This window comes from Tamandua tetradactyla, chromosome 5 (assembly GCF_023851605.1).
Source record: "Tamandua tetradactyla isolate mTamTet1 chromosome 5, mTamTet1.pri, whole genome shotgun sequence".
Classification (NCBI taxonomy): Eukaryota; Metazoa; Chordata; class Mammalia; order Pilosa; family Myrmecophagidae; genus Tamandua; species Tamandua tetradactyla.
Window position 1 is genome coordinate 29856627 of NC_135331.1, and position 72089 is coordinate 29928715.

General features: G+C 38.7%; 1 long non-coding RNA gene and 1 pseudogene across 3 annotated transcripts in view; both read left to right on the forward strand.

Moving 5' to 3' along the window:
- Nucleotides 1-15690: 15690 nt before the first annotated feature.
- Nucleotides 15691-24904, forward strand: LOC143683039 (uncharacterized; annotated as a pseudogene). Its single transcript, XR_013175402.1, has 6 exons — nt 15691-15759; nt 19691-19723; nt 21440-21558; nt 22579-22674; nt 23177-23255; nt 23691-24904. The product of XR_013175402.1 is annotated as an uncharacterized LOC143683039 (transcript).
- Nucleotides 24905-53533: 28629 nt separating this feature from the next.
- LOC143683925 (uncharacterized) overlaps nt 53534-72089 on the forward strand; it is a 23712-nt gene continuing 5156 nt past the window's right edge. The window contains exons 1-4 of one of the 2 annotated variants that reach the window (XR_013175726.1): nt 53534-54405; nt 64243-69248; nt 70147-70217; nt 70586-72089. The exon at nt 70586-72089 is cut by the window's right edge and continues 5156 nt beyond it. This is a non-coding gene — a long non-coding RNA (uncharacterized LOC143683925). Of the gene's footprint in view, nt 54406-64242; nt 70218-70585 lie in introns of both variants that reach the window. The other variant, XR_013175725.1, reaches the window with a different exon arrangement.

A 72089-nucleotide genomic window follows, 5' to 3' on the forward strand; every position in this document is an offset into this window, starting at 1 on the left:
TGTGAGTAAATAGATACTTTTCTGCACCCGAGGCAGAGGAGGGGCTTTTGTTGCCATTCTGCAAGGTGTTTTTTTTCCTAAATGGCGAGCGGAGAGACTTCATTTTCGGCACTGTTCCATGTGGTTCCTTCCCTACTTTTTCAGGGAATATTTTAGCAAGAGCAAGAGGTCTTTTACCAAAATATCCGCTTGTTGAGGGCTTTGCCCGGTTGAAATCTGACATGCTGTGGTATTTGCTTTTTGGGAATTAGGACTCTCGCTGGAAACAATCCTGATAGAGATTCAGAGGGAGGGGAAGGCGTCTCCAATACTGAAATGGATATGCAGGATCTTTCCAGTGCAGTAGATAGGGACAGGCCGGTCCTGGCTGAGTCGTGTCAGAGCCCGGCGTTAAAGGGAAAATGTTGTTCCTAGGTATACGCCTTTATTATTTATTTTATTGGTTAACTTTTCTTGCACTTCTTAACGTAGTTGAAAAGAAATGTTGAAGCATTACAGGTATGGGCAATAGAACTCCCAACATGACTTTTAAATCCTAGCCCAAATTCCAACGTTTATAGTAATTTTACTTTTGTGGCTTTATTAAATGCGAACATTTGAGTAGAGTTTTTGAAATACGCTTTTTAAATTTATCTTCATTTGTAATTAAAAAAAAATCGCAACGTAGTACAATTTCTCATGACCAAGTGAGGATATTTAATTACTTTTAAGTTTGGTTGGCTGAAATGTCTTTTGTTTCAGCGTGATGCTTTTTCAGAGTATGTATGGGTAGATAGAGGTGTGGGAATATCCAAATGCCCCTGAATTGTACACTTTAAATTGATTAAGTTGTTTGATATGTGAATTTTACAAAATTTGCCATCTCCATATTAGGATAAGTTTGCACCAGGTAAAATTCATGCATGAACAGAAATCAGCTTTCGATGTTCAAAGAAGGATTGTGATTTTCAATATCTGATATTGTATATTGTTTAAAACTACCTAAGACGAAATTTGTGCAGGACTTGTCAGTTTATTGAAGAGCTGTATCTGAGGCTGTTTCTTTGTAAAGCAGATATATTCATTCAAAGTAAATTTTCCTGTGGAAAATTCAAACTCTGCACTTGGTTTAATTTTGTATATTTCCATGGAAAGGTGAAATCTGTATTGCACCATCTCATCATTTTGTATATGCCTGTTTCTTGAAATGCTTCAGATGGTGATGAACCATTTTCAATTTCTTTACTTTTGTCTTTCTCTGCTTTCAAATTTGAAAATGCATTCACATGTCTAGTTAAATTTTACACTAATGAAATACACTGATGGGAATAGGCCTAATATACATCCAGTTTTATATATTGTGAGGATTTTCTGTTGAGATTTATTTACTGATTTCTCTTGGTTCAGTATGTCATCTCACGCTAGTATGTTGCATAAATATTTGTCATCTAGTCTCACAAGAAACCATTGATTTTAACAAAGCATACTTCTTCATTTATACATTATATATGTGATATTATATAAGCATGTAAACATTCAACAAATGTTAATTTGTGCATGAAGTGCCCTGATTATATTTGTTCCACCCCCAGCTTGGCACATAAAGATAAATTCTGGTGTTTCATAATCCCCAGCACTTCGCTACCTTGCAAGTCCCTACTGTAAACAAGTCATTAACTCATTCCTCCATAGCCACTGATATCTCCCAAAAGACTCCTAGAGGGTAAAGAGATGTAAAGATGATCTCCTGGTCGATTGTGACTTCCGGGCCAAGATGGCGGCTTAGCAATGTGTGCATTTTAGTTCATCCTCCAAAGCAACTACTAAATAACCTGAAACAGTACAGAACAGCTCCTGGGACCACGTCAGTGACCAGATACACAGTGTACCCCAGTCTGGACCAGCTGGACCAACTGCAGCCCCCCCCCCAGAACCGTGAGTTTCCCAAGTTGTGGTGGCCGGCGCCCTTCCCCCACAGGCTGCTTCCCAGAGGGGAAAGAAAAGAAACTTTACCAGCAGCAGGGGCTGAGCCCAACCAAATGCCAATTGTGGAATGAATTAACAAATTCTAACTACTAAAAATAGGCCCCCAGCTCAGGTGAACCTGGTCAAAGCAGAGGTTGCTCCTTGTTCTGGTTTGCTAGCTGCCAGAATGCAATATACCAGAAACGGAATGGCTTTTAAAAGGGGAAATTTAATGAGTTGCTAGTTTACAGTTCTAAGGCCGAGAAAATGTCCCAATTAAAACAAGTCTAAAGAAATGTCCAATCAAAGGCATCCAGAGAAAGATACCTTGGTTCAAGAAGGCCAATGAAGTTCATGGTTTCTCTCTCAAGTTAAGAAGGCACATGGCAAGCACAGTCAGGGCTTCTCTCTCGGCTAGAAGGGCACATGGCACATACAGCGTCATCTTCTAGCTTTCTCTCCTGGCTTCCGGTTTCATGAAGCTCCCTGGGAGGCGTCTTTCTTCTTCATCTCCAAAGGCCACTGGCTGGTAGACTCTCTGCTTCGTGGTGCTGCAGCATTCTCTGCTCCCTCTGAGTCTCTATTCTCCAAAATATTTCTACTTTTATAAGACTCCAATAAACCAGTCATGAGCGACTCATATGGCTGGAGACATGTCATCCCCTAATCCAGTTTAACAACCATTCTTGACTAAATCACATCAAGCAGGGAGATGATCTCATTACAGTTTCAAATATACAGTATTGAATAGGGATTATTCTACCTGTACAAAATGGGATTTATATTAAAATATGGCTTTTCTTAGGGGGCATACTTCCTTTCAAACCAGCACACTCCTTTTTGTCCCGGCACCAAGGAGGCAGGGCTGACGGAAAAAGAAATAAAAAAGGAAATAGAGGTTTTTGTGGCTGTGTTTCTACAAAGGCTTGACTGCCTTTGTATACAGTGGCAGGGCTCCTCAGGCTGCAGCTGCCCCAGGCATAGGCAGAAACAGGCTTGTTTGAGGGCTTGTTGGGAGCCTGTGCCATCCCCAGGGGAGGGGTGAAGCCCAACTCAGGTGGAATCCCTTCCTCAAGGAATTTAGACACCAGGGCTTGGTAATTTGAAGCCATTAAAGCCAGCCTACAATCTCTCTTCTGTCTTCACCACGCCCCCAGCAGGGAGAGCCTGCCAAAGTTAAAGATACCGCATCATCCTATGCTTGTGGGACCTGCAGGCAGACAAGCACCACATACTGGCCAGGATAAGAAAAACAGAGCCCAGAGACTTCACAGGAAGGTCTTTCAGCCTGCTGGGTCTCACCCTCAGGGAAAACCAATGCAGGTGACTCTTTGCTCCTGATAAGAGGCCAGTTTGGTCTGGGAAAATCTGGCTGGGATCTATAATACCTAAGTAGACCCTCCTAAGGCTTGGTGGCGGGGGGGGGGGGGGGGGGGGGGAGGCACCATACAAGCAGGGCAAGAAACAAGAAAACAAGAACTGAAAAATTTTCTGTTAAACAAAACCTAAGCTAGAGGTCCAGATAAAGCTGAACTGAATGTCAAAGAACAAATAGACAACAAATTCATCCAGCAAAAAAGCCCTAGGTAAAAGAAGTGAAGCAATCTCTAGAATAAACTAATTAAGGTAATTAAATGCCTAGATGCCAGCAAAAATAACAAATCACACTAGGAAAATTGAAGATATGGCCCAGTCAAAGGAACAAACCAACAATTCAAATGAGATACAGGAGCTGAAACAATTAATTCAGAATGTACGAACAGGCATGGAAAACCTCATCAAAAACCAAATCAGTGAAACGAGGGAGGACATAAAGAAGGCTAGAAATGAACAAAAAGAAGAAATCGAAAGTCTGAAAAAAACAAATCACAGAACTTATGGAAATGAAAGTCACGGTAGAAGAGATGAAAAAAGCAATGGAAACCTACAATGGTAGATTTTGAGAGGCAGAACATAGGATTAGTGAACTGGAGGACGGAACATCTGAAATCGACAAGAAAAAGAAAATATAGGGGGAAAAAATGGAAAAATATGAGCAGGGACTCAGGGAATTGAATGACATTATGAAGCGCACGAATATACGTGTTGTGGGTGTCCCAGAAGGAGAAGAGAAGGGAAAAGGAGGAGAGAAACTAATGGAGGAAGTTATCACTGAAAATTTCCCAACTCTTATGAAAGATTTAAAATTGTAGATCCAAGAAGTACAAAGAGAATAGATGCAAATAGACATACTACAACACACTTAGTAATCAGAATGTCAGAGGTCAAAGAGGAAGAGAGAATATTGAAAGCAGCAAGAGAAAAGCAATCCATCACATACAAGGGAAACCCAATAAGACTATGTGTAGATTTCTCTGCAGAAACCATGGAGGCGAGAAGACAATGGGATGATATATTTAAATTATTTAAAGAGAAAAACTGCCAACCAGGAATTCTATATCCAGTAAAATTGTCCTTCAAAAATGAGGGGGAAATTAAAACACTTTCAGACAAAAAGTCACTGAGAGGATTTTTGGCCAAGAGACCAGCTCTGCAGAAACGCTAAAGGGAGCACTAGAGACAGATACAAAAAGACAGAAGAGAGAGGTGTGGAGAAGAGTGTAGAAAGGAAGACTATGAGTAAAGGTAAAAAGAAGGAAAATTAGATATGACCTATAAAATCCAAAAGGCAAAATGATAGAAGAAAGTACTACCCGTGCAGTAATAACACTAAATGCTAATGGATTAAACTCCCCAATCAAAAGACATAGACTGGCAGAATGGATTTAAAAACAGGACCCATCTATATGCTGTCTCTACTCAAAGGACATGAGGGCAAGGACACAAACAGACATTTGCACACCAATGTTTATAGCAGCATTATTTGCAATTACCAAGAGATGGTAACAGCCAAAATGTCCATCAACAGACAGGTGGCTAAACAAACTGTGGCATATACATATGATGGAAAATTATGCAGCTCTAAGACAGAATAAAGTTATGAAGTATGTACCAACATGGATGGACCTTAAGGACATTATGCTGAGTGAGATTGGCCAAAAACAAAACGACAAATACTGTATGGTCTCATTGATAGGAACTGACATTAGTGAATAGACTTGGAATATTTCCTTGGTAACAGAGACCATCAGGAGATAGAAATAGAGTAAGATATTGGGTAATTGGAGCTGACGGGATACAGATTGTACAACAGGACTGATATAAAAACTCAGAAATGGACAGCACAATACTACCTAACTGTAATGCAATTATGTTAAAACCCAGAATGAAGCTGAATGTAAGAATGATGGAGGAGGGCTGGGGGCATAAATGAAATCAGAAAGAAAGACGATAAAGATTGAGATGGTATAATCTAGGAATGCCTAGAGTGTACAATGATAGTGACTAAATGTACAAATTTCAAAAATGTTTTTGCATGAGGAATAACAAAGGAATGTCATTACTGCAGGGTGCTGAAAATAGATGGTAATTAATATTTTAAAATTTCAACTTATGTGTGAGACTAAAACAAAAAATGTTTATTTGGTACAAAATTTATGTTTTGACTAGTGCATCTCCTGATATAACTTATGTAGATAGTTGGTTGAACAACATAAGTACATAGAACCTTGGGTAGAACATGAGATCTTGTTGGTTTGTCCAGAGTGATGCCCCAATGAATCCCAGAGTGATTTGATCAGTGAGTGGAAAAGTATTTGCAAAGTCCCCTTCAGGGAATGGTGAGAACGGGGGAAAGTTCAACTTCCCCAAGTTGAATTCTTGATATTCTCACAAGCAGTGTGGACAATCAAAGGTATAGGCTGAGCCCCCAGTCTTGGGGTTTGTTCATATGAAACTTAACCCCACAAAGGATAGGTCAAGCCTACTTAAAATTAGGCCTAAGAGTCATCTCCAAGTGAACCTCTTTTGTTGCTCAGATGTAGCCTCTCTCTCCAGCCAACACAACAAACAAACTCACCACCTTCCCCCTGTCTACATGGGACATGACTCCCAGGAGTGTGGACCTTCCTGGCAACATGGGACAGAAATCCTAGAATGAGCTGAGACCCAGCATCAACAGATTGAGAAAACCTTCTTGACCAAAAGGGAGAAGAGTGAAATGAGACAAAGTGTCAATGGGTGAGAGATTCCAAACAGAGTCAAGAGGTTATCCTGGAGGTTATTCTTACGCATTAAATAGATTTCACCTTGTTATCCAAGATGTAATGGAGAGGCTAGAGCGAACTGCCTGAAAATGTAGAGCTGTGTTCTAGTAGCCATGTTTCTTGATAATGATTGTATAATGATATAGCTTTCACAATGTGACTGTGTAATGGTGAAAACCTTGTGTCTGATGCTCCTTTTATCTACCTTGTCAACAGAGAAGTAGAACATATGGAATAAAAATAAACAATAGGGGGGAAAAAAAGATGATCCCCTGAAACACATATGCACAGACAAAAAGAAAGCCAATTACAGAAAATTTGAACAAAGATCTGAGCCACCCCTTGAAGCCATAGCACAAGAAATTCTGGAGTAGCATGCCTCTGTCTGGGAGAAGGGAGTTATGTAATAATGTGTCCTTCTCCATTACTTTCACCAGGATGAAGGGCATTCAGTCTCCAAAACCTGCAGCAGAGGAAAGAGTTTCTATGAAAAACTGGAATACAAACACCTTGCTGTTTCCACAAAAGTCAATTGCTTTCAAAATTTTTGTTAAATTGCGTTTAGGTAGATTGGCCTCTGAGTACCGACATGATCTTTTTGTTTTTTTAACATTTGTTCCCCCTATTATTTATTTGTTTTAATCCATATGTTTTACTCATCTGTCAATAAGGTAGAAAAAAGCATCAGACACAAGGTTTTTCACAATCACCCAGTCACATTGTGAAAGCTCTATCGTTATACAATCATCTTCAAGAAACATGGTTATGGGAACACAACTCTACGTTTTCAGACACTTCACTCCAGCCTCTCCATTATACCTTAACTAAAGAGGTGATACCTGTATAATGCATAAGAATAACCTCCAGGAAAACCTCTCGACTCTGTTTGAATCTCTCAGCCATTGACACTTTATTTTGTCCCATTTTGCTCTTCCCCCTTTTGGTCGAGAAGGTTTTCTCAATCCCTTGATGCTGAGCCCCAGCTCGTTCTAGGATTTCTGTACCACATTGCCAGGAAGGTTTACACCCCTGGGAGTCATGTCCCACGTAGAGACGGGGAGGGCAGTGAGTTCGCTTGTTGTGTTGGCTGAGAGAGAGAGGCCACATCTTAGCAACAGAAGAGGTTCTCTTGGGGGTGACTCTTAGGCCTAATTTTAAGTAGCCTTAGCCTGTCCTTTGCAGGGTTAAGTTTCATATGAACAAATCCCAAGACTGGGGGCTCAGCCTGTTGCTTTATTTGTCCTGACTACTTGTGAGAACATCAAGAATTCTCCACTTGGGGAAGTTGAATTTTCCCCCTTTTTCACCATTCCCCCATGGGGACTTTGCAAATACTTTTTAATTCACTGTTCAAATCACTCTGGGATTTATTGGGACATCACTCTGGACAAACCTACAAAATCTCTTGCCCTACTCAAGTTTCCATGTACTATGGGGTTCAATTAAGCTGATTACATAAATTATATTAGGAAATGAACTAGTCGAAATACAAATTTTGTACAACATGATCATTTTTAATAGTAATTTATTTTGAAATATTATCAAATATAAAAAATTGCAAGAATAGATGTAAGAGCTCCTAAATCCTTTAGTAAGATTTTCCTATGGTTATAATTTTACCACATTTGGCCACTAAGAAACATTTAATAAAAATACTCCTGTTTATTTATCAACAAAACAAGAATTTTCAACTTTTACTCACTGTTCTACCCTTCTCAAACTGTCTCAAAATATCTGTTTTTCCAGTCACCTTCAATATGGAAGTCCTGAGAAATTCTTCCATTTTCACATCTTTGATAATTTTAAGGAACACAGATGACCCCAACCTTGGTCTGCCTAGTGTTTCGTTTTGAGATTTAGGCTGTACATTCTCAGTAGGAACCCAGCTTGAAGTTATGCTTCCTTGGTGCAGCCCGTCAGGAGGAATAGAAGACCCACTTGCCTCACCCACTGGTGATGTGAACTTGATAACCTAGTGAAATTTTGTCGGTTTCCTTCACATACAAAACATGCCTTCACTTTGTAATGAGTGACATTTTATGAGGACATATTCTGTGATTATATCAATTTCATGTTCGCAATCCATCCTCCACCTACCGTCCTCTCCACCCAATCAACTAGTACTCTAATAGTTGGCAGTGGTCAGTTTTCCCGTTTCCCACAGTGGTTCTAAATATTTTTTGGCTTTTTGTTTACAATGGGATTGTTTGCTCTCTGTTTATTTGTTATAAGCACTTAAGAGTCATATGTATATATTTTTTCTGCACTTCAGATCTTCAAGGGACTCTACAAATGCTTTTTAATTATCAGCCCACCATAGTCTGAGATGTATCCTGGTATTATGTTAAGCTAAGGGGAATTACAAGACCTTGTTTCCATTCTGGAATCCAGGAGTTTGGATTGTTTAAATGAGCTCTCCAGAGAGGTCGATTTAGATTATGTGTTGCAGAAAATTTCAGTTCTAGACATAATAATCTCTCTGCCTTTGATCTCATGCAGTAACCGAAGGTTAGAGTAGTTACGCTATCAACTTTTACCCTGCATTCTAATTTATCTTAGACCCAGCCATATTGACTTTGTTTTAGACTGTAATTGAGGCCCGATCTCTCTTTTAGTTACTTTAACTGTTATTATATATAACTGTTCTAACTTTCAGGTCTGCAGCACTCCATTTCTGGGACCTAGGTATCTCAGAACTATTCAGAATTCCAGGGAAATACCAGCTGATTAATACATATGACTCAGTGTCTCAGAATCCAGAAGTACATTTCCAACTTCAGACCAAATGTGGCTGCTGTTAGCGCCCACAACCTAGTCTTCCAATTTCTTATATTTTCTGAGAGAGACCTTAGCATAGTTCTTCTTTTGTTTCTGACTAATCTTACACAACATATTGTCTTGTCCCCAAGGTTTATTCAGTCCATTGTGTGCCCCTGCAGTCTCTCCTTTTTATAGCTACACCAAATTCCATCATATAGCTGTATCACAATTTGCCATTGTGTTTCTCAGTCATTGTATCCTTCAGCTCCCTCCATCTATTGGGCATCATGGGATAATGTCTAAATAAACAAATCATGTCTTACAGTATCTTTGGTTGTACAACCAGTAGCTCTCTCAATTTAAACAATTTTCATTGGTCCATAATGACAAAGGACTGGCAAACACAATTTCACTAATTATTGAATGAAAATTACCCCTTATCACTTGTCCCTCCCTCCCCAGTTAATTGCCTCTGGTAATGCTGTGGTACTGTTCATGTCTTCCTGTTAACTATTGAACACAGCATGCATTTTCACTTTCCTCCTTACATCCCTCTACTATCTTTGTGCACTATCAAACATTGAAATAGTTCATGCAAGAACATATTTGTAGTTGTAAATGTAATCAATGGGATACATGGCACTATACATCCCCTTTCAATCATATTCACCTTCAACATGTCAATTTTACTTATAAACCCACTAATTAGTTACCATCACTTCTGTCTATTCCTTAGTATTTAGATTTAATGACTTTACATAGCCTTTCTTCTGTCTCTAGCTTTTGTGTACCTCTAGGTCTGCAATGTTCTACAGTGTAACTTCTGATTATCCTTACAATAGTTAGTGGTGAAATCATACAGTATCCGTCGTTTTGCAGCTGACCTATTTCACTCAGCACTGTGTCCTCAAGGTTCATCCACATTGTCATGTTTCAATTTGTCTTACTGCTGCATAACATTCCATCAGATGCACATTTTTTATATCTCCTGGCCTGTTGATGGGCATTTGATTTTTTTCCATCTTTTGGCAACTGTGAATAGTGCCACTATAAACATCGGTATACAAATGTCTGATCCCATGTTACTGCCCTCAGCTCTTTTCAGTATATACCAAGTATTGGTATTGCTGAGTCATAGGGCAATTCAATATTTAGTTTTCTAAGGAATTACCAAACTGTCTTCCACAGTGGATGCACCATTATGCATTCCCACTAACAGTGAATATATGTCCCAGTTTCTCCATAACTTCTCCAAAAGTTATAGTTGTCTGTTTAATAGAAGCCATTTTTGTAATTGTGAGGTGGTATCTCATCGTCTTAATTTGCATCTCCCTTACACCTAATGAAGATGACCATCTCTTCATGCTTTTTAGCTTTCTCTATTTGCTCTTCAGAAAAGTGCCTTCATATCCTCTGCCTATTTTTTTAATTGGGTTGTTTGCTCTTTGGTTGTTGAGCTTTATAATTTCTTTATGTACACAGGATATCAAGCCTTTATCTGATTTGAAAAATATTTTCTCCCATTGAGTTGGCTGCCTTTTCACTTTTAACAGTCTTGATGCACAGAAGCTCTTGATCTTAAGGAGTTCCCATTTTTCTCTTTTTCTTTTGCTGCTTGTGCTTTAGGTGTAAAGTTTAAGAAGCTATCTTCTATTACTAGGTCTTGAAGATGTTTCGCTGCATATTCTTTGAGAAGTAATATGGTACTGGCTCTTACATTTAGGTCTTTAATCAATATTGAATTAATTTTTGTATAGGGTTTAACATAAGGGTCTTCTTTCATTCTTTTGGCTTTTGAGATCCAATTCTCCCATATCCATTTATTGAAAATACCATTCTTTCCCAATTCAGTGAATTTGCAGGCCTTATCAGAGATCAGTTGTCCATAAATTTGGTGGTGTGTCTGTGCACTCTCAGTTGTATTCCACTGGTAGATATGTCTATCTTTGGGCCAGTACCATGCTATTTGACCACTCTGGCTTTATAGTAAGCTTTATAGATAGCTTTAAAGTCAGGGAGTTATAGTCTTCCCACTTTACTCTTCTTTTCTAGGCTGTCTTTGGCTATTCAGAGTCTTTTTCCCTTCCAAATAAATTTGATAACCAGCTTTATCAAGTCTTCAAAGTAGGTTGTTGGGATTTTTTATTGGTATTGCATTGAATCTTTAGATCAGTTTTAGTAGAATTGACATCTTCGTGACCTTCAACCTTCCTATCCATGAGCATGGAATGTCCATCTAAAAGAGGGTCATTTTTAATTTTTTAGCAATTTTTGTAATTTTCTGTGCACAAATCTTTGACATCCCTGATTATGCTTATTTCTAGATACCTGATTCTTTTGGTTGACAATTTGAATGAAATTTTTTACTTGTCTCAGATAGGTCATTGCTTGTGTTCAGAAACATTACCGGTTTTCATACATTAATCTTGTATCCTGCCACTTTGCTGAATTTGTTTATTAGGCCAAGTAGCTTTGTCATAGATTTCTCAGGGTTTTCTGAGTATATGATCATGTCATCTGCAAATAATGAAAGTTTTACTTCCTTTCCCTTCATCCAAATATATTTTTAAAAAATTACTTCTTTCTCCTGTCTAAGAACAGGACTTAGCTAGGACTTCTAATACAATGTTAGATAATAGTGGTGTCAGTGGGCATCCTTGTCACATTCCCAATCTTAGGGGGAATGCTTTTAGTCTCTCACCATTAAGTGTGATGCTGGCTATGGGTTTTTCATATATACCCTTTATGATATTGAGAAAGTTTCCTATTTTCATCAGGAAAGGATGCTAGATTTTGTTGAATGCTTTTTCAGCATTAGTCAATATGATCGTGTGATTTTTCTCTTTCAGTTTATTAATACTCTGTATTACGTTGGTCAATTTCCTTGTGTTGAATCACCCTTGTATTACTAGTATAAAACCTACTTGGTCATGTTATACAATTATTTTAATGTGTCATTGAATTCAATTTCCTAGTATTTGTTAATTTTTGAATCTATGATCATTAGGGAGATTGGTCTGTGGTTTTCATTTCTTGTGTCTTTATCTGGTTTTGATATTAGAGTGATGTTAGCTTCATAAAATGAGTTTGGTAGTGTTCCTTTTGCCTCAAGAATTTGAACAAGATTGGTGTTAATTCTTTCGGGAACGTTTGATAAAATTCATCTGTGAAGCTGTCAGGTTCTGTGCTTTTCTTTGTGGAAGATTTTTGATAACTGATTGAATCTCTTGAAATTGGTTCGTTGAGATCTTCTATTTCTTCTTGAGTCAGTATAGGTAATTTGTGTGTTCTAGAAATTTATGCATCTCATCTAAGTTGTCTAGTTTGTTGGCATATAATTCATAAAATCTCTTACAATTTTTTTTTAATTTCTTCATGATCTGTGGTAATGACCTCTCCTTTCTGATTTTGTTTATTTGTATCCTCTCTCTTTCTTTGTTAGTGTAGTTAGGACTCCATCAATTTTACTGATTTTTCTCAAAGAACCAAGTTTTGGATTTGTTGATTCTATTGTTGTATTATTCTCCAGTTTGTGTATTTCTGCTTTAATATTTGTTATCTCTCTTCTTTTATTTGCTTTAAGGTTAGTTTGCTGTTCTTTCTCTAAATTCTCCAGATAAGCAGTTAAAGCCTCAAGTTTTGCTCATTCTTGTTTTTTTTTATATAGACATTTAGTGTAATTTCCCTTAGTACTACCTTTGCTGTGTCCCAGAAGTTTTGATATGTTGTATTCTCATCATTCATCTCCAGATATTTACCAGTTTGTCCAGCAATTTCTTCCTTGACCCACTTATTATTTAGGAGTGTATTGTTTAATCACCTTATATTTGTTAAAGCCCTGGTTTTTGGTGATTATTAATTTCCAGCTTCATTCCATTGTGGTTAGAGAATGTGCTTTGGATAATTTCAATCTTAATAAATTTACAAAGACTCAGTTTGTGTCTCAGAGTATGATCTATCCTAGAGAAAATTCCATGAACACTAGAGAAGGATGTATCTTGGTGTTTTGGAGTATAAGGAGCTATGTATGTCTATTAGGTCTAATTCATTTATTACACCATTTTAAGTTCTCTATTTTCTTGTTGATCCTCTATCTGGTTGTTCTGTCTCCCACTATTGTTGAAATATCTGTTGCTCCCTTCGGTTTTGCCAGTGTTTGCATCATGTACTTTAGAGTTCCTTGATTGGGAATGCTCTACTTTGCTAGCTGCTGGAATGCAATAAACCAGAAACGGAATGGCTTTTAAAAAGGGAAATTTAATAAGTTACAATTTTATCATTCTAAAATCTCCATGAAAATATCCAGATTAAAGCAAATCTATAAAAATGTCCAAACCAAGGCACCATCAAGAGGTTACCGTCACTCAAGAAAGGCTGATAAGTTCAGCACTTCTCTCTCAATTGGGAAGGCACATGGAGAACATGGCGACAGTCTGCTAATTTTCTCTCCTGGCTTCTTGTTTCACGAAGCTCCCTCAGGGGCATTCTCTTTCTTCATCTCCAAAGGATCCTGGCTGGTGGACTCTGTGGTTCTCTCATCCTTCTGTCATGGTTCTGCAGCTCTCTTCTTGTTCTCGAAAGGAACTTTCTCCAAAATGTCTCCTTTTTTATAAGATTCCAGTAAACTAATCAAGACCCACATAGAATGGGTGGAGACACGTCTCTATCTAATCACATTTAATACCCACAATTGATTGAGTCACATCTCCATGGAGATAACCTGATCAAGTTTCCAACCTATAGTACTAAATAGAGATTAGAAGAAACTTTTATTCCCACAAGATTGATTAGGACTAAAACATGGCTTTCTAGGGTACATAAATCCTTTCGAACTGGCACAGGGAGCATAAACATTTATGATTGTTTTTTCTTCCTGGTGAATGTCCCTTTTATTGGTATGTAGTATACTTCTTTGTCTCTCATGATGTCTTTACATTTAAAGTCTATTTTGTCTGTTATTAGTATAGGCACTCCTGCTTTCTTTTTATTACAGCTTGCATAGCAATCTTTTCCATCCTTTCGTTTTCAATTGATTTGTGTCCTTGAATCAAAAATGTGTCTCTTATAAACAGCATATAAATGAATTATATTTTTAATTCATTCTGCCAGTCTGTATCTTTTAATTGGTGAGTTTCGTCTGTTAACATTCAAAGTTATTACTGTAAAAACATCTTGAATCTACCATCTTATCCTTTAGTTTTTATGTTAGATATATAGATATAGATATAGATATAGATTCTTTTCCCTCTCTTTATCTTTTTATCTTTTAAATTACCATCACTGGTATTCTTCAATTCTGTGCCCTCCTCCAGATCTCCCTCTCCTGCCTTTTTTCTCCAGCTGATAGGACTCCCTTTAGTATTCTTGTAGGGCAGGTCTCTTTTTCACCAGTTTTCTCAGTCTTTGTTTGTCTTTGAAGATTTTAATCTCACCCTCAATTTTGAGGGACAATTTGGCTAGACATAGAATTTTTGGCTGGATGTCTTTCTCATTCAGGATCTTAAATATATCATACCACTGCACTCCGTGGTGCCTGTTGAGAAGGCCAAACTCCATCTTATGTGATTTCACTCATGTATAGTAGATTGCTTTTCTTTGCTGCTTTCAGGACTTTCTGCTTCTCTTAACATTTGACAGACTGATTAGTGTGTGTCTTGGAGTAGACCTATTTGGATTTATTCTGCCTGGAATTCATTGGACCTCTTTGATTTGTATATTTAAGTCTTTCATAAAGGTTACGTTTTCTCTGATTATATCTTCAGCTAGCCTCTGTAGCCCTTTACTCTTCTCCTTGTGGGACATCAATGATTCTTATATTTGTGTGCCTCTTGTCCATCATTTCCCTGAGATTCAGTTCCATTTTTTCCATCTTTCTTGCCATTTGTTCTTTTGAGTGCCCTATTCAGTTGTTCTGTCTTCTAGCTCACTTATGCCTTCCACTTCAAATCTGCTCTTATATTGTGCGTCTCTAATGTATTTCTAATTTTGTCTACTGTACCTTTCATCTCTATGAGATCAGTTTTTCTCTTTACTCTTTCATATTCTATTTGTGCTGTTCTGATATCTTCTTGATATCCTTTATTTATTTATAAATATCCTTGAATAGTTTTTCCGTATTTTGCGATCTTTCTTGTGTTTTGATTTGGTCATTTAGCTACTCCATTTCTGTCTGGATCTTCACATGTTTTGTGATTTTCTGTTTTGTTTGGGGCATTTGATTGCTTTAATAAGATTTTTTACAAGTTGTTTTCCTTTACTTGTCTAAAGTTTTGTATTTACTTGGGTTTGCATTGAAGGTCCCTTTTCATTAGGTTTGTTAGTAATTCCCTGCCAAACCAAGGCCTGAATCTCATTTAGGGGGTACAATTCTATTCGAGGGTCTATTAAAATTTTGCTAGACAGGCATGCACAAGTAGTTCAGTAGCATAATGCCTGCCCACCATATGGGAAACTTGGGCTCAACTCCCAGCCCATGTACCCCCACCAGAAAAACACCTCAGCAATAGTAGACCCCAAAGCCAAAAGGAGACACCCAGGATATATGGTGAACTTACGCTGGTACCCATAGAAAAGAGAGAAAAATAAAATAAAAGTAAAACATAAAAATAAATAAAATTCAAAAATGAAAAACTAGTCCAATAGGCAGTTTGCCAAACTGAACTTACCACTTCCTCCTAGTAGATGGCACTCTTGAGCCACCTCCTCCCCTCAGGCCTGCCTCTCCCTGCCCACAGCAGCCAACTGGGCAAGACAGCTTGCACAGCAGGGGACAACTCTTGGCATACATTGGCAGGACTGCCAGTCCCAGAGCAAGGGAAAGGGCAGCTAATAACAATACCCAATGGGGTGGCTATTCGCCATACCCTGTGGAGCAGCAAATCCCGACACCCAGCAGTTGCTGCTTTTCATAGTGAGGGCTTAAGCACACCTCTGGGCTCCCCATGGGTGTGGCCAGCTGTAGGGCTGTTCAGGGAGGTCTCCCCAGCTAGCTGCTGGGGCAGGTTAGATTGGAGGGATGGTCTGCTACTGAGGAACCACAGTTCCCTATGTGCTACCACTCACCTCTGGCAGGGCCGCAGACAGACTCACTTCCCTCTCCCCATCTTGATCTCTCTGCCTCTCTCTACCTGAACCTCCCCATGAAATGCCAAAGACACTTTTCAATCACTCCCTTCCAGGACTGCAGTCCAACTTGTTTTCTCTATCCCCTCTCTTTGTTGCCCCACAGAGCAGGTGTGAAACCAGACCTTCCCTACTCTGCTATCTTCCCAGGAGTTCCCTGATATGTTTTAAACTGTCTTCATGTAAGTTTGCTGCCCTTGACAGTCTAGTTATCTCCACCTCGGTGAATCCACTGAATGCTGCTTCATCCTACCTCTCAACAAATTCCCTAATTTCCATCTTCTATAATCTTTCTCAGTCCTGGTCCCCTAGATCACAATATTCACCCGGATTTCTCTGGCTCCACTTCCTACATATATTTTTTCTTTTTAGCTCTTTCTAAAATCTTAATTATTGGAACTCTGCAGGCTTCAGTCTCACCCTTACTTTCTGTCTTGCTCTCTACCTAGGCAATATCGTCCACGCCTTGGACCCCAGATAATCATGTTTATGCTTATAACACTTAAAATTTCCAGTATGACTCATACCTGATTCCCAGACCTGAACGTTTATTGCTTTGTTTGGGTATTTCAGTTTCCCTTTCAATAATCTAGGTGAACTCATCATATTATGAAAGCTTATTGTGTTTAATAATTCAAACTTTTATTAAACTTGTGTTAATAATTCAATTTCCAACTCTGAAAGGAAAATCATTGCCCTCCCCCCTCTGTAGTACAAGCCATTCAGGGGTAGAAATCTCCCTGACAACATGGGGCATAACTCCTGAGGATGAGTCTGGCCCTGGTGCTGTGGGATCAACAATGCCTTCCTGACAGAATGAAGAAAAGAAGTGTAATAAAATATAGCATCAGTTGCCAAGAAAAATCAAATAGAGTTAAGAGGCTATTCTGGAGGCAGCTCTTAGGCAAGCTTCAGTTAGATAGTGCTAATTGCCGTGGTTTGCTAACGCCCAATCAGCATCACTCCTGTTAACTCTTAAGAATACCCAGTGTTCAAGCTGAGATTCTATAAAGATTTCATGCACTAGGTTTGCCTTCCTGGAGCATATGTCCCATAAGGTTCCTAGGTCAGATAAATCCTGAAACCCAGAGGGACCACCTCTCCAGGTTTATCAGTTAATCATATCCCCCAGTCCTTCAATGTTGACATCCCTTCTCAACATGAAAAAGCCAGAACAGGCATTCCCCCAAAATTCCTACAGAATTGGAGAAAGATTAAAGGAAAAGGGACAACTGCTTACAGAATTGGAGAAAGATTAAAGGAAAAGGGACAAACAACAAGTACAACTGCTGAATCACTATGTAATAGTCCTAGCCTCCAGTACAATGGCACAGCTAGAAGGAAAGTCTGAGATGATGGAATGGTAACTTCACAAACTCTGGTATCTATTTCTGTAACTACTTGTTGAAGTGTGCTTTGAAAGTTACTTTTTTTTCTTTCTTTGCTTTGAATATGTTACAATTTTTAAAAGTTTAAAAGGTGTGCCTTGATTAAATGTGTTTTTATTGTCATCTGAGTTAGTAAGTGAATGTCTTCTGTATTAGAGGACTGATGACACTATTAACGGCATTAAAAGAGTCCTCCATAAAACGGGTACTTTTTCTAAAGTGAGAAAGAATATCTAAGAACTGGAATTTTGTGAAAGCATGGTCAATAAGTCTTGGTTTACTTGCATTTTTTGGTTTGTTTCAACTCTGTTGAATAAGGAAGAGAATTTAAATCACAAAGGGCAGTCCTTACTTGTTTTGTAAATGGTTTGTTAATAGAATGTAATTGTTGGATTTGACTGCAGGCCTTTAGGCCCAGGCTATCTGAGGCCAGGTTCAGTTATAGTGGACATACAGTTTCTCTAGCTTCATTAGTACTTTTCACAGGAAACTTGTCTAAAATAATTCAGGGAATAGTTTTAGGCAATTAGACCATTAGGAGGCACAGGTAAATAAAAAAATAAAGGTATAAGGACCAATTTTATGAGTGAACTGAAGAAAAGGAACTCTGTGTTTAGACCTGGGTCAAAATCTTAGTCATGTTCTGTGGGGAGTCATGGACAAGACAGGACATGACAATGTTGTTCTCAGTAAGTTTATGTTGAAATGAGTAAGAATTGATTATGCTGGCTAGTAAGCATCAGGCGAGTTAGAGGCTGATGTTTTGGTAGTAGATTCAGGTCTGCAGATTCTCATGTGGTAGGAGAGCTTGGGTGTGGATGTTGTTCTGGTTTGCTAGCTGCCCGAATGCAATATACCAGAAACAGAATGGCTTTTAAAAGGGGAACTTCAATAAGTTGCTAGTTTACAGTTCTAAGGCCATGAAAATATCCCAGTTAAAGCAAGTGTATAGAAATGTCCAACCGAAGGCTTCCAAGGAAAGGTACCTTGGTACAAGAAGGCCGATAATGTTCAGGGTTTCTCTCTCAACTGGAAAGGCACATGGCGAACATGGCAGCATCAGCTAGCTTTCTCTCCTGGCTTCTTGTTTCATGAAGCTCTCCTACTGGCATATTCCTTCTTCATCTCCAAAGGTCTCTGATTTCTTGGGTTCTGGCTCTTGTCCTTCTCAGAACTCTGCTCTGCTGCTATCCCAGTGATCAGAAACTTTCTCCAAAATGCTTCCTCTTTTAAAGGATTCCTGTAAACTAATTAAGACCCACCTGGAATGGTGGAGTCACATCTCTCTCTAACCAATTAAGCAGTAAGGTTAATTGGAGGATTAAATAAATGTTAAATTCCAGGCACATTTAATACCACTATTGTTTATCTGAACAAATAGGTAAGTTAATTTGACTTCTTTATCAGACAATATCATTATTTGTCCAAGAAATTATTTTGTAATTATTAACAGTGTTTTAGGAGAATTTAGAATATAGAAGACTTTCATATCTACAAATTATGAAATGAGAGGATTATATAGCTGAAAAGGATTAATGTAGAATGGTTTCAGCTCCCACTTAGCTAAAATATCAGAATGAGAAAATGAATTTTCTCTGAATTGCTTTTTCTACATTATATGAGACTCCTGATCCTCTGGGGATTGTGTGACCTTATGACTCATGTGCTTCTGCTGCTTTTTGATGGAGGGGATTTTCAGGACTGTATTTCCATAATGGCAGCCATCCACTGATCCCTCTAAATGAACCAAGTCCTTGAATTGCTCACCCCTGAACAAAGTACTTTTTTAAGTTTCTTGGTTACTATCCAAGTCCACAGGACAAGATCTAGAACTCATTGTTAAGAGAGTGAGATTATTAAATATTCCACATGGAAGAACCAACATGATTTAGGGCAAGTACACTCAGAAGGGCAGTTGCAAGATAAAGTGGGAAGAATGAGAGTCCCGAGGGCTGGTGTGGATATTTCATAAGCCAGGAATACTTATATCTGAGAAATTGCAGAGTAGTTTCTCTGGACATGAAGACCCACTGTTTTGGAATCAGGGAGGAAATTGAAAATCTCTGAGCAGTATGGGCTAATGAATATATAAAACTCAGTGATTTTATGTTTTTATCTCTACAGTAAACATACACTTCATTGTTCCTGTCGGAGTGCCTTCATATTCCTGTTGATTGCCCTGGATTTACTCCCAGGTGAAAGGCTGGTAGTCATGACAGTTGCACCTGGAAAATCGGGGACAAGACCAAAGTCTCATCGCTCTTTTCTCTACTCGCAACTTTGCACACCGAGTGCTTACCTGGTTGTGAGGGAAAGCCTAGATGATGACAGTTGTCAGCTGAGCTGTTAACAGTGCAGACACTGGTGAGTAAGGAATTCTTCTTTATACTGAAATTATCCATGTGTTGGCAGCAAATGGGCCTGGATATTCCAATCTCATTTAGATTATATTCAAGGATCTGAGCTTGTGTTAATTTTAACCAGGCCACTGGGATAGTTAAACTTTATTTTATTTATTTATTTACTTATTTATTTATTCATCAATAAATAATATCCTTAGAATTCTCACCTGCCATGTGGGAGACCTGGCATATGATTCAAAGACTGGGTTCAATTCCTGTCCCATGCACTAATACCCCCAAAAATAAAGTGATATCTTTTCCAAAACTAATTTGTTCCAGACCCGATTAAGACTGGATTCACTGGAGAGATGAGGAAGGTTTTTCCTCATCCAACCCATGTCCTCATTGGAGAGATAATGCACTCATTATTCCTGTTAATACCTACAAACGGCTTAGGCATGCAGTGAACTTAGGTGATAGAGGGGACTAAGAACAGAAATTTACAGTCAGTAGGGAGACTGATGTTTAGCAGGTAAGTTAGTCAATATAGTATGCTAGGACAGAGGGCTGTGTATTGTTGAGAGGAGCAAAAGTGAGGATTAAGTAGTAGAAGGAAAAGAGGACTCATTTGTTGTCCTAGTTTATTAAAATATTGATACTGTATATGTGTACATTTTAAAAACTGTAGAAAAAGATAACTAAAATTCTCCTTTTCCTTTTGTCCTCATTTTTCCTTTTTCTAAATAATCTTTCTTCAAATTTTATAAATGGAAGAAATGAAAAAGTGTTGTTTATTTAGTATCCATTCAGGAGGAGTTAGTGCTTAGAGTAAAATTTATGACCCTGTGAAAATTTTTGAAGATTGGAGAGACCAGAATGGATTGAGAGGCTTCTTGTACCCCTGAACATAGAGAGGAGGTGAAGATATAAAAGAGGCAGTGAATATGGGTTCTGAAGTTACGAAGGAACGTTGAAGTTGTAAGATCTCATACTCCTAGAAAGGCCAGCTAGGTTCATCCTTCAGTACAGCAGCCTCAGGGGTCAATGCTGAACTGTCTATGCTTATATGTTATGAACACCTAAGTTATGGAGAGTTGAGCAGCCAGTACATACTGATTCAAGTTATCTGTGATACCTGTTTAGTTCTGCAGAATGCTATACTTTGCTGCAAGTTTTGCTGCCATTGTAATGTGTATTATACCTATGAATTATGTTCAGATATGAAGAACTTTACATGTAAGTTCATTGCACATTTCAAAATCTGTAACAGGTTGTGAAAAGATTTCATATATGAGAGGAGACTAACGTCTGGGACAGTAATCTAACCATAGTTATGATATAAAAAGTACCAAATCATGGCTATTCATTGCCTTTTGATGAGTGTAAATTTACTTAAAATTGGTGGAAAAGGATATTTTAGTTATGAAAGCTCAAGTGCAAATTGTACATCACCATCTGTAAGTCATATTTATTAGGAAATGTCCAGATTATATTATACCACGTCTTTTTATATTCTTTTATAATGGAACCGTAAATAATCAGTGTGTGTATGTGTATTAGTATGTTTGTATTAAAGGCAGACGACTGTTCAATCCTGAGAATCATCTGATTTATATCTCAAATCCTGTTTGAGATTCTGTCAGCAGTCACTACTTCCTCAGGGCTATTCCCTTAAACTTCCTACTTCGGCCATTGGCAGATGGCCCTTTCTGAATCCCAATGTCTTTGATGTTATTAGGAATTCATGAGCTTGAAAGATGTAGTTTACCCAGGAAGAATGGGCCTGGCTGAACACATCCCAGAGAAAGCTGTTCAGAGATGTGATACTGGAAATTATCAGTCATCTGTTCTCAGTGGGTAAGTCTCTCAAACTTACCTATCTAATTAATCCTCTCAAGAAATTTCTAGAAGGGCTTGTCTATATTGTTTCATATTTTATTTTTACATTTTATGTACATATTTTATATTATTTTGTAACATGAAAAACTACTTAAAAATTTTGTTTCTATACTTACTACTTACATCTTACTTACATTTTTCACCCTACTAGAGTATAATCTTCATGAACAGAAAATTCGTGTTTTTCTTCTCCTCAGTGTCCAACAGTCAGAGCTTGGAATTCAATGAGTATTTTCTGAAAGTATAAATAAGTGTATTGAATATGTCCTAAATAACTTATAGCGATTTCAAGTGGATTCAGACTATAGTAATAAAAACAACAGGCATATCCTTTTCCACATAAATTTAGACTATTCTGGAGGAACTTCAGTTATTGGATTCATTTTGAAAATAATAATGAACTCTCATGGAATCCTAGAATTTCTCCTTGTCTGTTTTGAAGACTCTTAGACATCAGCAACCAGGGGTTCTCACTGTATTTGGGCACAAGTTTAAGACTTAGCCCTTTGATGGTGCAAAATTGTCAACATTGAATGTTCTCCCTTGGCTGATCTTCAGTGTGTACCTTATTTTTCAGTCACTGTTTTGGTTTGAAGCTGTTTGTACCACAGAAAAAAACATGTTCTTAAATCTAATCCATTCCTGAACATGTGAACCGGTTTTACATAGGATCTTTTGATGAGGTTACTTCAGTTCAGGTCTGTCCCACCCCACTCAGGATGGACCTTCATTTTATTATAGAAGTCCTTTATAAGAAAATGAAATTCAGACTGAGAGAGAGAAAGCCATCTGAAGTAAAAAAGCTGAAGTCATCAAAACTCAGAAGAGAAGGAAGAGCCCAGGAGATTCTGTTCATGGTATTCATGGTATTTGTTTAAGTAGCCTAGGAAATTAAAACAATCACCTTCCCTGGACTTGATAATACATTGTTAAGTGCACAGAACTCAAAATTCCATTGATTTTTTTTCCCACAACCAGAATATCAGGTCTGCAGTTCAGATGTAGCTTCCATGTTGGATCAAAGAGAGGAACCGTGGAAAGAAGGAATTGTATTTTTCCAAAGCCAAAATTCAGGTGAGCTCTAGGAACCTGTGCTTCATGACAAGGAGGAGCCTTATGAGTGAGTAGATTCTTGAACACATTTTCTTAAATAAGTTACATTTTCTGAAATGTAGGTGTCGATGTTGAGGAAATTTTCCTTAGATGTGGTCATTATTTTATTTACTTATCAATCTGTATTTAAATGTCTATGGATTTGGGGAAATGGATTTTTATGTACTACTGGATTTAAACTTTCACTTTATGGCTCTTCTGGTCCCCCTCTTCAGTGGTTTTCCCTCACTTTATGTCTTCAACATACTTTTTTTTTTAATAATTTTTCTTACTTCAGTCTTGAAAATATTTTCTAATTGTCAATGTCATATGATGTTTTCTTTGCCTAAAGTAATCCTTAATTTGATATTCTTTTCCAGCTAAATGCCATATTTGAAACAATTAGAGGACAATATGGGACTTTTCAGCATTGTCATTTCCCTAATGCTAGTCTAGGAATTAATTGTTTTTTCAATTGTTTCAGGCTGGGGAAGTGGTATTAAAAAAAAATGCTATCCATGCAACATATCTTCATGAAAGACACATCCATCATCATGTTATGGGTAAGCATCATGGGTCTTAACTCTTGTCTTCTAAATAGATAGCTGGAAGTGCAATAAATTAGGAGTTCAGTACAATCACTTAACTGTAAGTTTGTCTAAGTGCTAATCCAGAAAAATTCTGTTTGAATTTAGGGAAAAATTAATTTCAACTCAAAAGTATAACCCGGGTTTTTATAAAAAGATCATTGTATAAGCATGGCTCATATATCAACTCTTTGAAACATTATAAAGTCTTCAAAATTGATGAGATATGCTACAATTGAGATGCTACAAAAGAGAAAATCTCTGTACATACAGGAAAATAACATGGTGTCTAACTAACATGGGAAATATTTTAATTGGAGACTGTCACTGAATTAGTTTAGAATTCATATATACATATGCCTATGTTTTTATGAACGAGCCTTTTACAGTCTCTCAACTATTTCCCCGAAGCAGAATTCTCATACTCAGAAGAATGGCATTAATGTGGTAAATTACCAGAGCACTGCATTCACAGTTCTAGAGTGGCTCAACATGTGTTAACTCACAAGAAACAGAAACCATACTTCAGCAGTCTATTTGAAAAAGTCTTCAGTGACCAGTCATCTTTTAATCAACCAAAGCATTTTCATACCAGAAGTAAATCACATGAATGTTATCCAGTTGGTAAATCCTTTGTTGAAATCTCTGGCCTTAGACATTACAATGAAATTCACATTGGAGAGAGACATTATGCATACTATCTGTGTGGGAAAGCCTTCACTCAGTGTTCTCTCCTGCAAGAACATGAGATAATTCATACTGGAGAGAAACCCTATGAATGTCATCTATGTGGGAAAGCCTTCATTAAATATTCTGACCTGAAACAACATGAGAGAAGTCACACTGGAGAGAAACGTTATGAATGCCACCTGTGTGGGAAAGCCTTCACTCAATGTTCGGTCCTGAAAGAACATGAGAGAACTCATTCTGGAGAGAAACCTTATGAATGTCATCTGTGTGGGAGTCTTCACCCATTATTCTAGCCTTAGAAGACACAAAAGTACTCACACCGGAGAAAAACCCTATGAATGCTATCTGTGTAGGAAAACCTTTACTCAGCATTCTTCCCTGAGAAAACATGAGAGAATTCACACTGGAGAGAAGCCATATGAATGCTATCTTTGTGGGAAAGCCTTCACTCAATGTTCTAACCTGAGACAACATGCAAGAACTCACACTGGACATAAACCTTATGAATGTCATCTGTGTGGGAAAGCCTTCACTAAATGTTCTGACCTGAGAAAACATGAGAGAACACACACTGGAGAGAAGCCTTATTTATGTCTTCTGTGTGGGAAAGTTTTCAGTGATTGTTCTAGCTGTAGAAAACATGAGAAAACTTACAAGGAAGAGATACTATAAGAATATCATCTATGTGGGGAAATCTTAGTTTATTTTTGTTACTTTAGACAGCATGAGAAAATTAAAACTGGAGTGAAACCCAGTGAATGCCATACATATGCATCAGTCATTGTTCAGGCATTAGATTACTTGAGAGAGCTCATAATATAAATATTTTGAATATGATGTAGATCTTAACCCTTGAGTTATCTTTTAAACATACTAGAAAACACACATAGAAGAAATGCCATTTGTAATTAATGTGGTAAAGCTTTTATTCCCCCTGAATAAATTCCCCCTGAGTCAATTCATACTGGAGAGAATCAGTATCACTGTCACCTTTGTAGCAATGGAATTTAGTATGATGATTGATGGTATACAGTGTGAATGAACTCATGATATGCATTTAATGAAAGTGGAAGAATCTTCAACCAATTCCCCAAATGATAGACAATTTTTTACCAAAGGATGAAACCTCTTGAGGAAATGCCAGATAATTCATGCTGGGGATGTTATTGATGAAAAATCACACAAAATCCTTTCTTCATACAACATCACTTGTAGAGTAGGTGAGAACTCACACCATGTAAATCTCTTAATCAGAGTCATGAATGAAGGCATGTCTTCAGTGATTTTATTCATCTAGCATTAATATTCTTATACTGAGGAAACAAATCCTAAAATCAATTTATAAACATCTGCAGGGTGATTTCACATCAGAAAATTCATATGAAATGAAATACTTTATATGGAAACTTTAGCATAAAATTCAGCAAATAGAATTTTGAACAAGACACTATTGAAATTTTGTAGGTTAACAGTGTAGAAGTGTGATGTGACATATATACTGATATATATTAAGGTATACTGATACATGAATGATGAATTTTGTAGAAGTAATATGAAACAAGATTAATTCACTAGATCAGTACTTGCATATGTGTAAGCAACAGTTTTGTTGAATGTCTTATATGTTGACCACATTCTAGTTTTCTTTTTGTGTAGTTCTAAACACAAAGATTTGAATCAATTCAAAATAACTTTGAATGTTAACTCAAACATATCTAGAATACAAAATTATGGTTCTTAACTATATTGTCTTGTTATTGTAATATATATGTTCATTGCAAGGATGAGCATAAACATGGATAAATAAAAACACTTTCAAAGTAGGGTTTTATGATACATAAATACTTCAATTTAAAATACCATTAATTGTTCTCATCAAAATTTAGATAGGACTTAGAACCAAAACTGTTTAAATAATGCAAAAGGAATCATGGAGATTTGTGAGTTTATTGGCCAGTAAATTCCCCAGAATCCGGAATTTGTCAATGTGTCATTCCATGCATCACTATTTTATTGCAAAAAGTCTTTTGCCCATAATAACATAGAGATTTCGACAAGCAAAGATAAGGAAGCACATTATAGTAATAGTTCCAGTTTTTGGAATGCCATTGATCAGTGTCCAATTTACAGGAGGAAGACATCTGCATCACCTACAATTTAAATTCAGGGGGTCTTTCTGGTAGTACTCTTGCAGCCCATACATGGTGAATATATTCCAGTGAGAAAATAGAACATTCGAGTATTGAGATTGGAATTTCACATTTGTGGCCTAAATAGGAAACTCTCTGGTCCTCTACTCCCTTGAAGCTCAGTATTTCCCAGCATGTGTTTCAGTGTTTTAGTTATTTATTGGGTACTCCTGAATAAGGATTAAAAGAAATGGCTGCCTCCACAAAATGGATTAGGATTGAAACATGGCTTTCCTAGGGTACATAATCCTTTCAAACCAGCACATTTTGCCCACTTTAAAACCCTTAAAGACACGTTTTTCCTATATAAGATACATTCATTCCAATACAATATTACAAAAGCCTTAAACAATTTCCTTAACAGTATAGATGCAATACAAAGTTAAAACCAGTACAGTGACTCATCAAAATCTGTTACAGGCAGAGGCCTCCATTGTTCTGCCTCTGAAGACATTTTACCTTCATTTTGTCCCTTTTCTGAGCCCCCAAGTTGAGACTGGCAGTGGTTGCATTTATACAGGTCCCACAGTACTCCCGTTATCTTTCTGTGTGGTAAGCAAGGATCATTCTAGTCAGACAAAAGGAGTTCCCACACATCCTTCCCAGATAACTCAGTCTCCAATCCAGGCTTTCTCTGAAATGCCTGACTCGTTACACATTTGGTCAAATCCTCATGTGGGGCAACATCCTCTGGGGTCTGTCTTCCTGGAAACCCATTTTTTAGAACATCAACTTCTGGTTTCTTTGTATCCAAGAGTTCACTTCTCAGCTTATTTTCCTGTTGCACTTCACAATAAGATATGAGGAGAAACCAGGATGCACTTTCCATATTTAATTTTGAAATCTCTTCTAAATATCCAAGCTCATGGCTTTTAAAATATGTCTTTCAGCCAAAGCCACTAGCGTGTTTTGCCAAATTATCTGCCATTTTAAAACAAGGATTGCCTACCTTCCAGTTTGCAATAGCATGCCTCATTTCTGTTTAGAGCCTTATCAGAAGTACTTTTAGTGTCCACATTTCTACCAACAATCTCTTTGATGCATTCTAGGCCTTCTCTATCAAGCTTCTCACAGCTCCTCCAAAATCTTCCCCTTATCCATTTAAAAAGCCATTCCAACATGTTTGGTATTTGCACCCACTTCTCTGGTACTAAAATCTACTATAGTTTAGCTATATGCCAGAATGTGTTATACCAGAAACAGAATGGCTTTTAAAAGGGGGAATTTAAGTTGCAAGTTTACAGTTCTTAAGCTGTGAAAATGGCCAAGTAAAGGAAGTCTATAAAAATGTCCAAATACACCAATAAAAAGATTACCTCCACTCAAGAAAAACCAATGGAGTTCAGGGTTTCTCTCTCAACTGGAAAGTGAACATGGTGACATCTGCTAGCTTTCTCTCCAGGCTTGTTTCATGAAACTCCCCCAGGGGTGTATTCCTTCCTTGGGTGTTTTTGTTTGTTTGTTTTGGCATGGGCAGGCTCCAGGAATCGAACCTGGGTCTCTGGCATGGCAGGTGAGAATTCTGCCACTAAGCCACCATTGTACTGTCCACCACTATTGCACCACACCGTATTCCTTCTTAATCTACAAAGGTCTCTGGCTACATGGGCTCTCATGGCTCTAAAACTTCTTCTAAAATGTTTCTTCTTTTAAAGGATGTCAGTAAACTAACCAAGGCCCACCTGGGATGAGTGGAGTCACATGTCCTTCTAATCAAGGATTAATACGACAATTGGGTATGTTGCATCTCCATGGAGATAATCTAATCAAGTGTTCAGCCTACAGTGCTGGATAGAATTAAAAAGAAACATCTGCCTGCAGAAAATGGATCAGGATTTAAAACATGGCTTTTCTAGGGTACGTAATTCTTTCAACCAGTACAGGGATATAGGACTTCTGATACCCGGGAGGGACCTAAAGTCCTTGACTCCATCTCTAAACATTCTTTTTGAAGGGACTAATATCAGGACATAGGCAACAGGAACTTCCATCCTCATGCATACACAAGATAACCTTAGCAACCCACGTGTTCTTATTTCCTGGGCTGCATCTGTGGCTCAGTGGCCACTCTGCAAAATTCTGAGTGTTTCCAGGTCTGTGAGCCTTCTTCATCTTTCTCTTTTATAGCTTGTAACAGGAATTTAAACACTTACTTATAGGGATCAGCCTCTGCCACATAACATTGGCAGTTTTTATATAAGTATCCTATCTATTTCTGCTTTGTCTATCCCCTGATTTGGTAACCAGAGCCACATTGCTCTGTTGATGTTCTTTCCTTGGTAACTATTTGTGTTCCCTTCATGGCCCTTCTGGCATGGCTTCCCATGGGTTTTCTAGCCTTCTGGGATATGTCAGGTTAAATAGCTGCTGCTCTGCTGCTAATTCCACTGCAAAGTAAGACACTTGTGGATCTTTTCTATTGTTACACCCAGTACTGTCCCTGAGGATAGGAGGAAGGATCTGGGGTTCTTCTCCTGACAGGGACTCATTTCATTCATGCCTCTGCCGCTGTCCAAGACAGGATTGTCTCATGTCCTGATCAGGCATGGGACAATGCAGTCAAGTGTCTTTTCTTTACCTGAAAGGCATTTATGGCCTTCCAAACAATCTTCTAGGTGATTTTACTTTTGGGTAAGTCCCCCACAGCTAGAAATATTCTCATGCTTCTAGCCTCCCAGACTAAACTGACATGGATTTGTCTCTGTCCCTGTCCTGTTGGTTGTCCTACACCATGCAGACAAAAATACATGGTAGCAGGAAGTCAGTGTTTAGCTTCCCCAAGAAAAATCTAAGTCTGCAGTTCCACCTCACTGAACAAAAGTACTAACCAAGCCATGTCAAACATCCTTGTCTTTTATTATATCTCTCTTTTAATTAATGTATTTCACTTTCAGGAATTCATCTAATTTCAAAATTCCATACTAAGCAATTCTGGGGTAGTTCTGTGTTGAATAATTCTAACTTTGTACTGTCCGCCACTATTGCACCACACCGTATTCCTTCTTAATCTACAAAGGTCTCTGGCTACATGGGCTCTCATGGCTCTAAAACTTCTTCTAAAATGTTTCTTCTTTTAAAGGATGCCAGTAAACTAACCAAGGCCCACCTGGAATGAGTGGAGTCACATGTCCTTCTAATCAAGGATTAATACCGACAATTGGGTATGTTAGCTTCCCCAAGAAAAATCTAAGTCTGCAGTTCCACCTCACTGAATAAAAGTTCGGTCCTGACTCAATGGAACTCCCTGCATAGGCTTTCAAACCCCAATTGGGAATAATTTGAAATACTTGAAGCACTGGGGGTGGGAGGTGACATGCGAGTGTACAGGTGGCCAGCAGTCAGGGCATGATTACTCTTTGGATCCACCTCTGAACAGCTGCTCCAACATCCTGTTGGGATAGAATATACTTATCACGTATAAGGAAGGGCCTCACCACATGAAAGATAGCAGAGTCCATGCAGGTGTTGGTGTCACCAAGAAAACACTCAATTTACGCAGGTACTGGGTTGGGAAAACATTTACTCACAGAGAATATGCAAGGTCAGCTTCACTAGTGGGATTTGGTTCCCCATGGCCAGAGGGTCCGACTCCACAGCTGATGCAGGGAGATGATGCAGTACCCCTCTTGGGTACTGTAACTGAGTGACCCAGCTCCCTTCCTATCAGGAACATATGTAACTCAGTTGGAATATATGCTGTAAAATAATGTACATATTTGGCCAAGCAGTCTCCAGTGAATGCTTATACAGTGTTTTGGTCAAAAGGGTAAGGAATGTTCCAGCAAACTGCCATCTGATAAGGAATGTCTTTTATTTCCAGGCATTCCTGAGAAAGAAGTGACACCTGTGCCAGCCAGCTTTTCCATCATATCTACAAAGTTCCTTTTGTCATATAAGGTAATATGTTCACAGATGCTGGGGATTGGGATACAGACATTTTGGGGGCTGTTACTCTGCCTACCTGTCTACCCAACTAAAAGCTTCATTCACAGATACTGTTCATTTTTAGAACTGAATATTCTTTGAATTCCAGTCATATTGAAGTGAAAATACTTAGATTCGTTGATCTAAATCATTCTGAAAGATAAAATCTAATGCCTTGTAATGAATTTGAAAGATATACATTTATAGCTTTTATAGTTATTGTCTATTTTCTAAATTTTTGGCAAAAATATTATTTGTATAACTTCTTAGATCTACATAACTGCTAAAGTTGATAATGTGTTACTTCATATGCAATCTTAATGATAAAATATCTTACTAAATTCTTTTTTAAAATATTTTTATTGAGAAATCTCTATATACATAAGTCCATCCACAATATATAATCAATAGCTCACAATATTATCACACAGTTTTGTATTCATCACCATGATCATTTTCAGGAAATTTTTATTACTCCAGAAAAAAGGTAAAAAAGAAAAAAAAATCTCATACATCTCACACCCCTCACCCCTCCCTCTCATTGACCACCAGTATTTCAGTCTACCCATTTTTTTAACCCTTATTCACCCTCTATTATTTATCTGTTTTCCTTATGTACTTACTCATCTGCCCATACTCTGGATAAAAGGAACATCACACACAAGGTTTTCATGATCACACAGTCATACTATAAAACCTATGTAGTCATACAATCTTCTTCAAGAATCAAGGCTACTGAAACACAATTCAACAGTTTCCCTCTAGCCCTCCTATGCCCCCAGAACTAAAAAGGGATATCTATATAATGCACAAGAATAATGTACAGGATAACCCCTATCAACAATGAATAGGTGTATCTTTCTCCTCATTTTATCTAGCACTTGTTTCTCTTTGTTCAGTGTTAGAGTTATACTCGAACATCATAGGATCCAACCTAATAGCCATGCCTTCATCACCAAAGTCTGTATGAAGACATTTCCTTTTCTTCTGCAAGAAGAATTCCATACCCCTCCCATCCCCTGCTTATTGACATTTAGTTTTGGCATAATGCCTTTGTTGCATTTAGTGGAAGCATATTACATATTACTGTTTACTGTAAACTCTAGCTTGCATTGTACAGTAAATGCAATAGCAGTTATTTTTGAGAATGAGTTAGAAATGGTCTTGAGCTGCTTCATGCTATGTCTGAAGGTTTTACTGAAATGGCCCAGTCTTAGAAAATTTCACAGAAGGTCAGATTGTAGATTTTAAGAAACTCAGGTGATGATTCCCCCCCCCCCAAAATTATTACCAAATCCATTTTCACCTGGTTTTCATCATATTTTTTTCAGAATGTATAGTTTTTCATTTTACATTTAGGTCAGTGATCCATTTGAGTGAATTTTTGTGCAGAAATTACATTAATCCATATTGTATTCTATTGTGATTAGTTTTAGTATCCTGGGATCTCTTATCAGCTATCAGTTCACTCAGGAGCTCAAGGCGTGTATTTTTTGTTATTACATTTTTGTTACTACATTCCAGAACTGTTGTGGTTTTCTTCTAGATCTATTTTAAATTGTGCTCTTTCTCACTTTTCAGTTGGTATGAATGCTCTTCCAAGTGATTATACTTAACTTAAATTTGACTCACTTAGTGTCTCATTAACTGGAATTGTACAAACAGTTCTCTAGAACCAGAGAAGGTTGACAAGGAATTGTCTGCTATAAAATATTTTAAATAAAAATTGACATATTCAGGTCAGAGTTAACTCATTCTGCTTGCAGTAATATATCTTTCCTGATATAATGCTTGGTGACAACATGGATGAACCTTGAAAACATCATATTTAGTGAAATAAGCCAGACAGAAAAGGACAAGTATTGAATGATCTCATCAATATGATACAATTAGGAACAGCAAACTCAGAGAGTCAGAAACCAGACTACAGGACATGAGGGGCCAGAATGGAAGCAGGGAATGGGAGATAACTCTTATTTGATTAGTAATTTGCTTGGAGTCATGAAAAACTTTGGTAATGGATGGTTTTGATGGTAGCACGACACTGTGAATACAGACCAACACCATTGAAGTTTATCTTGAATGTGGTTAAGAGGAGAAACTTCAGGTTGTATATATGCTACCAGAATAAAAATATTTAAAAAAATCATAGGACTGTACAAAATGAACACTGAAGCATGATGTGAATTGTTCTATAGTTAACAGTAAGTTTAATAATAGTCTCTCATCAGTTATAACAAAGGCACTCTACCAAAAATTTGTCAGTAATGGAAGGAGGGGAACTGTACTATCTGCATGATTTTACTGCAAACCTACAATCTCTCCAACATTTTTTTTTTTAACATGGGCAGGCACCAGGAATCGAATCCAGGTCTCCGGCATGGCAGGTGAGAATTTTGCCCCTGAGCCACCATCACACCACCCCAAAAATTATTTTAAAAAATGTAAAAATACAAAACCACTTAAACTCTCTCAAAAATGAAATAAGGGAAGATTGTAAATGGGGAGCTCCAGGACTAAGTCCTTCCACCTAAACAACAATTAAACAGGTAGGAACTGTCTGAAACAACTATTTTGAAACCACTAAAGAACACATTTTAGCATCCAGGGAAAAGCAGAAAGAAGAGGATGATACATTACAGGGAAGAATAGCAAATTGCTTTCTCCATTGAGATGCTATCAATGGCCATACCATATGCTCATGGTGGCTGCCACAGAGCGCATCCCCTGGTTAGCTCACTGGTGACAGAATGGCAGAAAGGGATATAAAATTCCTATTCTCCAATACTAGGGTGGGCATGGCCAGTCATCAACCACAGATTTTAATTTTTTTATGTTTTATCATATATGTGGTTTTATAGAAAAATCATTCATAAAGTACATGATTTACACACACCAGCCCATGCCCAAAACCTTGCATTGATGTGGAACTTTTGTTACAATTGATGATAGCACATTTTATAATGGTACTTATTTTTTAAACAGTAGTACCCAGCATTTATTGAGAGTCTATGGTCTAGGCAGTTTTTGAAGCAACTTAAATGGATTACCTCGTTTACAACAGCCGATATCCAAACATGTGAAGTGTGTCCTATTATTTTTATTTTAAATAGAGAAGTTGTAGGTTTACAGATGAATCATCAAAAAATATAGCAGTCTGATATAACCCATTGTTAACACTTTGAATTAGTTTGGTAACTTTGTTATAACTGATTAAAGAACACCAAAACAGCACTGTTAACTATAGTCCACAATCCACAGTCGGTGTATTGTGTAAAATAGACACAAAACATTTTAATTTTGAGAAGGTCCCATATATCTGTTTTCTCATTTGTTCCTTGTACTTTGGTTGTAAAGTCTGAGAACCCATTGTCTAACACAATCCTGAAGATGCTTCCATATATTTTCTTCTAGGAGCTTTATAGTCATGGCTCTTACATTTAGGTTTTTTATCCATTTTCAGTTAATTGTTGTATATAATTTGAGATAGGGATCCTCTTTCATTCTTTTGCATATGGATATAAAGTTCTCCCAATAGCATTTGCTAACAGAACATTATTTCCCAGTTTGGTGGACTTGAAAGACTTCTCAAAACTCAGTTGGCTGTAGATGTGAGGGTTTATTTCTGAACCCTCAGTTCCATTCCATTAGTCTACAAATCTGTGCATCTTCAAGTACAATGCTGTTTTCTCCACTGCATCTTTGTAATATGCTTTAAAGTCAGAAATGTGAGCCCTCCAATTTTGCTCTTCATTTTCAGGATAACCTTAGATATTGGGGTTCCACTTAACCTTCCAAATAAATTTAATAATTTGCTTTTCCATTTCTGCAAAGTGTACTATTATAGTATTGATTTGAATTGCATTGATTCTGTAAATTGATTTGGGTAGAATTGACATTTTAATGACTTTTAGTCTTCCAATCTTTGAACATGATGGAATGTCCTTCCATTTGTCTTCTTCGATTTATTTTAGCAATGTTTTGTGGCTTTCCATGTGTAAGTCCTATACATGCTTGGCCAAATTTATTCCTAGATATTTGAATCTTTTAGTTGATATTTGTCATGGTTAGGGACATGTGTCTACTTGGCCAAGTTGTGGTAGCTGTTTATCTGATTGGGCAAGTACTGGCCTGTCTGTTGCAATGAGGACATTTCATAGCATTAGGTCATGATCACGTCAGCTGCATCCACAGCTGATTCCATTTGTAATCAGCCAAAGGGGAGTGTCTTCTACAATTAGTAATGCTAAATCTAATCACAGGAAGCCTTTTAAGGAGGACTCAGAGGAGACAGGTCCCATTCCTGCTTGGGCTGGTGAGCCTCTCCTGCGGAGTTCATCCAGACCCTCCATCAGAGTTGTCGGCTTCACAGCCTGCCCTGTGGATTTTGGACTCTGCGTTCCTGCGGTCACGTGAGACACTTTTATAAATTTTATATTTGCAAGTGTTCCCTGTTGATTCTGTTTCTCTAGAGAACCCTAACTAATACGATATTGTTAATGGATTTTTTCTTGATTTCCTTATCAGATAGCTCATTACACTACTGATGTTTGGGTTTTGACTTGTACCCCAAGGCTTTGCTGAATTCTTTTATTAGCTCTAGGACTTTTGATTATATATTTTTTAGGTCTTCCTATTTGTAGAATCATTTCATCTTCAAATTGTGAACATTGTATTTTATTTCTAGGTCTTTTTATTGCCTGACTGCTCTGGCAGGAACTTATGCAATAATATTGAATAAGATTGGAGACAGTTGTTATCCTTGTCTTGTTACAGATCTTAGAGGAAAGGTTTTCAGCTTTTCACCATTAAGCATGATTTAGTTGTAGGCTTTTCATGAATGTCTTTTTTCCTGCTGAGGATGTTTCCTTCTATTCCCCTTTTTCTAAGGGTATTTATCAAACCTGGATGTTGTCAAATGCCTTTTTTGCATCAACTGAAATGTTCATATATTTCTCCTTCATTTTGCTAATGTGGTGTATTGCATAAATTGATTTTCTTATGTCAAACCAACTTTGCACATCTGACATAAAACCCACTGATCAGGATATAAAATTCTTTTTATGTGCTTCTAGAATCAATTTGCAAGTATTTTGTTGAGTGTTTTTGCTTCTATAGTCATAAGAGAAGTTGGTCTGTAATTTTCACTTCTTATAGTATCTTAATCTGCCTTTGCCTTAGGGTGCTTTTGGTTCATAGAACAAGTTAGATAGCCCACTCCTCCCTCTTCAATTTTTGCAATTGTTTGAGCAAGATTGGTATGAATTCTTCCTGGAGTGCTTCTTAGAATTTGCCTGTGAAATTATCCTCTCCTGGGCCTTTCTTTATTGGGTGTTTCTTGATAACTGTTTCCATCCCTTTACTTGTAGTAGATTTGAATGGACATCTTTTATGCTCCAACTTCTGAGTCTCCTCTGAAGTTTTAATTTCTTACCTTGACTGAGCCATATCTTCCTTTTTCTCAGTATGGCTTGTAATTTTTTGCTGACATTTAGGCATCTGATGATCTTCATAATTTAGTCACTCCTTCCTCTTGTATGCTGCAAGGTACTCCTTAAACAATATTAAAACCTCTCAAGAATCAATACTATCCTCTCTTCTCTTCCATTTCTCTTCTGCCTTTCTCCATCTTTTCCTGTTTCTTGGAGTATTGTTGGTTCTTCTCAAAACCTTTTCATTGAACAAGGTGAAGCATGATAATGTTCTGGAAAGTTGAGGATGTAACACACAGGTGAGAGTTTTGGGGTGGTTTGGCCCTTCTATGCTGTCATATTCCACTCAGAACTGTGGCCACCATCACTGTCTTGTGTCCATCACTGCCACCTCATGAAGCCCAGGCTGTTGTTCCCTTTGTGGTCTCAAGTCTAAATTCTTAATACATTGTTAAGAAGCATAATGTTATTTTAAAAATCATTTTTATGAAAAAATAAGGCTCAGTGAAAGCTGTGGTAATACTTTCATGCATATTTGCTAATAGGAAGATGAACATTAAGGAATAGTAGTAGAAACGTCCCTTGGTTATTTATATGCAATATGCCACAAATAACTCTGCATAAATTCAAAGAGAAAATGTTTTCTGTAATTTTGGGATGTCATTAGTTATACTCAGTTGGTTTGTTTCCTCTGGCTTGGGCTCCTCTCTCCTTTCCTCTCTTGGCCACATCACATCTGTGAGCCTGGCATCAGTTTTTGTGTGCTGAAATTGCTCCAAACATGGCCACCCCTCCTACCAACCCTGCTGGCCCTGTCCACTTTCTCCTTGCACCCTCCCTCAGTATTTGCCTCAGTTCACCTTGATTTGTCCCCTCACCACCAGTTTCTTCCATTGTCCCCTCCTTCATAATCTGGCTTACCACACTCCCTCTGCCCTTCAGGGAACCCTCACCTGAGTTCTGTTCCACAATGTACCTTAGGCCCAGCCTGCCTTCCTTAGTTTCTGCCCTTCACTCAGCATCTTCCCATCCTTGCTCCTGCCCCAGGGATCCTGCTCTCCCCTATCTCAGTTTACTTCCTGTGGGATATTCCCTCCTCTGTGGCTTTGATTGCACCTCTAAACCCCCATTCACCTCACATGTCAGCTCCCCCCTACAAAATAATTGCCTTGTCTTTCCAGACTCTCCAACTTTCTCCTGCTTCATTCAGCTCTTCTGTCCTTTTCAACCATTGGCCTTTCCCTGCTCCTCCATGAGACTCTGAGGCACCTTCCCTTGCAACAAAGATGCAGAAAATCCCCTATCCTCACTGGGGCTCTTTTCCTACCTGTTCCCTCTTCATATTGGCCCCAGGTCCCCATGCCTTGGTTGACTCCAGCTCTCCCTCTCACAGGCTCAACTCAATAAGACTGGTAGACCTCTTACCTTCCAGGAATGTGAGGCCCGTCTCCCTGCTCCATGCCTCAAGGCACCCTATACTGTTCTTCCCCTCATTTTATTCCCAGCTCTTTATTTTTCCCTCCAGTCCACATTCATCTCACCCAGGCCTTACTTAGGAACACATCAGGCCATGTCAGTTTACCCCATTGTCTGCATGGGTCTCATCATTCTTTATAATGCTTCATCTCTCAGATGTTACTGCCCTTTTCCACCCTTCAGTTCTCTATCCTTGCCCTAGTGCTTGCTCTCCTGTGTGCCTTCCAGTCACTCCCAGTCACTTTTTTCCCACTGCCTCCCCTGGCTTATATCTCTGCCTCCTTTTAGTTCTCAACCACTCTGTGCCCTTCCCCCTATTCAGTGCGGCTCCCCTCTTCTTTCTCCATCACCTTGATTGGTTTCCCTGTGTAGTTGGCCTCATGTGCCTGACTTGGCATCATGACCTCATCAGTCTCCTTCCACCTGCCCTCTCCCCAAGAACCTTATACCCCATCGTGGAGACACTTAATCTCAGGGTACCCCATGCCCATTCTCCATATTCATCCTATGAGATAGGGGACAACACAAGTTCACCCTGTGACCACCCCACACCTTTTTCTAAACCAGTCCTGAAGGATTCTCCAAACAAACTCCCTGCACAGGACCACATAGTAGATTCTGTTTACTTGGCATGGGGGGGAGGGGGCGGGGGGGGGATGCCAGCATGTGATAACTCTCAAGCACGTTGTCTGCTGGTACTTGGCAGTCATGATTAGTTAATATGCTCTGTCCTCATAATCTCCAGAAGGAAAGTAGAGGGTAAAGAGTTAGTGAGGGGGTCACCAGACTTTGTCCAAGCATCTCCTTGTCTGACCCCTGAATCATACATGCGCAGAATAGACTCCAAGCAGTATAGCAAAAGACAGAAAATCAGAAGCAATACCTGAGCAGCCTTTGGAAATCATGGAGAGAAAAATGAAGCAGAAAATATAGTAGGTCATGTGGCTAGATTGGAAGACAGGTTCTCTTCCCATACCTAAGGAGGAGGCAGCTATTATACAAGTAAATGTCTTTCCCTGCAACATTCAGCCTTGGGTAAAGGGCATTCACTCTTCAGAGTGCCCAGGTGAAGAAGTTGCTCATGTGCAAAAGTGGGATCCAAACATAGTACTGTTTCAACAGCATCCCAAAACCATAACACCTAATGCATAGTGACCATTCATATAATATTCACACACGGCCTCCCCTAATTAAATTCAAACTCTTGAAAGAGGGGTAGTTTCACAACTTTGGCTAACAGGGACTTATGAAGAGTTTAGTCTCTATGATGAGGTTTAATCTTGTTCCCCTTTAATGGCATGGTATGGACTCGTTAATTGTAAAAATATATATTTTATTTTGAAGTAATTATAGAATGTATAGATCTTATATATAAAAAATTGCAGTGAAAGTATAAAGAATGCCTGATCCCCTCAGATTCCCAAGGGTTTTAACTTCATCACATTTACCCTTTACATGAAATACTCCAGTGTGTTTCCTCAAAACAGGAACATTCCCCTAGGCAACCACAGAAACCCAAATCAGGAAACAATGTAGTTTTAAGGACACTGAAATTAATACTAATTATCTTGGATTGATAGCTAGGGGTTATTTTTCCATTTGATGCATTTTCCTCCCATACCAATCCTAAGATATTCCTTGATTGAATTTACATAATATGAAAAGCCATGAAAGGATATCCTTTTAAAGGAAGAAGGAAATTTTAAGTCATATAAAAGATATAGTTGAAAACAGAGCAGTAAGGAGATTGTAGAAAAAATGCTCAGAATGGAGTGCTGAGAATCATATCTTTGACAGGAGGTAATTTACCTAGATCTGTGTTGTGCTTTGTTCTGGATCCTGCTTGTTCAGTCAGTAATATTCTATATCAAGACCTTCTTCAAGCAGTTCATATGCCCAGGAGTCATGTCTCATCTTGAATCTTGTCATGGGGAGCCCAGGGTCAGACCCCACTGACATGGGGGAATCTGCATAGGTATGAGCACATCAAGAAGTTTTCGGGCAGAGACAAATCTACAGAATGATATAAGCTGAAAGTATAACTGATGGTGGTTCCATAAGTTTACACTAAAAATCTCTAAAGTGGAAGTTGGTGGAATAAAGAGTGACAGAGCTCCCTCCTTCACCAAAAACACCTAGAGGGGAGGCAGAAACTGTCCAGAGTAGCTGTTCTTAGGGCCAGGAGATCAGGGGATGCTAGATGAAGAGACAGAGAAACTGTGATGGAGAAACTACAGTGAGTAACTTGCTTGGCTGTTCCTCCTGGCACATATCTTCCACCCTCAAGTCTAATAATTTCTGTTAAGCCCAGTTTCTTCCCAGCAGACTGTTCTGAATTGGGAGAGTTCACAAAGCCCTCCCCCCAGTAACAGGGGGACATGGCACGGTTCTGATACACTTGTTCCCTATCAAACTGTACATCTGGGTCCTGCAGCCTTGGCCTTTTCCAGACAGGCAACCACTTCACCTCCAGTATCATTGTTTCCACAGATGGAGAAAGTGTAGTGAATGACTCAGATGTCAATGGTTCATGGCATCTATCCCCCATCCTTGAGTCCTGCAGCCTCTTATAGGCCCAGTTCTTGCCCAGTGGGCTGCTGTAGACTGGAAGAGTTGGGGAAGCCCTCTCCCACAGGAATAGAGGGGGATGATGCCGCACAGTCCTTGTCCAGCTGGATTTCTGGGTCCCTAACCTTTGGTCCTTTCCCAATATGTACCTTAGATGCCATTATTTCCACCAGCCTCAGACTGAGGGCTAAACTGAGAACAGACTGAGCGCTAAACATAACTTGCCTCTATAGGGTCCATGGGAAATAGGTAGCCAAAGAACACCTAGGGCAGGCTAGGAATGTGCCATATTGGGAAGCTGCTTTCCTGACCCTCTCCCAGGGCCCTTTTGAACTGTTCTACACCCCTGCATAGGACCCTGGCTCTGTGTTGACTGGGATATACTTACATACCCAGTGCCAAAGATGAACTTTGACAGGAAACCTATCAACAACAAAACCTTAGACAAGAGAGGGAAACCAGGCTTCAGAATAATCATATCAACATGAAGCTCATATAACAAGCAAAAATTTACAAGCCATACCAAGAAACAAAAATAAATTACCCAGACAATAGAGCAATTAAAAAAGTCAAACAGATGCAAAAGTTGTAACTAACTATTCAGAGATAATAAACAAATTTTCTAATTCAATTCAAGGAGATGAAGGAAAATATACATAAACAGATATTAAGAAGACACTGGGTAAATAAGCAAGAATTTAAAAGCATGCAGGAAAAGTAACAGAAAGCCACAATAGGTGATAGTAAAATATGCTACAGGTATACATACAACGGCAAACTTGAAAAGGCAGTAAAAAGGATGAGCAACATAGAAGATGGGATACTCAAACTGACAAAAGAGCAGATAGAGAAACTAATGGAAAATTTTGAACAGGGTCTCAGGGAGATGAATGATAACTTCAGACGCATGAACATATGTATCATGGTTGTCCCAGAAGGGAAGATAGACAACAATTTTTAAAAGAAATAGTGGCAAAAAAATTGCTAACTCTTATGAAAGACATAAAGATACACAGATACTGTATCATCTCGCTAATAGGAACTATCTATAATTAATAAACTCAGGTTATCATGAGGTAGAATGAGCATACAGAATGGAAGGCAGATGAATAATGTGTGCAAATTTTTAGCTACATTGAATTTACAGGTTTGGGAATGGATAGAGGTGACGGTAGCCTATTAAGGTGAGTGTAATTAACAGCACTGAATTATAAGTGTGGCTGTGGTTGAAAAGAGAAGTCTACAGTCATGTATGTCACTCGAAGGAAAAAATAGAGTGTAAAACATGGGACTGTATAATACAGTGATCCCTGTAGTAGGTAATGACCATGATTAATAGTACAAATATAAAAATGTTCTTTCATCAACTAGAACAAATGTGCATCACTATTCCAAGAAATCCATAGTAGAGTGGTGTCATGGTGAGGTTCATGAGTCAGCTTGGCCAGGTGGTGGTGCCCAGTCATCTGTTTGGGCAAGTGCTGGCCTGTCTGTTGCTGAGGATATTTCGTGGACTTAAATCATGATTATGTTGGCTGTATCCACAGCTGATTGCATTTGTAATCAGCTAAAGAGAATCTCCTGCAATGAGAAACACTTAATCTAGTTACCAGAAGGCTTTTAAGGAGGATTCGGAAGACAGTTATTCTTTCTGCCTCAGTCAGCAGTCCTCTCCTGTGGAGTTCATCCGGATCCTTCATGGGAGTCACCAGCTTCACATCCTTTCCTATGGATTTTGGACTCTTCCATTCCTACGGTTGTCCAGCCAGGCTCTCCTGAGAGTTCTCTGAGGAACTTCATTGAAGTTACCAGCTTGCTGCCTGTCCTACAGACCTTGGACCGTCACATTCCCATGGTTGCCCAGCCAGCCTCTCTTGAGAGTTCATTGAAAACCTTTATCAGTTTACCAACTTGCAGCCTTCCCTACAGACAGGCTCTACATTTCCATGGTTACATGAGACACTTTATAAATTTTATATCAATGGATATCTCCTGCTGATTCTGTTTCTCTTAGAGAACACTAGCTAATACAAGTGGTATGTGGACAGAATGTACCTAGTTGCAAACTCTGGGCTGTAGTTAACTGTAATGTTGTAATATTCTTTCATCAACCATAAAAAATATGTTACACCAATACTAAGGTTCAGTAAAAGGGAGGAGAAAGGTCATTGATTTTTTTTTCTTTTGAGTAATGAAAATGTGCAAGAGCATATATTTAAGGTTCCTGTTTAAAAAAAAAATCAGAGACAATGCCCTTAAAAAAAGTGAAATTCAATATTTAGAAACTGATGGAAAATCTGTAACTGGAGGCAGCCCTGAACCCCAAGCCTCCAAAATACCTGTAGACCTAGGTTTAGAGTTAGGGTTAAGGTTGGGGTTAGGGATTAGGGTTGTTAGGGGTTAGGGTTGGGGCTAGGGGTTAGAGTTTGGGTTGGGGTTGGTATTGGGGTTAGGATAGGGTCAGGGTTAGGGTAGGATTAGGGTTTAAGTTTAAGGTTGAGGTTAGGGTTAGGGTTTAGGGTTAAGTTTGGGGTAAGGGTTAGGCTTGGGGTTTGGCTTGGGGTTAGGGTTTAGGGTTTAGGGTTATGGTTAGAGTGAGCCTCTATCTCTTTCTGACCCATATGACCTTAGAGCAGCCAGGAAGTAATTTCCAAAGGCCCCCAGTTTTTGATGAGCCCTGGGTTGACAGCTTAACTTCTAATATCTTGTGACAAACCCAGGCCCCAGCTGCGTTTCTGGTTGGGAAATTGAGGCAATATCACATCTTCAGTTTAAAATCAAACATCTAAAGGCTGTTTATAAAAGCATAGAGTACCCAGTGGGGAGGAGGCGGAAATTCAGATAAAGTGCCAAGGTTTGATGATGGAGGCCAGGACAGATGGCCAGGAACAATTATGGGCATGACTTCAGGAGCTTTAGTCACTGCCTGTCTGTGTGAACTTGGACAGCAACTGGATTTGAGCCCCTTCTTGCCTCAGGGCAGCAAGAGAGCTGCTTTTCTGATGGAGAAGCCATAAAATACTGCCAGCATGGCTGCCGTGGCTGATGCAAGGCAACACCAAAATGGCCTAACCCGCGACCAGCTTTCTTCCCGAAACTGGCGGTGGTTCGCACCAAAAGCGCTAACCTTAAATCTGCCCTCCACCCTAGCAACAACGGTGACCAATCCCAGCCCGACACGTAAATCTGCCCTCTACCCTAGCAACAACAATGACCAATCCCAGCCCAACACGTGTCCCTGCATGCCTCCCAGCCTTTATAAGCCTGTGCACTTCCTCAATAAAGCGGACCCCTTCCACTCACCCCTGAGGGTTGGCTCCTGAGTCGTGTGCTATGTGCTGTGTGTCTGTGTGACTGACTCAGTACGGCCGCTTACCCCCAGCCATCAGCTACCCAACAAGTGGCGCCCAACGTGGGGCACCCTTCGGTGGTTCTCATGATAGCCGCCCCCTTCGATGGTTCTCCGTGATGGCCACCCCCTTCGGTGGTTCTCCGTGACAGCCACTCCCTTCGGTGGTTCTCCATGACAGCCACCCCCTTCGGTGGTTCTCAGTGACAGCCACCCCCTTCTTGGTAAGTGGCCCCCTTGGCAGTTTCTCTGTGCATACCGCCCCCTCTAAATTCTCCCTATCATGGGCAACACTCCCTCCTCTGATTTTGCACCTCAGGCTCAAGCCATCCATGCCTTATTGGCTGTGAGGGAGGTTAAAATCTCCAAAAAAACCTTGCATGAGTACTGGGAAGTCCTTAAGCGATCCAACCCCTGGCTCGAAACTGCCTCAATATGGGACCCAAATACTTGGTCCAAACTCCTTCAGCGCGTTCGTGCCACTGAGGAACACGAGGGAAAAACCTTTCCACTAGGCCTCGTTCCCACCCTCCTCGCAATACATGCATGCCTCACGGGAGCCCCTTCTGAAGTGCTTTCGCTTTCGCCTGCCACGCTGGCTTCATCCTCTCCACTTCCCACCTCTGCGCCCAATCCTCCGCTTCCAAGCTCAAGCCTCCCCCATCTCCATAGCATCATTATATTCTCCCTTACCCCCACCCCCTGTGGCCGCCGCCGCCTCCGTGGCTGCCCCACCACCTGCTGCTCCTTCACTCCCCCCTCCTTCCGCTCCTCCCCCTCTACCACAGTAACCGAGGTATGACAAGCCTGTTGCTAAATCGTTTGAGATTCATTGCAGACGCGGCTGAGAGGGAATTAAGCGCTGGAGAAAAAAGTTGAAGCTTTTTATCACAAGCTGCCATCAACAACCCCCTGTGCACCCTTCCCACCTGCTCTCCCACCAGCTGCTGTGTACCCCTGAGTCCCAAGGAAGTCCTCCGGCTCCTTGAGGCCCCCATCCCCCTCCCAAACACCACCCGCATACACTCTCACCTCATACAACAAATGTTAAGCTTTAGCCTTGTCACAAAAATGCATCGCCTGCATATCCATGATCTCCATAATAGCCAGCCTAAGGTGCGCTTCACAGTCCTCCTGTGTGATTATCAGCAGGCAGTCAGTGACGGGTAAGACCTCCCGGGGAGGCAACCTAAGACAGGCGCTGCTGCCCCTCGCTGCCGGTGGCTTAGCTGGTAGCCAAAGACGGGTAAGATCTCCAGAGGGGGCAACCTAAGACAGGCACAGTTACCCAGAAAGCTAAAAAGCAAAAAAGAAGGAATTGATGGAGAAGCCATAAAATATCACCAACATGGCTGCCGTGGCTGATGCAAAGCAACACCAAAATGGCCTAACCCGCAACCGGCATTTTTCCCAGAACTGGCGGTGGTTCACGCCAAAAGCGCTAACCTTAAATTTGCCCTCCACCCTAGCAACAACGATGACCAATCCCAGCCCGACACGTGTCCCTGTATGCTCCCAGCCTATATAAGCCTGTGCACTTCTTCAGTAAAGCAGACGCCTTCCACTCACCCCTGAGGGTTGTCTCCTGAGTCGTGTGCTGTGTGCTGTGTGTGTGTGTGTGTGACTGACTCAGTACAGCCGCTTACCCCCAGCCATCAGCTACCCAACAGCTTTCCAGCCCTCATGTAGGGCTGCAAGGACCCACTGGTCACCCCATAACCACCAGGCCTCCCATCTTCCTGTGGCCACTGGGTCCTAGGAGACAGCTTCTCCCTTAATTTGGGGGATGAGGCCAAGTTTCAGTCTCCTTTTAGGCCCCCAAATGGAGAACACCCAGCCAGACAGAGGTCAGGAAGGTGGGCAGGCATAAGGAGTCCACTGTACAGGAGACAGAGCGGCAGTGCTTGTCATGGCATTGTGAATGATAGCCAACACTGAGAAGTGAGCTAGATGTAGATTCCCAACAGGTTTACTCAGCAAGTCACAGCAGTGCTCTAGAGCAGGATACAGTGTTTAGTGGAACTGTCTGTTGCTGACTCAGCATTTTGCATCCTCCCTTTCCTAATCTGATATTGTTCGAGTGCAGGCATCTTCCCCATGCAGTCCATGAAACTTGGGAGATGCTGACTCCATCCCCAGGTCGGCTAACCAAGGATGGGCAAGCTTCTGTAAAGGGCCAAATGATAAATATTTTAGGCTTTGTGAGCCACACAATGCCTATCACAACTAGTCAACTCTGTTGTCGCAAGAAAGCTGCCAAAGACAGGAAGTAAATGATTGGTTATGGCTTTATTCCATTAAAACATTATTCACAAAGCCAGGCATTTGAGCTGGATTTGGCCAAAGGATACTAAGTTGTCAACCCATGTTCAGAAACAATCATGAAAATTCACCCCCTTCAAAGGTGAGTTCAGGAACAGTCCTAAACTGACCAGCACTGTGCACAGCCCTGGTAAGAATTAAGGTCAACATTCCCTGAAGACTAACGGGGGTCATATTTTGGGGAGAGAAGGGCTCTAGAGGGGTAGCCTGTGAGCCTGAAAACTGAGGACTGACTAAGAGGCAGAGATCAGCTTGGGAAAGTGTGAGTGTAGAGGCCATTTTGTTCTGAGAATACAAAAGAGGCCCACATGGCAGGGCAGAGGGCTGAGTGGGCAGGTGGGTACACTAAAAATAAAACAACTACTGTATTGATTGGGAGTTGCTGGGAGTGGCCCCTTTTCTGAAACATGGCAGGGTCTTTGTTTTATTCTTTATCCAAATCTGATCTTTTCTAATACCTTTCAGAACAATTAACCTTACTGGGTATGCCAGTTTGAAAGGATGTATGTACCCAAGAAAAGCCGTGTTTTAATCCTAATCCCATTTTGTAAAGGCAGCCATTTCTTCTAACCCCTATTCAGTACTATATATTTGAAGCTGTAATTAGATCATCTGCCTGGAGATATGATTCAATCAAGAGTTATTGTTAAACTGGATTAGGTAGAGATGTGTCTCTACCCATTTGGGTGGGTCTTGCTTAGTTTACTGGAATCCTATGAAAGAAAACAATGGGAGAGAAAGCCAGGAGATTCAGGGAGAGCAGAGAATGCTGCAGCACCACGAAGCAGAGAGTCCACCAGTCAGAGCTTTGGAGATGAAGAAGCAAAACACCTCCCGGGAAGCTTCATGAAACAGAAAGCCAGGAGACAAAGCTAGCAGATGGCACCGTGTTCACCATATGCCCTTCCAGCCGATAGAGAAACCCTGACTGCATTTGCCATGTCCCTTCTCACTTAAGAGAGAAACCCTGAACTTCATTGGCCTCTTGAACCAAGGTATCTTTCCCTGGATTCTTTTTATTGGACATTTCTATAGAGTTGTTTTAATTGGGACATTTTCTTGACCTAGAACTGTAAACTAGCAACTTATTCAATTCCCCTTTTTAAAACTTATTTCATTTCTGTTATATTGCATTCCAGCAGCTAGCAAACTAGAACACTGGGAAAATAGCATTTTTTTTCAGATGGTTAAAAGCCTTTTATGGGTGGGCCACGGTGGCTCAGCAGGCAGGAATGCTTGCCTGTGATGCCAGAGGACCCGGGTTCAATTCCCGGTGCCTGCCCATGTTAAAAAAAAAAAAAAGCCTTTTGTATCTTCTCACTAAGAGCAAAAAATTATCCAAGAAAATATTGTCATTTTGACAGAGTGAAAACCAAATTCTGGTTTTGCATGAACATACATCTGATAAAAAAACTATTAAAAATTAAAATTTTAGCCAACCTTAACCACAACCAGTAAAATTCACTTCCAGCAAGATTTCTACAACTTTATATTATCCATCCATTTTGTTGTACACATTTCTGTTTCATTTTACAACAGTTATTTTACTTGAGGGGGGAAAGTACTCTCTTTTTCCTTAACAGAAACATTTCCTGCATACTTTACATATTTAAATTACCAAAAAGATCTTGAAATCAATCATCAAGCCAACCTATCAGGGTCTTTCTGAAGATAAAAACTGACCCAGGATGGGACTTTCTAAGAAAGTTGCAGTTATATGGATGAGTTTGTTACACCAACAATGTAATCTCCTTCCCACTTTGTAAGGCCCACCCCTATGTAAATTGGAAATGCAAGGTCAGCCAACAGAAAATTTCCTCATTGTATCCACATTTGCTGTATATAAGCACCTACTGACAACCCCCTCCCTCTACTTTCCAAACAGGATGCTGCCCTATTCATGAATCTTTCAGTAAAACTGGGTGATCCTAAATTGCATGGGTTTTTTTTTCCCTTTAACAGTGGTAATTGTCATTTTCAGTTTTTGCTTTTATGCACATCTTAATTTTCTGCAATATGTATGTCTTATTTGTGTAAGAAAAATAAACTTGTTATGAGGACCAGTTTCATGGATGTGCAACCTGTGCAGTCCTGCAAGTCCTCACACAGAAGGCCCAATACTCTGCTGACACCATCTTGGAATTCTTAATACTTTTACCCTTGAACTTGTGCTTTGCAAGTGCAGTCTGAAGGGCAAAGGGCATGTGCATCCACCAGCCTTGTTCCCATTTGCATGTGGCCTTCACCACTCCCCATGAGCAGAGGATGCTGGTGGGCCTGCAGTGCATGGGCATCTGTGATCCTTCCGGCTATTACAGGTAAGCATGTTCATCTTAAGACCTAGGTGGGTGGGTGCTAAAGCCCAGGAGGCCAGACTTTCCATTCAAACTGTAATTTGCCTCCAACAAAAAAGAAGGTGAAGGCAGGAAGAGGCTCAGTGACTAAAGAACCTGGCCACCCCTCTCTCTTTTGACTTCCTACAGTGGCCATCCTTAAGCAGGGAATGTTGGCATAGAAGGATTGACAAGGTAAGGCAACCACAAACCCTTTTCCTTCCTTACCCAGAGGTAAGTTAGAGAGACAGAATGTTGGGAGAACATGATTCTCTCAAGAAGTGAAGAAAAACAGTTCAGTTCACTTTGTGCAGTGTTTCTACCATTCTGGTAAGAAAAAATGCAGATGCATGTGTGAGCTACCAAATACAAGTTGAGTAGTTTCAGTGATTCCTTTCGTGGGTTAAATGCTCTTCTATTTGTGTTTAAAACAGGCATTGCACATTAAAGATGAACGGTAAAGTTCAGTCTATTAAATTTTTATTTTTTCTTAGAATAGCATTAGATAGTAAAGGAAAATAAAACATCATTAGTCGAAAGAAGGGGCCTGGAAGAAAAGAGAGAGCCTTTGCTGACATCTTTCTCCCCCTGCTTTTTGAACCAGGGGCCTTACATTTTCAGTTGCACTGAGTCCAAACATCATGTAGTGGGGCCTGTGTTCTATAGAGAAAGAAAAAATAGGAAATGGGCAGGGGCAGCAGCAGTGCTTAAGTGGGGGTGGGGGGGGGTGTCTGGCTCTGAGCACAGATTTCACCTCCTTCCTGTACCCTCACCCCCAAATTTTCAAGGAGGCAGGGAGCCTTGAGATTCGTTTGCACTCAATTGGGTTAATCAAGCTGCTGAGCTGGCTTCTGCAGTTGCTTAGACTTTATCACAATGTCTTCTTTGACTTCTGACTTCAGCCTGGATGTGAACTTCAGTGAAGAGAAGGGGCTACTCAGAGCACACTCTCTTGGGGCATCCTGGAGTCATACAAGCATGAAAAAAGCTTATTTTTCTGCTCTTAAAAATAATCAGTCCCTTTCCCACTCTTATATTTCATTTTAAGTCTGAATTAGAAAGGACGAGGGGCTGTGAATCAGTCCTTCCTCATACCCCTTGGAGGGGCCATGTTGGAGAGCAGGGGCCCAGTGAATCTCCAGTGGCACTATCTATGGGAGTTGGGAGGCACAATGTGACTACCCTGCCACGTGACTACACGGGTAGGTTTTGTTATCAGCATGGCTGGGGCATGAGGCCCCTACATAGTGGCTCTGGGATAGGCTAGTATCCTCCCACTGGCATGGCCTCACTGCCAACAGGCTCAGCTTTTCTGACAGGCCTCCGAGCTTCTGGGTTGGTAGAGCCTCTCCAGGACCTGGGAGAGGGGAGGATGCCAACAGAACCCACAAGCTCCTTCTGTCTGTCCCAAAGACCAGAGGGGAGGAAGTAGCCCCTAGAGGGAAAGCCTTGTGTCCAGGGGGTACACTTATGATTGCATTGTTAGAAGTCTGCTTAGGATAGAATCTGATGAAGGCAGGAGGAGAGCATTTGGGACTTGTGGGTCCCATCTAATTGTTGTAATTTTGTTCTTTGGTGCTATAATTTCCACCTACATCCAGCCCAAGAGCAAGTAAACAAAGAATCACAGTAAATTCCTCACTCTCTTTTACAAAGTAGTGATACCCTTACTTAATCCTTTGATCCTTACCTTGAGAAATAGGTTAAATGGGCTCTGAAAAGTGTTCCTTAGATGGGACCCAAGTTACGTAGAAATATGAAATGTAGTCAGTCAATCCCTCAGATGTTGGGGACTTAAGGCATCATCTAATTATAAATTCTTCTTTCATGTAGAAGAGTATTCAGTGATATCCTGCAGTTATCTCCTGTAAACCCTTCTCTTTCTGGAAATATTACATGCATCCTTTTTAGGCTACTTTGTAAAGGTTATGAATAAATACATATTTATTGGTATGTTTATATAGTTATTTATGTATATTTTCACATGTCCTCAGGTATTGATCTAGTGACTGACGTGGGTATTGACAAACCATTTTCATATCTAGAAGTCAATCTACCCCATGGTGTTTGAGCTCATAGGTGTTGTTTTAGTTTGCAAGCTTTGGAAATGTGATATACCAGAACTAAAACAACTTTCAAAAAAGGAATTTACAGTTCTAGTCCTATAAAAATGTCCAAACTAAGGCATCCATGGGTAGATACCTTAATTCAGGGAAGGCCAATGAGAGGTGTTCTTGAATACCTGAGTAGTCATGTGGCTGCCATCTGTTGGCCCTTTGCTCCTGGGTTCCATTGCTTTCAGCCTCAATTTGCTTCTCTGGGGCTGGCTTTCATCTCTCAGCTTTCCTTGACTCTCTCCAGGTTCTGGCTTGCTTAACATCTCATGGCAATATCTTCAGTGCCCCAAATATCTCCAAACATGTCTTTTGTTGTCCTCCTGTCAACATCTGTGTCAGCTCTGCCCTGAAGTTCCCATCAGCTCTGTCATTTCTGAAGTTTCTCCAAAATCTTTCCCCTTTTAAACACTCTAGTAATCTAATCAAGACCCACCTGAGTTACATCTCCATCTAATCAAACGTTTACACCCACAATTGGCACATCAAAATGCAGTATTATAAGATTCCAATGACACATTAAAAGAATTATATACCATGACAAGTGGGGTTTTTGCCAGGAATGCAAAGGTGTTTGAACACAAGAAAATCAATTAATGTAACACAGCACATTAACAGATCAAAAGGTAAAAATTACCTGATCATCACAATTGATGCTGAAGTAGCATGTAACAAAATTCAGCATCCTTTTCTGATAAATTCACTTCAAAAGGTAGGGCTCAGAGGTAACTTCCTCAAAATGATAAAAGGCATACATGAAAAAACCCCATAGCCAGCATCATAGTTAATAATCTGAGACTGAAAACCTTTCCCCTAAGATCAGGAATGGCACAAGGATGCCCTCTGTCACTGCTATTATTCAAAATTGTACTAGAAATTCTAGCTAGAACAATCAGGCAGGGAAAGGAAATTAGGGCATCCAAATCAGAAAGGAAGGAGTAAAACTTCCCTTATTTTCAGATGAAATGGTACTATGCTTGGAAAATCCCAAGAAATCTATAGCAAAGTTACTTGAGTTAATAAATTCAGCAAGGTGGGAGGATGAAAAATTAATGTGCAAAAATCAGTAATGTTTCTATACATAAGCAATGACCTAACTGAGGAGTCAACTAAGGAAAAACATGTCATTCAAAATAGCAAATAAAATAATCAGGTATCTAGGAATGAACTTAACTAGGAATATAAAGGACCTGTACATAGAAACCTACAAAACATTGCTAAAATGAATCAGAGAAGATCTAAATAGGTGGAAAGACATTCTCTGCTCATGGATAGGAAAGTTAAAATATCAGTTCTACCCAAATTGATCTACTCATTTAAAGCAGTACCAATCAGAATTCCAGCAACCTACTTTGAAGACTTGGTAAGCTTAGTTACCAAACTCATTTGGAAGGGAAAAAGACCTCAAATAGAAAAAAAAAATCCTAAAAAAGAAAAACCAAGAGGGAGGATTAACACTTCCTGATTTCAAAGTTTATTACAGCACCACTGTGATCAAAACACCATGGTGCTTTCTCGACCAAAAGGGGGAAGAGTGAAATGAGACAAGGTCTCAACGGCTGAGAGATTCCAAACAGTCGAGAGGTTATCCTGGAGGTTATTCTTACGCATTAAATAGATATCACCTTGTTAGTCAGGATGCAATGGAGAGGCTGGAGGAAACTGCCTCGAAATGTAGAGCTGTGTTCCAGTAGTCATGTTTCTTGAAGATGATTGTATAATGATATAGCTTTCACAATGTGACTGTGTAATGGTGAAAACCTTGTGTCTGATGCTCCTTTTATCTACCTCGTCAACGGACAAGTAGAACATATGGAATAAAAATAAATAATAGGGGGAACAAATGTTGAAATAAATTTAGTTTGAAATGCTAGTAATCAATGAAAGGGAGGGTTATGATATATATGAATTTTTTTCTGTTTTCTTTTTATTTCTTTTTCTGAATTGATGCAAATGTTCTAAGAAATGATCATGATGATGAATATGCAACTATGTGATGATATTGTGAATTTCTGATTATATATGTAGAACAGAATGATCAAAAGTTAAGAATGTTTGCGTTTGGTGTTTTTTGGTATGTAAAAAAAAAAAAAATACCATGATACTGGCACAAAGAAGTGACCAATGGAATTGAATTGAGAGCGCAAAACTGACCATCAAATATATGTTGAACTGATTTTTGACAAGGCCCCGAAAGCCACTAAACTGGGACAAAATAGTTTTTTCAATAAATGGGCTTGGGAGACCTTGATATAAATAACCAAAAGAATGAAAGAGGACCCTTACCTTACACTCTATATGAAATTTAACTCAAAATGGATAAAAGACCTAAATTATAAGAACCAGTACCATAAAACTCCTAGAAGAAAATAAAGAGAAACATCTTCAAGACCTACTAATAGAAGGTAGCTTCCTAAAATTTACACCCCAAACATAACTAATGAAAAAAATAATAAATGGGAACTCCTCAAAACTGAATGCTTTTGTGCCTCAAAACACTTTGTCAAAAAGGTAAAGATGCCCTAAAGAGTGGGAGAAAGATCAAAGGAGATGATGGAGCTATACAGGGAATATAGGGTTTAACAAATGGGTATGATTACTGAATCATTATATTGATATTTCTTTTAGTCTCCAGTGTCTTGGAGCAGCTCGTAGTAAAAACCCAAAATCGTGAAACAGTAACCTATACCAAACTCTGAAATCTGTTCTACAGCTAATTGTTGTGATGTGCTTTGAAATTTATTGCTTTTCTGTATATATGTTATTTTTCACACAAAAGAGAAGGTCGATTGTGATGAGTGAACAACTATATGATGATACTGTGAACCATTGATTGTACACTTTAGATGACTATATGGTATGTGAATATATAATATTTATCAGTAAAATTGCATTAAAATTTTTAAAAAACGCAAAAAGAATGCATAGATTAGTCGAGAAGCTGTTCTGGAGTCTACCTTCATGCAAGCTTTAGCTAGATATTGCAATTACTGTGCTTTGCCAAACCTCAAGCAAAATTATTCCTGTTAACCCTAAAGAACACCTAGGGCTCTATCTGAGATTTTCCGAAAGTTTCACATACTAAGATTACTTTTCAGAAACCTATGAACTCCAGATGGATTCCTAGGCTAGTTAAGTCCTGAAACCCAGAGGAGCCAGCCTCTCCAAGAACATCAACTTGTTCCATCCCCCTATCCAATATTGTCAACACCCTTTTCAACATGAAAAATTTAGAAAGGGCAGAGCCCAAATACTCCCTAAAACTGGGAGAAGGCTCAAAGGAGAAAGAGAAGTAATAACAGAGAAGATAGGATTCAACTAATGAGTATGATTGGTGAATCATTATATTGAGATTCTTTTAGTCTCTAGTGTCTTGGAGCATCTAGAAGTAAAAACCTAAAATTGTGAAATGGTAACCCATACCAAACTCTGAAATCTGTTCCATAACTACTTGTAACAATGTATTTTGAAATTGAATGTTTTGATATGTTATATTCCATAATAAAACTTTAAAGAAAAGCAGCAACCTATGGGACAAGGATATTTTCATCTCTCCTATCCACAGAGAGAACCCCAAGAGAGGTGCCATAAAGCATTTTTATGTGTATCATAACCCAGAATAGCTCTCATCTCTTTTGATCAGTCCCTTAGATCCATAATTGGAATCTAAGCCTATTTGTAAGTTCTGTATTAAATCTGAATATTTAAAATAACCAGCAAACAAATTGCTTTCCAAATAATAAAAATGTCTGTCATGCATTTATATTGTAATTACTTTTATTGATATTATTTTTGATAGAATTTACAAAATTGTTTTCCATGATATTCAAAGTAAAATTTTTATCTGTTCTAAAATCATACTGAAAAATTGTGGAAATTTTTTAAATGAAAAAGTTTCCCCAATTTTATATATGTTCACAATAGTTATTTATTCACAAAAATATTATCAAGATTTCTATTGACTTTAATCCTAGACCCCCCCATTAAAATCTTATCAATTCAGACACAGAATGAAGAAAATAAACATATCCTTGAATCCACACTAATTTTTAAAATCTTAGTATTTTCCATATCTTTTTACATTATTAGTAAATACTTTTGAATTTTAGATAACTTTTTATTTAAATATATCCTACAGTTTTTTTTAAGAAAAGAGCACAATGTAGTGAATTTTCTCAAAGTGAAAACAACAGTGTTACCAACACACACTAAGAAAGAAACATTATCAGCACAGGGGAAGCCTTATTGTTGTATCTTTAAAGACACAGGGCATGCCTAGGGTCATGGTTAGGTTCAAGTATCAACCTGGCCAGGTGGTGGTGCCTGTGTGTCTGGTTGGGCAAGTGCTGGTCTGTCTGTTGCTATGAGAATATTTCATGGACTTAAATCATGGTTATGTCAGCTGTATCCACAGCTGATTACATTTGTAATCAGCCAAGGGGAGTGTCTTCTGCAGTGGGTGATGCTTAATCTAGTCACTGGAAGGTTTTTAAGGAGGATTCAGAAGAGACAGCTCTCTTCCTGTTTCAGCTGGTGGGCTTCTCCTATGGAGTTCATCCAGACCCTTCATTGAAGTCGTCAGCTTCACAGCCTGCCTGACAGATTTTGAACTCTTCCATTCCTACAGTTGTCCATTTAGCCTCTCCTGAGAATTCATTGGAGAGCTTCATCAGAGTTGCCAGCGTGAAGCCTGCCCTGCAAACCTTGGACTCGACATTCCCACGGTTATGTGAGACACTTTTATAAATTTTATCTCATATTTCCTGCCGAATCTGTTTTTCTAGAGAACCCTAGCTAATATACGTAGTAGTTATTTGTGAATTTATTGTTTCTATGGCATTTTAAGGATTTTATTTAGACATTACTTTAGATTTACAGAAAAAAATAAGAAAATAATTCAGAGCCTCCCTGAAGATAACATTCCACATATCCATAGTAGTTAAGTATCAACACCAGGACATTAAAAAGGGTACACTGCCATAAATGAACCTGTGACCTAATTAGAATTACAACAATTTATCTATGACTGTCCTTTTTGTTTCAGGATCCCAAATTGCATTCAGTTATTTTATGTCTTATGCTCTTCCAATCTGTGATAGCTCCTCAGCCTTTTCTTGTTTTTCATGTCCTTGACACTTGAAAGGTTCTTATCAGTGTTTTTGTACAATCTCTTAATTGGGATTTGTCTAACATTTCCTCATTATTATATTGAGGTTATGCATTTTGGCAGAATATCACAGAAGGGTTGTGCCCTTCTCAGTTTTAATTTTTTCCATTTGCAATTAATAAATCACTTAGGGAGGAAGTTTGATTCTATGGAAATACTGTTTTTCATCAAACAGTAGCCCACTGAATTTAGAATCCATAGGTGAATCTTGCCTGCAACAACTTGTACTGTGATGTTTCTTGAGAGTGATTTTGTATTTCCCTCATTGCTTCTCCATTTATTAATTGGAATTTTTCTGTAAGGTAGAATACTTCCTCCATGCCCCCTCCTCCTTCCATTCCTTCCTCCTTCTTCCATTCATCCTTCTTTCCTAACCTCCCTCCCTTCCTCCTTCCCTCCCTTCCTTTAGTCCTTTTTATTTTTTTGCTTTCTTTGGTTCTTTATATTATTGTGTACTTATAGATATTCATTTATGGGTTTTATTCAATAGTGTAATACTTTATTTCATTGTTCAGATTGTTTCATTTGATCATTGTGTGTTCTGCCATTAGGAACCAAGATGTGTATGCTAGAAGTGCTTTTTGCTAATCATTGCTACTAGCCCACTCAGCATGCAGAGCTGGGAAATATATACATATATATGTGTATTCCTTCTGTGTATATGAATATTATGTATATCTGTGTGTGTTTTTGCATATATATAGATATATATTTGCCAATCATCCATACACACCCATTTGTATATGTATATTTCTCTCTCTGTATGTTTTAAGTGCATGTGTATGTGTTGTGTGTAGGTATCCATGAGATCTTACTAATAACGCTAATTCCAATTAAAGACCACAGAGCTCATTCTAATCTATCTCCTTTCCTTATGTTCACTTCTTTCTCCTCCAGTTAAAAAAGAAAAACTTTTTTTTTCTTTTTAGGTCTCAATCTCTACTTTTTATAATCTAGTAAACACATAATATCAGAATAGCCATGGAAATGATAATGGCAGGATTTACTAACAAGAGTATAGTATTTGTATAGTTATTTTGTGATTATGACTACAATATCCAGTGAAACTTTGCAAAAATTACCTGTTAGATTTTTCTCCCTCACCTTTTCAATGTAGTTGTACAATTTATTTTATATAGTTTCCATTTTATTAAAGATTTAATTACACTTAGTTGCCACACACATTCTGATTGATTTAAGTTAATTATTTATTTGGGGAGTATATGAGATATCAGTGTGGTTCTAAGTGACACAGATATACAAATGGGTAAACCCATAAAGCATCATGAGCTCCTCATCCCTACTAACCAGTTACTGTTTATCTCTTCATTACATTCTCATTCATCCCTTGTGGGGAACCTCTCGCTTTAATTTCTCATTTTTCTTTACTGTGTGTTTTTTTGTTAATCTCCTTCATTCATACCTGAAAAGTAGCATTTTACAGATAACCTTCATACTTTGCTTGTTTAACTTAGCAGCATATCCTGAAAATTAGTCAAAATCCATTCATAAAGAAAACAAATTGGTAAAAGCACTAAATTCCATTAGCCCATAATGAATCTTGCATCTTGTAATTTCCAGGGTAACTACCAAAAACAATGAATTAATGTATTGCAAACAGGCTAGTATGTAAGAAAAGTGGAATAATAAAGCACTGTTTGACTAGTTATAAATATGTAAGTGACAAGAAATAAAAGCAAGCAATAGACCAGATAAATAAAAACACATGTAAAGATGATAGCTACAAATGCCATCACAGCAGAAATTATATAATTACAAATGGCCTAAGTTTCCAGATAACCACAAAGATTGTCAGAATGGAATTAAAAGCAAAAACTAGAATGCACCTAACATATGAGGATGAGAAACATTTGAAAGTATGGATAAAAAAAATGAATACCAAACAAATTTATTTTGGTAAATTTATTTTGTTTGGTAAGCAAATATTACCAAACAAAAAGGTGACCTAGCCTTACTAATATAAAACAAAGTCTTTATAGAAGACTTTAAAGAAGAAACAATTACTTGAAGTTAAGAAGAACTTTTCGTAATGACAAAATAATTCATCAACCAGGAAGTTAAATAATCCTCACATTAAAAGCATTATGTAACATGGGTTCAATATATGAAGAAAAATTTAAAAATTGTTTTGACAAATCAGCAGTCCTAATTGCAGATTTAAACCCAACTCATAAAATAATTGCTAAGAAGAGGCATATTAACATAATGGTATGGATAAGACAATTAACAAAAGTTACCTAACACATATAGAGAGACAACACTGTACCTAATAAATATATTCAACAACTTTTTAATCATACAGAGAGCATTTAGAACAGTTTGGCCATAATGTTGAAAATAGAGCAAGTCTGAATACATTTGAAAAGATTAAAGTCATACTGGCAATTTCATTTACAGATAGAAAATACAGATAGAAAAAAATGGACAAAATACTATTTTTCAATAAGTAAAAATTTCATAGAAATGGAGATACAATAATGTAGTATAAACCCGTGTAAGCAAGACAACATTAACAATTTTCAGTATTTGGACAATTTTGTTTTACCTAATTTCACCCACACTTTTGCTGTAATTTTTAAAACTAAATCCCAGGCCTCTTGTCATTGCAATCATAATTTAAAAGGAAAATAATGATATTTCTTGATGTAAACTATCAGCCCTAGTTCGTATTTCCTGTCTTATAAATGACTTTTATCTTTGGATTTATTCAAATCAGGATCCAAACAAGTCCTACACATTGTGTTTTGATGATAGGTTTCTTAATTCTCCTTTCATTTCTCACAGAACTATGCAAACATATTCTGTGAAAGTATGGAGAGTTAATATCGTAGGCTTTGTAACCTGATGGGTTCTGTAGCAATCTCTAAATTCTGCTGTTACAGCATGAAAGCAGTCATAGACAATAATAAAGAAATGGGAGTGGTTGTGTACCAATAAAACTTTATTTGCACAAACATCCAGCAGGTCAGAGTTGGCCCACCAATTGTCAGTTGAGAACCAAGCCTGCTTTACAAGTTCTGTGAAAAGAGAACTTAACTTGCAGAAAGTGACAATATGTTATGATTTTATAACTTGGCACTAAAATAACCTTAAGCACTATAAAAGTAATCGAACAATCCCTAAGGGGAACTCTCTACCTTTGAACTCCTTATTTTCCAGCCTTGAACAATCTCTTCTTTATCCCCTGCTACTCCATTCATTATTCAATCAACTAATCCTTAGGAAGTTTGAAAAATCTGTGTCTGAAAATTGTGGTTTATGACAGAACACAGTTGTGACCCAAATTTTTATATGGTTATCATAGAAAGGAGGCTATACTATGTTTACTTTAAAGAAAGTAGTAATTTTAGGTAATGTTTGGGGTTTCTTTAGGATCATTTCCAAATATAAATAAAAAAGAAATTGTTTACAAAGCACATGATGATTAAAACCAAAGGAGAGACTTTCAAAAAGAAAAATAAAATCACCAAGCCCGTGAGTTAGAAAAGAGGCTAAATGACAAGGCTCTAACTTCCTAGCAAGCCAACCTCTGGAACCATTTGGTCCTTCTCACTCTATTTCTATTAGGAAATTGGGGAATCAGCAGTAATGGAGTTCACACCCCCAGCAATCTTGACTTTACAGCCTGGATTCTGGAGCCAGCCTGCATGGGCTGAGTCCTAAGCCTATTTTTCATTTGTTGTGGGGACAAGTTATTCTAACATTCAGTTCTTCAGTTTTCACCTATGTAGAATAAGGACAATAATAGCAGGAACATCAAATTAAACTACACATTTGATGAACTCACTGTCCCTTTTTCATAATAAGAATTCTCTTAATGGGAGTCATATTATTGTTGCAGTTGTTAGAGCTGGTGCTGAGGAAAACATGCACCAAAGGCTCTGAGTACTAAACCACAGAGTTCAAGAATCAAAGTCAGTGAGGAATTCCTCACTAACTAATAATTCAGGAACATCTAATACAGAAAATATTGAGAATAAGTTAATTAATGGCAATATAGATAATTAAAACTTTGAAAATTAAAGTGTTGTAAAATACACATTTTTGGTGTTTTTAATGTTCAGCTCTTTTCAGAAGTATACATTTTCATCACTTAAGCTACCATGACAAAAGATTTGTATGATTCACAGAAAGAAAATAGCTAAACAAAATTAATATTTATATTGATTAATGATGGGTTTTGTGAATACAAGTGAATTAAATGTGAAATTTTGACTTTTATGTACTCTGTAGTGTCTGACAAAATTCAAAATGTGTCCACACATTGTGCAAATCATCAATCTAAACCACTCACATTTTCAGACATGTTACTGTGAATGCATTCAGGTCTTGGACATTGATCTTTCCATGAGATTTTAGTTCACATGGAGCCATAGCAGTATGAAATTATTGTTCTTAGGCTCTGCCCATCCTTTAGAGTATTTTTGAAATTTAGGGAATCCTTACTTAATCATGTTCCTTGCTAATAATTCTTTATACTTACAAATTTAAATAATCTTAATATCTTCCAGTATAATTATTCTGTGATCTATGTTTTTAGTTATGATTAAAAAGTTAAATATTCACTAAACAATCATCCCATCACTACCAGAAAGGGGGCTGTTCTAGTTTACTAGCTGCCAGAATGCAATATACCAGAAATGGAATGGTTTTAACAAAGGGAATTTAATAAGTTGCTGGTTTACAGTTCTAAGGCTGAGAAAATGTCCCAATTAAAACAAGTCTATAGAAATGTCCAATCAAAGGCATCCAGGGTAAGATACCTTGATTCAAGAAGGTCAATGAAGTTCAGGGTTTCTCTCTCAAGTGAGAAGGCACATGGTGAACACAGTCAGGGCTTCTCTCTCAGCTGGGATGGCACATGGCAAACACGGCATCATCTGCTAGCTTTCTCTCCTGGCTTCGGTTTCATGAAGCTCCCCGGGAGGCGTTTTCCTTCTTCATCTCCAAAGGTCGCTGGCTGGTGGACTCTCTGCTTCATGGTACTGCAGCATTCTCTGCTCTCTCTGAATCCCTCTCTCCAAAATGTTTCCCCTTTTGTAGGACTCCAGTAAACCAATCAAGACCCACTCAAAAGGGTGGAGACATGTCATCCCCTAATCCAGTTTAACAACCATTCTTGACTAAATCACATCAACCAGGGAGATGATCTCATTACAGTTTCAAATATACAGTATTGAATAGGGATTATTCTACCTTTATGAAGTGGGATTTATATTAATACATGGCTTTTCTTAGGGGGAATACTTCCTTTCAAACCGGCACAGGGGCACAGCAGTAACTGAAGTTATAGATAAGAATAGAAGCTCATATTGATCAAGCAGGATTTCTGAGATCAGACGAAAAAATGAGCAAGTGGCAGAAATGGGATACAAAGCACTTTTGCAACTTTCAAAACATTCATTAAACCACATTGACTGTAAACCACATTGTGAACTGGTATATCTTTTAAAATGTATCATTTTTGAGCATCCTAATTATTATGAAGAAACATACAAAGAGTCCCAAAAAGCTGCGTACAAAAAGGTACATTCTTACATATGCACATACATCTTGTAAACCTGCAAATACACATCCATATGCATATTTCTGGAGATATTCTATATGGGTTCAAATCTTAGCACAGTCATCTAACTAGTTGTGTCAAATATAACATTTTCTTAAGCTACCTGTTCCTCAGATTGCCCATTTATAAAAGTAGATTATAATAGTATTTCCTCATGGAGTTTCTATGAATATTACATAGTTAATTCACAAAGCAATTAGAAGAGTGGCTAAGTGTTCCATACAACATATGTGTGTGTATACAAGCACTGTTAGGGATCTACAGAAAGGAGTATAGGCAGACAGTAGGATAATTTGGCAGAATAATGCTGCCCTCTCTCAATTGTAACATTTTCTTGACAAATTTTAGATCCACTCTTTCCTTGTACAGGAAGGATAATGGAGCCCTTCTTATTGTCGTGTTGATTTGCTCTGGGTTACAAATGCAAACATTGGAGAAGCAAACCATGAATTAAAAAGGAAGGACCAGCCATTAAAATGCAGTTTATCAGTGTCAAACCTCCAGCCCTCACATTAATGAAATCGTAAGAAATTGCATAGAATCTTATCACCAATCTATGAATAATCTATGTGGAGTCAGTAATTGAGTCATTCTAACTGACCACATGTGCATATCCAAAGAAATAGGATTTGATGCCAATTATTAATTATAATAGAGATTCGTCTTTAATATTTTGAAAGATGAAGTGGCCACTGAATACTGTCATGTTCTGATGATTTAAATCAGGAGATGGATTTTCTGTGATCACTGGAAGTATAGAAGAAATATAGGAGGGGGATAAGATACCTTCTATATCTCAGTGGTTTGGGTTCATATTGCCCTTTTACCCAGCTACAATATCCAAGGCAAGCACATTTTATATAGTTCTTCTTTGAAAAAAATATCCATCACACATACAAAAAATCAGCTCCACATAATCAGAAATGTTCTTATATGGGCTAAATCTATTATTCAGTCTGTTTTCACAGTTAAAGGTTTCTTTGTTTTCTATCAGCCATAGGAAAATATGTGATGCACTTAGATATTGTGTATGTATATGTACAGTGCTAAGCACACAAGGAACACAATAAATGTTAACTTTGTTTTATGTAATCATTATTTCTCAAGTGCTTTGCTAATACAGAAATTTGTATAGATTTGTCACTAAGGATTATAGGAATGATTATCTTTTGCTTTTTACAATATCCCCATAGCAACTTCAACTGGGACCTAATATTTAGCTGGGTGACACCTTAATATAACCCAACAGAAACTCTTATCATTTAATTGCATAACCGTGGAGAGGATAATCTAGGTATTTCTGTTCCCCAATAGTAAGCAAGATATCAGCTTCCAATGAAATAATTAATTTTAAACAACTTTCAACTATTCTTTGATAGAGTTACTAAGAGGCTAAGTGAATTATTATTCTCTTTAGAGAAGGAACGAATAACTCATTCAAATAATAACTGGAACTAAAATTAAAATGTCCTTTGAATATCAGCTGCCCATACTCACACTTTAATCCATCTTTACAACCCTGTTTTCTTAAGACTTCAACTGTATTGCATACTTTATCATAACATTTGAAGGAAAAACAGTGGCTGGTAATGACTTCAGGTGACACACCTCTGATTTTCTCTGTGCTGTCTCCTTGTATCATCCAACATTTATAGGATGTAATGCTGTCCCATTTTCACATTGAAGACTGTACTGAGAAGTGTTGTATTCAGCGACCCTGTCTGATCTCTGGAAGATTGTGTGTCTCATGAGAGATTATTGTGTCCCTGCTCGAGATATTCTCAGCTCCATGCACATGAAAAGAAAATCAGAGAAATATTCAAGTCTGTGCTGATGATGTAATGATACATTCGAGCCTACTTGCTTCCTGAAAAGCAGTGTGATGTGAATATGCCCATCATCAATCAGAATAAGTTACTTAAAATAATTTTCAGAGTTATGAATCAGCAGATCATTTAGACTCAATTTTAGTTTATTAATGCTTATATTTGTATTGCATTTTAAAACACCTTTGGGGAATGGTGCCATATTGGATACATGTACATCTCTGCTGCTGGCAGTGGGCACCCAACAGTGGCTATAGCCCTTGGTGAGTGCAGCCCATGCATAACCTCCATCCTTACCACCATGCCCACTTTGTTCATGAGCCCACTGGGCAATGCAGGAGTGGCTGAGGAAAGAGGATAACTTGGATCCATAGGACGGGGCATCTTATCTAACTGATTATTAAAACCTTCTTCTGCTGAAGTCACCCTCCTCTGAGCATTCACATGGGACACAAATATCTTCAAGTTCTTTGCCCACTCAAGAAGGTCTATCCACATACCTGTTCCTCAGACTCCTTGTCACCAATTTTCCCATCATGCTCCTTCCAGCCAGACCATTAGCAACTATCCGTGAGTCAGCAGACAAATGCACCTCTGGCCAGTTTTCCTTCCAGCAAAATGAACAGCCACATGCACTGCTTGAAGTTCCACACAGTGGGAGGATTTCCTCGCACCACTGTCCTTCAGGGACTTCCTGGAAAGGGTTTGAAGTGCTGCAGCTGTCCACTTTTGGGTAGGTCCTGCATATTGTGCAGAACCATCTGTAAACCAGTCCTGAGTTCTCTCTTCCTCAGTCAACTCACTGTAAGGAGCTCCCCAAGAGGCCATAGCTCTGGTCTGGGATAGAGAAGGCAATGTGGCAGGAGTGGCAGCCATGGGCATTTGGGCCACTTCCTCATGTAACTTACTTGTGCCTTCAGGACATGCTCCAGCCCTATCTCTAATATACAATTTCCATTTTATAATGGAGTGTTGCTGTGCATTTCCAACTTATGACTTGGTGGGTCAGACAACAGCCAGCTCATGATAGGCAACTCAGGTCTCATGGCAACTTGGTGGCCTGTGGTTAAATTCAGTCTCTACGAAGGCTCAGTAGCAGGCTGAAATTGTTGCTCAAAAAAAAGAGTAGTTATCTGCAGCAGATGGTAAGGCTTTGCTCCAAAATCCTAAGGGTTGGGGGTGCAAGGGTTAAGTTCAGTGGTAGAATTCTCGCCTGCCATGTGAGAGACCCAGGTTTGACCCATGCACTTCCCGAACAAACATAAAAACAAATAAAAATTCAACAGATAGTGATGCAATAAGGGGATACACACATGGAAAAGAATGAAATTGACCCCAAATATGCAGCATACAAAAAAAAATCCTAAGGGTGTGCATTGTGATTCTACCACAGGGACCTGTCAAAGGCACCAGACAGCATTCCTAATTGCCACAATGCTTCCAGCATCATTTGATCTGCTGGACCATATGGTCCAAGTGGCAGAGCAGCAAAGTGGCCTGAACCTGTTGCAGAACCTTCTCATGTTCAAGTCCCTACTCAAAACTAGCAGCTTTTCTGGTCACTCAGTAAATGGGCCAGAGTAGCACACCCAAAATCCAAAGTGGCCAATAAGCATTTTCTCTTTTTTTGTCATAGGAGGGAGTAGATGCAACAGCTTATTGTTATTATTAGAAGGGGTATCTCAAAATGCCATAAACCACAGGACACCTAGAAATTTCACTGAAGTGGAAGACCCCTGTATTTTTGTTGGATTTATATCCCATCCCCTGACCTGCAAATGCCTTACCAATAAGTCTAGAGTACTTATGCCTTCTTGATCACGAGGTCCAATCAGCATGATTTAATCAATATAATGGACCAGTGTGATGTCTTGTGGGAAGGAGAAATGATCACAATTACTGTGGACAAGATTGTGGCATAGGGCTGGAAAGATACACTGCTGGCCTTGACAGCTGAATGCAAACTGTTTCTGGTGGTCCTTACAGCTCTTAAGAAAAAAGGTTTTGCCAGATCAATACCTGCATACTGGGTACCAGGGAATGTGTTGAATTGCTCAAGCAATGATACCACATCTGGAATAGCAGCTGCAATTGGAGTCACCATCTGGGTAAGTATACAATAATCCACTCTAATCTGCCAAGTCCCGTCTGTTTTCTGCATGAGCCAAATAGAGTTGAATGGAGATGTGGTGGGAATCACCACCTCTGCATCCTTCAAGTCCTTAAGAGTGGCACTAATCTCTGCAAACTCTCTAGTAATCCCCACAGTAATTCTGATTCACTATTTTGCTATCTAGGGGCAGTTCTAGTGGCTTCCACTTGGCCTTTGCTACCATAATATCCCTCACTCCACAAGTCAGAGAACCAATGTGGGGATTCTGTCAGTTGCTGAGTATGTCAATTCCAATTTATGCATTCTGGAATTGGGGAAATGACCACAGAATAGACCTGGGGACTCATGTGGTTGGAGTTTGACAAGTCATGATAGGTAGCAATGTCAGACCGTGCTGTTAGCTGACTTTGATGAGATTTTGTACTGTTTTTTTACTTTGTATTATACTTGTATTGTTACTGAAATCGTTTAAGCCTTTTATGATATTATGACATGAATGTAATTTGTGTATGGAAAGAACATGTTTTGGGGCCCAAAGGCTTTTAAACTGTTATTTATCCCAGAAAAGCCATGTTCTTCTAATCCAGTCTTCTGAGCACACACCTATTGTGGGTGCAACATTTGGATTCAGTTGGTTCCAGTGATAAGACCCACCAAATTTCAAGGTGGGTCTTAATCCTTTTATTGGAGTCCTCTGGGAAAAGAATATAGAAAGAGCTCAGAGCTGGTACAGAAAGCAAAATGATGAAAGATGCTTAGAGACAGAAAATGCTCCAGAAGATGCTAAGAGGTGAAATCTATAGTTTACAACAGAGAAGATAATAGAAGACCCACAGACACTTATACAGGGAAAAATGACCCAGGAGAGGCCAGAAGGACCCATAGGAGCTGAAAGATCCATTTTGGGAATGATCCCAGCAGAGAAGGGTCAGCAGATGTCACCATGTACCTTCCCATGTGACAGTGAAACCCCGGGCATGATTGCCCTTTCGAAGCTTTAGCAAACCAAAACAGCATATTTTCATTTTTACACTTGTAAAGGACCTAGAAGTTTTGGCATATGGTATGAAAAGGGAAAATAGTCACATTCTGGCAATTTCTTTAACTTTTATTAGATGAGAATTCTTTACAGATATTTTTATTATGTATCAATTACATATTTTATTATGTTGTAAATGTCATTTCTCTATACACCAAATATGTGCTACAACTACATGTGCATCATATGGAAATTGCTGAAGCTCTGGGATTTTTCAGACATAGCTGTCCCTCAGGTTCCATGGAGACTCTGGTTAAAAGACATCCAGGGATTACAAGAGCATGGAATAGATTTGGAATAAACTGGAAGGCTATAGGAAGACCTTGAATTTTGAATAGAGAAACTGTTAAATGTGGGAAGACATGTTACCATCTGCAGAGCTACTTCTGTGTGCTAATAATTGAGCCAAAAGCTGATGAGAAATAAAAGAACCGCAGTCTGTCCTCACAGGGCTTCAAGTCTATAGGGAAATGATTACTAAGAAAACTACACAAATCTATCAGTACTTACAAATGCATATAGTTCATTCAAAGAAAAATTCAGGAAACTTTGGAGGCTTATGCACCAAGTAACCTGACCTGGGCACAGAAGGAACACTTTCTTCATACATCATCATGTAGGGCACACTTCAACTTTTTAAAGTCCTCATATATGTCCTCTAAGGATCCCTAGAGGTCTGTTTACTTGTCACACTGCTTATGGTGGAGGCAGAAGGAATCAAACCTCTGTTTACCTAGCCCCATGGCCCTATGCAATGTCTCCCATGTCAGATTTTGGAGTGGCATCCTGTGAAAGAGTATTTTTTAAACTATCCCATGCATGTTTTAAAACATGTTTGTAATTTATCTGACCTACTTCCCATTGAGAGCCCTTTAAGCACAGCTGACACTAGTGATCCCTTATCACTCCCAAAATGCCATGGAAGTGAGTGGGCATAGCATCCATGGTGTTTTAGTTTGTGAGATGCTGAAATGTGATATACCCGAACTAGAACAAGTTATAAAGGGGGAATTTAATGTTACAGGTTTACAGTTTTAAGCTTATAAAAGTGTCCAAACTAAGGCATCCAGGGAAAGATACTTTTAATTCAAGGAAGGTTGATGGGTCAGGAACACCTCTGTCAGCTGGGTAGTCATGTGGCTGGCATCTGCTGGTCCCTTGTTCTTGGGCTCCATTGCTTACAGCCTCTGTTCTGGTGGGGGCTCCTCACTTTGCTTCTCCAGGGCCGGCCTTCATCTCTTGGCTTCTGTTGGTTCTTTGCAGGTTCTGCTTGCTTGGCTGACATCTCATATTGATGTCTCCTGGGCTCCAAACATCTCCAAACATCTGTGTCTCTGTTCTCCAAGTGCCAGCATCTGTATCAGCTCTCTGTCTTTCTCAGCTCTGTCATTTCTTCAAAATGTTTCCCCTTTTAAAATTAGGACTCCAGTAGATGAATCAAGACCCATCTAAAATAGGTGGAGTCACATCCCCATCTAATCAAAAGACCACCACAATTGGGTATGCCACATCTCCTTGTAGATAAGGTAATAAAAAGTTTCTGCCTTACAGTACTGAATGAGAATTAAAAGAAATGGCTACCTCCACAAGATTGGATCGGGATTAAAACCTGGCTTTTCTGAGGTACATAATACTTTCAAACCAGCACACATGGTTATGCTGAAAACGCCATGAATCTTTGTCTGGTTCATGTGGGTCATTCACCTGGAAAGACCTCAGCTACCAGTAAGGGTCTGAAGGCCCTGAGACTGACATTCTACCAGGAAGCCCTGGCCAGTGGAGAGGTCTCTTGTAGGTCCTCCAGGCAGAGTGTCAACTGACAGACATGTGACATTAACCCATGTAATTCCATCCTCTGGCTGTAGAAACAACCCCAGCCAGGGAGTTGTCTCTGTTGAGGCCCTAGACATCATAAAGTAGAAATGGCCACCCCCACTGTGGCCTGCAGAATACCTACATGAGCAAAGTAAAATGGTTATGTTCTACTATTTTGTGAATTAGGGTTTTGTCTAATAGCAAAATAAATAATACGCTTTTATTAAAGTGAAAAGGTACAATGAATTTACATTAAAATCCTAGTTTCCTTCCCTGTTCCCTCAGGTATGCCTCTGAAAGTAACAACTATTTTGCATATCCATCAGACACATTAATTGAAAATACCCATAACAAAGACGTCATGCCAGCCATTTTTCTAAGGACTCACCTATATTTACTCATTTATTCTACACTCACTGTGGGCACATAGGTGACAGGAGGAAGGAAAGTCCTCATCTTCATCCAACTGTTCTCCCAAAATGGGAAACCTAAATTACTTTACCTTCAAATGCTACTCCTTTGATAGGACGGCGACATTTTACACATATACATATTTCCTAATTATTTTTCATTTTCTTTTCCAACTCGACATTCATTTTTGAATAAGTGTCTAGTTCATTTTTCAAAGAAGCACATATAAAATTTTCAAGCTGGGGCCTCTGAAATTCTGTTCAGACACTACTAAATTCTGTTAGTATTAGCGGTTTTCTTCCACACCATCCAACCATGGACCTCAGTTGGGGAAATCACTGCAGAAAATATGGCAAACCATTAATAATTCAGTTTTTTTTACTTCATCAGTGACCTATTTATCAGTTCTAGAAATTTGAGATGACTCAGCAATGATAGTCATTTGTAGAGCAGTGTTTTTTTTTACCATGAAGGGGTGCTATCTTTGTTTTAAACATGTCAGCTTTCTCATCTTCACTCTAAAATTTTCCCTTTTTCCATATAATTGGAGACACATCACAGCTTTTCAGATAGCTAGTTTTCATAGACGGCTCATACAAATTTGCATGATTGGGTGTCCATATATGAGCCAGTACTCAAAAACATGCATTTATCTTAATTATATATGTTCACCCAACATGTTTATCCATAACAGGAATGAACTGGTGATAATATACTGGTTTTTCTTTTTAATTGAAAATCCACCCTTTCACATGCAGCAATGATAAAGACGCTGCTTAGTGAATTCACAGAGAATGAGACAAAGCTGAGTGTATAGATTTCGTTATGGAACAGGGAAAGCTAGTTAATAAGTTAATATACAGAAATGATGAGAGAAGGATATATGTAAGTAGATAAATTCTTAGAAAAGTATCACCTTTCAAACTGAATATATGTTGATGCTTTCTTTCTACTCTAGAACAAATTGTACATTATTTTTTCTAGAAAGCTTTGGTGACTCAGGAATGGTAAAAATGGGTAATGGGTGGGATTTTAGGTCAAGAATGATACCTCTGGGGCAGGCCACAGTGGCTCAGCAGGCAAGAATGCTTGCCAGCCATGCCAAAGGACCCGGGTTCGATTTTTTTACATGCCTGCCCATGTAAAAAAAAAACAAAAAACAAAGAATGATACCTCTGTTTCTTCTGAGTATGTCAGTTTCTTCCACTTCACCCTGCCATTTCACTACTGACTATATATGGGAAGGAAACAGCTCATTTTCTCTCATGAAAGTTATTTTCAAAATCAGAAAATAGTATATGGGTCCAGGATTCAGTTAAAAAAAGTTTACTGTTAATGATGTGTCCATGTAAAACATGCATATCTAGAGAGTAGCAGTTGGACTTCACAATGTGGAGAACATGCACTCTGAAAATTCTGTGAGACCCCATTGTCATGGTAATGTGGTGACACACATATGGCCCTTGGTTCTGCCCCTTTGTGCACAGAGAGATTCAAGGTTGGCAGCAGGTAGAGAAGCTCTCAGCTCATCTGTAGACATGGGAAATCTAAACTGATGCTCAAGAGCTATTCTTACATTGGCCTGCTTAATTCAGTCCCCTCCAATGGGGAAAGGTAATTTTATAAATTATTTCTCATCTTCTTTTTCAGTTTCTCCTCTCCAATTTTAGATGGGCATTATAATGTTGTTTCACCCTTTATTTACATTTGTTTTTTTTTTAACAAGCTAATTGCTTTTAAAACTAATCTCCATTTAGAAAAATTTGCCATTACCCTTACTCCCCCTCCCCATTTGCTAGTCGCTTGGGAGAATATGATAATATCCATTTTACTAATGTTTTGTACTTATTAAGTACAGAATATAGTAAATTACTAATTTTAGAAATTTGGATTGAATTTGTATTGGTTGAGATGGGTAGGGAGGCATTTCACACAGTAAAGCATTACTAACTAGCTTTGTTTTTATCATGCTTCCTGCTACCTTTCTCTCATTATGTATATTTAGTCCAGTACATTTGGGTATCTGGTCCACTCCTTTCACAAGTATTCAAAAATATCTTAAGACTGTTTATGTTGAAGAGTCAATATATGAACTAAAACCCACATTTCTTTTCATACCTGGTGGCTACCCCAAATCCCCATTTACAGATTTGTATATGTAAGATTTCCCCAAGCCATTCCCCTCCCTAGAGATAAGCCTGGGCAAAGAGAATGATTTTTTCTCAATTACCCAGTGAGTAGCCTGACTTTCAATACATAACAATAGAGAGAAAAGTCAGTGAACTTAGAGGGACAGATAGATAACCAAGTACACAGACAGTTAATTACCCAGAGAAAATTAGGTAATGTATCATAGCTGAGAAGAGCAATAAAATTTATGAAGTGGATGGCCCAGAAGCAGCTTACTTCATGTAAGTTAACCAACAGATTCTATTAACAGAAGACTTTTGTCTGAGTCAAGTAAAGTCCCCTAATTCATGAGCAGCAACACCAATGTACTGTATCCTCCCAGCTCCCACAGGGGACCCATTGGAGGAGATTTCTAATGTCAGGGCAAACGAGGAGAACCCATCCAAAACCAAGGTAAGAATGCCTTTGTTTGTCTGAAATGATTACATCACTTTCTTGGTTAACTTCTTTTTCAGTCAAGTTCAGATTTGAAAATGCCATGTAGATTATACAATTTAGGTACTGAACACTACAGGTGGGAGGTGGGCAGAATCTCTGGCCAACTGAAAACTGATTCCAAAAGAGCATACTATGTTGGCAGCATCAGAATGGAAAATGTATGGTAGAGGCCCTTTCCTAAGTGGCATTTTTTATTCTTTGCATTAAGAATTTTGTGATTGCCCACAAACACAGTGGACTTAGAGCAATCAAGAGAGAAAAAGATCTGTGCAAATGGTGCATAGCAAGATCTGATATTCACAGGGTTTTTTTTCCTTCTATAGGTGGCCTCAGAAACAAGAGGAAAAAGTCCATATTCTGGAATCATACACAGGCAAAGGAGAGATATCTAGGAAGTATGGTGGGATGCCTTTGCTAACTTTAGTGTGGACAGCCACCATAATTCCCGATTCCATGTAGGAGAGAGAATGGGGGGTGTGGTGAGAGAAATTGATCTCCAAGTAAAGAACTCATTCCTATTTCTACAGTCACTGAAAGGAGCTGGGTTCTCTTTGAGTGGAATGGATTAACAAGAATTGGATTTGGGAGGTATCAATGGCTAAGTCAGTGTGGTATGATTGTAAATGTGTGTGTGTGTGTGCAAATACTTGTGTGTGTTTATCATAGATGTAGGTCCTGTTTACACAGGCCAATTGCCAGTGTCAACTATGCCAAGAAAATAATCCCATCTGACCATTTACATATAATAGCTAATACAGTGCTCATCACTGCCCTATATGGTGGGTTTGTTTACTATATACACAACTCAGATGGAGAAATGGAGGCATAAAGATAAGTGTCCCACACCTCATGTGTTTATTATTGATATATTAGTATGAGGGCTCAGTCCTTACGGTGTACAGCTCTGTAGGTTTTGACAAATGCCTATTGTCATGTAGCTACCATTACAGAATGCCATGGTTTGTATTATGTACCCCAAAATGATATACTGCTCAATACCTATGAATATGGCCTTATTTGAAATAGGGTCTTTGAAGATGTCATCAACAAGAGGTCATACTGATATACAACGGGCCCTATTCCAGTTTATAAGAAGAGGGGAAATAGAGAGAGTAAGGTGAATGAAAACGAAGACAGCGTGTCTTCATCTCAGATGAGATGCTCATGAGAAGTCTCATAGGCCTTCCGGCTTCAAAGTCAAAATGCAGCTCAACCCAAAGACATGGGTGAAGTTAACCGAGATATTTCCAACTCCTGGTTGGCAAGACACCATCATCAGTGGATCTTTCCATTGAGATCCCAGATATCAAAAAAATATGAACAGTTATCCTCACTATGCCCTGTTTTGATTCCTAACCCTGTGAAATAAGAGCCAAGTAAAAATGACCTTTTTTATGATGCTAGTTTGAGAAGTTTTTTTCTTAAGAGGAAAGACACTTGAAAAAGATTCACAAGAATGTACATTGAAATCTGAGTGAACTTGCTTCCCTATTCTTCAGTTCTCCAGGTTCTGCCTCTCAAGTAAAAACTGCTAAGATTTTGCATAACATTCCAGAATTAGTACAGAAACTTTCATATTTGATACTGTAGTACCATTTTCCATATTTATTCATATTTTTTTCATTTATGTGACTATACATAGGAGGCTGCAGGCAAAAATATGAAGTTTGTACTGTGTTCCTATAGTCTCTGTAGTCATCCTCCAATTGGATGGTTACATTTTTCTTAACGTGTTTCCTAATCCTTTTCTCATTTCTCTTCTGAATGGCATTCAGAAGTATGAACCCATTTTCTACTTTCTGCTTCTCTCAATCTATATTCTTCATA